We start from the raw sequence: 69,791 nt of genomic DNA on the forward strand, positions 1-69,791 counted from the left end.
GTCTGTCTGTGCTCAATGAAGGGGTTTATCATTATGTGCAACGTGCAGAAGTCTACCCAAAGACTGTGACGGTCTCGGTTTTGCCCCCATATAAAATGAACTGCAGTGAGTAACTCCAGGGTTTTTCTTCTTCTCTTTTTCAGGTTCCTTACTGACCTTTTGCATTTTTCCCCACAGTGGGCAGAAAGAGGGTCCTTTCCATCCTCATTACAGACTTCTGAAGAGCAGCCCTATCATTGCCATAATGCTTCTGTGACTTGACTTGCAATTATTAAATCCCATGAAAGGGCTCCCATTCTTGTATGCACACTGGTCCGGCATGCAAAATACTTGGCTCCAAAAAGTCAATCACCGGCTACAGGGAAAAGTAAGGGCACTTTGGTTCCCTCACTTTCTCCAGTTGTCTGTAGGGTGATGCCTTATATCAGAACTCAGCTTTAACAGGAACTTAAACAAGGAAATATGAAGCTTTAATCAGTAATTATCGCTCTGGATTGTTCTTTGGTTTATTTTCATACAGAAAACTTAGGAATCAAGCTGTTTCAAAATACAGTGAGTCAGGGAAACGTTTTCATTGCTCATTTGGTGACGGTTGGAAGATTTTCAGTGATTTGCACAAAAAATGGAAAAGTGCAAGACTTGACAATGGGTTTTAATAGAAAGGATTAAAGATGTGGTACCAAAACAGACAAGGGGGAGGTGGCTTCAGACCCCATCCAAAATCCACTGATCGGATGTCAGGCACCATTGACTTCAGTGGACTTTGAATCGAGACCGTATTTTTTCTTGAAACAAGTTTCTACTCCTTTCAGCGAAGCCCTTTTAACACGTTTAAATCTGTATGCGGTGCATTAACCTCTGTTCGTGGCTGGAGGAGTGGATCATCTCCTGAGAACAGCCACCAGGTCGGGATCAGCCAAATTTTCTCTGAAGTCAAAAGGACACTTTCTGCTGATCCAGTAGATCCCTCGTAGGGACAGTAGCACCACCGTCTCCCACGCAGTAGAGCAAAGGACCAGTACCGTATCACTTGGTATTTTACGTCGGTCACGCAAAACCTTAGGAAAAGGCAAAACAGGTCAGTGAAAACGATATGGAGGAAGGCGTCGCTTCCATGGGGAAGGACTCTGTACAGGCCTGCGGCGGCTCTTCTTGCACAGCACAGCACGCTTTGCACCAGTGTGAGGGGGGATCCTTTTGCCCCCGACTCTCCCACCAGCAACCTACTGCTGAGCAGTGTGTGAGATACCTCCAGTCCTGCCCGGCAGACACCCGAAAGGGCCCCTCAACGAGAAATAACTAACAAACTAAAAATAAGCATCACTAGAGCTAAAGCACGTAGGTAATTGTTGAGCTGGAATTGCTGCCCCGCAGTTACGCTGCTCGGCGGAGAGCGCTCCGATCTCTTCCCACCAAAGTGCGATGCTCCGTTTGGGTACCACCTCCGCTCCCAGCACAGAGCGGGCCATGCCCAGTCCGCAGAGGAGCAGCGAGCGCACGGGCAGGCGCAAGATGGCAAAAGTGATACCACTTAAAATAGTCAGGCATGTCTGAAGGACTGCATCGGCCCCAAGGGCCTCCTGTTAAACTGTAACAGGAGTCCTGCATACTTACATGGATGCCAATAGAGAAAATGGTGATCTTTGAACAAGGCTCTAGTTAAAAAGTAAATCTGATCTTTTGAATTTTTGAGATTTTAATGACAAAAGTCTAAGCCAGACGGCTCTGACTGAGCGGGCGGTAGGTGAGGTATTCCCCCCGTTGTTTACTTCTAAAATTAGCTTCACACACTGACTTGAAAATGTTAATCCTGGCTCATCCCTACCCTTGGCTTGGGGGAAGAGATTTGCAGAGGATCCTCTCTCGTCACCCGATTCAGGGGCCAGGATTTCACCCTGACAGAAAAGGCTGAAGGGCTTCTGCTGCCTCTCCCCAGGGATGGCATCACGCCCTTGGGGACCTCTGCCAAAGCAACAGGCTCTGCTCCGTGCTCCGGGTTACCTCCCCAGCATCTCTGAGGAGGCAGAGGCCATGTCACCACTGCTTATTCCCCTCTAACTTACTGGGACATGCATATTCAGGGAACATCACTCTTTAAAGACTTCCTAAGCGTAATCGAGAAATGCAAACACCAGACAAAGGCAGGTGATCTTTACGTTTCTGGGCCTTTCTGTCTACCTGGCTGCCTACAACCACATTGCAGGAATGACAGCTGGAAACAATTTTGCTCTTCCTTAACCAGCAGTACGGTATGAACCCAAAAGCCTAGGATCCCGAAGAAAGTTTGGGGAGAGCTGAACACTCTCCTCGTAACTATGTGATTTTCTCCTCTGGCACCTCGAGAGGCAACACCGACCGACAAAGAAAATAAAAATGCGCTGAAACGTCTCTGTGCGCTTCCTACCCTCTGCGGAACTCCCACCAGTCGTGCGAAGCAGCAGGCAGGACGCCTGCCCTGGGAAGATGCCCACAGCTGGTGGCCGTGCAGAGCTCCGGGGGGGGGTATTCGCCGAGCCGCCGGCGTGGGTGCCCTCGTGGGTGCGTGTTTGTGCGGGTCCCACGGGACGACCAAGAGCCAGGAAGGGGAGTCGGGAGGATCTGAGCTGCCCGTGAGCAGAGTTGCAGAGTGTGTGGCCTCCAACAAGTAAAACTGATATTACAAATGTATGCAAAATTACCATTTTGCATATAGTATTGATGTGATTCTCCTGTAATTCAGTTCATACGATTGACGCGGAGCTTGATGAATTGCGTGAGTTACATTATTTCACACTAACTTTGTCCTCGCAACAACCAAAAAACTGCTCTTTTGGCTGCTTATGACCAAGAATTCTGTTACATGTGAAATCATTATTTGTGTCTAATTACAGACTTTACCGTTTCGTGGCCTTTGTGCCCTTTTGGCTGGAAAGGGTACCTAAGCGCAGCAGTCGCGGATCAAAAGTCATTGTATGTACGTAGCGCGATGCAATCCTTCCAAATTAGTTTGACCTCGGATCCTGAAACAAGAAATAATTATCGAACGCGTCGCGCGTTCCCTCACTTTTAAAAATAAAAACACAGGAGAAAAGTTGCGGAGTTCCACGCGTGGGGCTGGGCCGGACGACCTCGAGAGCATCTCGAGAGATGGAGAACATCCGCATCCGTCCCGTTCCGACCGCGACGACCCCGTGTCTCTCCCTTGCGACCCTAGGACGAAGCGAACGGGGTTTTACCGGGCGGGAAAGCGAGCGGCTGGTGAGGACGGCGCCCTGCGAGGCGGCGGCATCTCGAAGAGAGCGGGCGCTCTCCCAAACCTTCGAGCAGCCTTTTCGGGTGGCCGAGCTGGAAAGTCTCTCCTTCGGTCTCCCCCGGCTTTCCCACGCCGCCGCTCGCTCCCAGCGCCATCGGTCCTCCCGCCCCCCCTGGATCGCCGCCGGGAAGAGCTTTGCTCTCCCCTCTCCCCGGCCGCCTCCCCGCGGACCGGGCGGAGCGGAGCGGCGGGGACGAGCGGGGCGGCGTGGGGCGCGGCGGGGGCGGCGGGGCGGCGAACGCCGCCCCGCCGCCCCCGCCGCGCCCCACGCCGCCGCCCCCCGTTTCCACGGCGGGGGCCGGTCGGCGCCGCGGGGCGCTCGGTCATGGGGCGCGGGATGCGGTTGGCGTCGGTGCTGGTGCTGCTGGTGGGTGCTGCTGGTGCAGGTGGGTGGCGAGCGGCCCTCCGGCACCCACGCGGGGGAGTGGGGAAGGGTGGTGGTGGGGGGGGGGGGGGGGGGGGGGTCCGCTGTACGGCTGCTGCTCAGCCGCAGACAAAGAGGGAAGGGGCGGGGGGGGGGGGGGGGGGGCCGGCGGTTTGGGGTGGTTTTTTTTTTTTTTTAGTTTGTTTTGGTTTGTTTTGTTTTTCCCACTGGAGGATTCGGTGGGGAAGGGGAGAGCTGGGTGGCGGTCGCGGAGGAAAAGGGCTGAGGGTTTCTTTTGGGGGCGGGCAGGGTTTGCAAAGCCCCCCCCTTTCCCCTGCGGGACAAACCACTCGGCGCTCGGAGCAGCCCGCAGAGGAGGCAATTGGGTGTAAAGAGTTTCGCGTAAGCCGAGTGCCGGTTTTCTTTAAAAAGACGAAAAAAAAAAAAAAACCCACCCCAAACCCCAACCCACCCAGATGGGGGGACAAACATTTAATCGGGGACCAGATGTAAATGAAACATCATGAGGCAAGGGTTGCTAAAATGCTGGAGCGGGGAGCATATGATTTTCCGTGGATGTTTTACAGGTGAGTCATGGTATTCGCTGCATGCTCTTACTCATTACTGAAGATCCCAGTCCGGTGGCACGTACAGTATAGAGCATGGGAGCATTTACTCGGGCAGATTCATGAAGTAAGGAAAAGTGCCTTTTGCAGGGCTGCGGCATAGCAGTCGGGAGCTTGTGGCTGACGGCACGGAAATCTTTACGCTCTCATTTGTCCTTTTTCTGAATTGCTGTGGCAGCCAGCGGTACGCTAGAAAGCTGTCACTTTTCATAACGTGCGGTGCTCTGCATCCGTCATGCAACTCTTTCCAACTCAAGTGAAAACAAACACCCTTTCAAAGGGGGTTTCCTCTCCCCCCCCGTCCCACCCCTGGGACGGGAAGTGGGGTCTGCGTGCCAGCAGCCTTTCTCGAATCCCGCTGAAGCCAAGGTCCCTGGCCCCAAATCTGGCCCCAGGTGAGGAAGGGACGGACCCTCCATGCCTGGCCCGAAGACAGCTCCACTCAGTGACCGGGGCTGGAGCACACCAGGAGCCGGGAGCAGTCGAATACTCCCAGCTCCGGGGGTCTCACATAGGAATTTGGTAGCCAACCCCTCCTGGCCGGGCTCAGGCAGAACCTTGCCGCTGCCCCGGGGACAGCTACGTGCCGAGCCCTGCCACCACCACCACCGCGGTCGTCGCCAGTCACCGGGAAGCCTCCCACTGACCGGGTCCTCCTCCGCTGCCTCCCCGGGGACAGTAATCGGCGGTGCGCAAAAAACAAAAGGACATGATGAACACAAACGATCATCTCGACCTGTCCCAGGGTGCTGACTGAGCCCTGCTCCTCTTACCTCTTCCCAAATCTGCTTTGCAATCCCGCAGCTGAGGGAACCGCGGTGAACGTTCATCTATTTGTTTAGCGGCGAACTGCACTGTGTTACACGTAGCCAAAGAATCCAGGAAAGCAGCCAAAGACATAAATTAGGCCAACTTGTGGCAAGCCTAACTGATAATACGATAATAGCACTTACTTACCTACCCCTCAGGAGAGCTGCGTAGGTTAGTTAATGTTTATACAGCCCTTTGAAAAGGATGTTCAGGAGATGTAAGTGATATTACATTAATCTTACAGTTATATTTGTTTACTTTTCTAGAGTAAACATATTCTGCACAGTTAATAATAGATCATCTCAGACACAGTTTTTACCAGGTCCCTGTAGGAAGCTAACTTGGCTGAGCCTTTCTTGTTCACTAAAAATTTCCCAAGAGCACTTAGCCGGTGAAATCCAGAGGCTGGATTCAGAAGTGCTTTGTAATGGGTGCATAACAAGCGGCGGTCCACATCTGTTCTGAATCACCAGTATAGAAAACCTGTATAGACCTTTGGTGGTAGAAATGTTTTCTTTCCAGGGTGTTTCTTGAGGAGCAGAAGGAGTGGGGAATGCTGTCAAGCTCTGAAGGCTTAGCCTCTGCTAGTACGTAATATAGCTTAATTGCAACTATGACACTGTAGACAAAAGCTGAATAAACCCCAAATAAAGGACTTATTGGATGCTAAACTGAAACGACCTTTGGACATAACAAAAATGTCAAGAAAAAGCCATAGTAATTGGTGCACAAAGCTGACTATGTATGACTGGCCCGGTGATAAAGAAGACATTATGCACCTCAGATGGTTTGGCCTGCCCCCATCCAAGTCATCAGAGCTTACTTTTATTTTTTTTTTTTTTTATGTTAAACAGTTATGATTCATCAAATACAGCCTTGACCCACTGTTACATTTATTAATAAAGAGGTGGAGAGAGAGACCCTAATCAAACATTCCTGCAGGAGGAGGATTACATTGCAGATGGTTTCACACCAAACCCCATGGTGATTTTATTTTTCTTTGACACTTTAACTGTGGATTACTAAATCAACAAGGCTTCCAGAGAAACTTGGAACACAAACCACAAAGCCTCAGCTGTGAAGCGGCTTGCCAGCATCATTTCAACCAAGGATTATTTTATTTTTTTTCCCCCCCTTTACACACACCAGTGACAGCCTTCCCAAACTTCAGCGGTGCTTCGATTCAGCCCTGACCTCGGAAGCAGTTTGAGACTGTGGAGAGACTTGGGATAGGGATGGAGGGGTGGGAAAGGGCTTAAAGATTTGAGGTCGTTGGTGGCAGGAGATATTCCTACCAGCTCTTGCACCCCCAACACCCGGTCTGCTGCACGGTGAGCCGGGGCGCAGCGATGCTGTCCGCCGGCATGACGCCTTGGCTGCCCCAGTGTCACCAGCAACGCGACTTTCTTATGCTTTTCTCCCCTTCCCCAGGACCACCTGGATCCCCTTGGAGGCCTCAGGGCAGGGCTGCCATGGCCACGGTCACTGCCCCCGAAGCTTCAGCCCTGCTCCAGGTTCCTTTTGGGGTGGGAGGGTGAGGTGGAGGCATCTCTCCTCCCGTGCTGCCTTCTCTGCTCTGCAACTCTTGGTCGGGATTTTCCCAAAGCGCGGGGAAGCCCTGGGGCTTTTTTGGTTTGTTTTGCTCTTATAGACGCGCCGAGGTCCACGGAGCGGAGAGCTGAGCAGCAGCGCCGCGCTCTCCCTCGGCCCCTCCGGGGCTCGGCGGGTTCCGTCGGCGCGCGGTCTCGGCAGGGGCAGCACCCCTGAAAAGCGTGTCGACGGGGTGGAGTGTGCCCACCTCGGGAGCCGGCTTCAGCCCCCCCCCCCCCCCCCCTGCTTTCTGCCTTGCAGGTCTGGGCAGCGCGGTGGCAGCGGGCAGCCCCTGCGAAAAAGCCTGCAACCCTCGGATGGGCAACCTGGCGCACGGGCGGGCGCTGCGGACGGAGACGGCCTGCGGGCGCCATGCCGCCGAACTCTTCTGCGCCTACACCGAGGACGCCCAACGCCGCTGCAAGCTCCCCACCTGCGGCCGGTGCAGCGGGGCCCACGCGGGGCTGGCTCACCCCCCGGCAGCCATGGCCGATTCCCCTTTCCGCCTGCCCCGTACCTGGTGGCAGTCGGCCCGGGATGCCTCTCGCGAGACCATCCGGCTGGACCTGGAAGCCGCCTTCTACTTCACTCACTTGATTTTGGTCTTCAAGTCGCCCAGGCCGGCCGCCATGGTGCTGGAGCGCTCCCAGGACTTCGGCGAGACGTGGAAGCCTTACAAATACTTTGCTGCTAACTGCTCGGCCACCTTCGGGCTGGAGGATGACGTGAGTCAGAGAGGAGCCATTTGCACTTCCAGATATTCCAGTCCCTTCCCCTGCACCGGAGGAGAGGTAGGTCTGCCGGGGTCGGGATGAGAAAGCCCTCGCTCCAGCCCCTCTTTCCCTCTGCAATCTCCGCTCCAGCCTTTACGCTTCTTACTTTGTCATCCTTTGTCATCAAATTTGTTTCACAGGGTTAATTAACGCAGTTCATTCCTAGGTGACGTAGGCAACGCTCTGCCCCTCACTTTGCTGAGCTCGTAATCCCCCTCTTTTCCAAAAAACTCCTCTCCCCTCACCCGGTGAAACCCCCCCCACAACTGCAAACAAGGCGGATGCTGCTCATGCCTCGGGAACGTCGCTCTTTGACGGTCTTCTCCAGTCCTTGCGGTCGTGTGATTTAGGGTTGATGCAAATTGGTTCAACTTTGACCAAAATGCAACTATGTTAAAATTAATGGTCACTAGATTCACTTTAAATAGCGACAACCTTCACTGAGAAGTAAGCATGTAACTATTCAAAACAGCCACTGACCACACTTAAGTACCGTTCCCATAAGCCACATTAGCCAGGTAATTAAGAAACTTATACCTCATCTTTTTTTCTCTGTGCACACTCATTCTGATGTGAAATGAGCGTGAAAAAAATGAAGAAAAACATCATGTTTGCTAAGAGGAAAAATGCAAGTGGGAAAGATTGTTTTCAATATCAGAAAGCAGATAATAAAGCATGCATTTGGAGGTGCTACCAATAATACTCTTCCCTTTGGTGCCTAAGCCTGTCCCGCGGCCCTGGAGACCCTGCCCTGGGAGCCCCGGCTGCAGGGCTGCCCCCCGGGGTCCCCACTCCTGGCAAGGTGTCCCCAGTGACCACCTCTGGACTTTAAAGGCTGCTCCCTCTAGTGGCATCGTTTAATGAGCTTGTCTGAAAGTTTAATCAAAATTCTCCTCCGACCTAACATAGAGAAAGGAGCAAATCTGAGTAGTGAATTGGGGGGGTCAGTTATATCATTGTAGTTTCTGCTGAGAATGGGTTTTGAGGTGACAGCCCGGTCCTTGGAGACCAGCAGTCATGGCTGAGAAAAATCCCCTGTTCAGAGCCCTTTGCAGTCGTTTGGGGTCACCTCTGGCCATGCTCCGGCTACGAAGCCACTCTCTGCAGAAATACCAAGAGCTGTTTTTTCACCAAAGTGCATCTCTTAGCTGCGTCTCGGGATGCAGCCGATGTCCTGCTCTCGGAGAAACTGCTCCGTGCTCTCGTCAGCTCAGAAACAAGGATCTCCAGACCTGCCAGACAGACCAAGGATGGTTATTGCATTAGCCCAGCAAAGGGTTTAAATCAGACGGCTGGCAAAAGAAAGTGCTATCTTCCTCTCATCTCCTGCCTCCCTTTGCTCGTGCTGCCAAAAAGCTGCCTGAACTTCCTTTCACAGTGAAATATATAAAAGGGCTTGCAAGAAAGATGGAGAAAGACTTTTCACCAGGGCTTATTCTGACAGGACAAGGGGTAACAGTTTTAAACTGAAATTGATTTAGATTGGTTATAAGGAAGACATTCTTCACTATGAGGGTGCTGAGGCACTGGAACAGGTTGCCCAGAGAAGTTGTGGATGCCCTGTGTTTGGAAGTGTTCAAGGCCAGGCTGGATGGGGCTTGGAGCAACCTGGTCTAGTGGGAGATGTCCCTGCCCAGGGCAGGGGGGTTGGAACTAGATGATCTTTGAAGGACTCTTCCAACCCAAACCATTCTGTGGTTCTGAATCGGGGCTAAATGCAAAGTGAGACCTACAAAAGAAAGGGCGGACGTACCCCACCGGGAATTTCCCAGGCCCTCAGCACTTTGGCCAGCCCCTGTGTCCCACCAACTGAAACATAAGGCTACGCCAGCCCGTGATACAGGGCAGGGACCGAAATCTATAGCTCTCGGGCCAGCCAGCAGGACATGTCTGAGGTACTCGGACTTGCACTCTCCTTTTCCAGCTTTCCCAGGGATCGTTCACAGGGATGAGAAACTCAGGGCATCACTCGGGGCAGTATTTGCCTCGTTTATGCTGGGTCCCACGTAGCGAGCACGGGTTTTCACTGCGGTCATCCCAGTGATGGACCTGCGCACCAGGACGGGGGCTGTGCCTGGCGAGAACCTGTGCAAATCCCCACCGCGGGCTGGGTCCCTTATGGGCTGGTGCAATGCATAGGGACAGTAGGGTCGAGGTCTCGTGTGTAGAAACCAATGCCCATCTCAAGAAGAAAAGGAATTTGGTGGTGTTTGATGCATCTGCAGTAGCATGCTGCAAAAACAGGCTGTTTACCGAGCTTGCTCCTGCGGGATCTCTTCTTTTGGCATTGCGTTAGCCTCTGTTATTGCAGAGAAGCTATAAAAGTCAAGATCATCTAATTATTCCAGGTTTTAAACAAATGGTGAGTCCAAGGGGCTGGAGCTTATAAGATGTTATTTATATGGCACACTTCAGTTCCCTGCACTTAACCACTTTTTTACCTGCAAAGTAATAACAGCAGCTCTCTGGTGACCAGATGGCAAGCCTGCATGCTTAGCAAATATCACATTTAATTTATTACAGCGTGCTACATTCCAGCAATTACTTGTAACTGCCAATAGCAACATGTATCTCACCTAAAGAAACATCAGAGTTTTGTGTTCTGTTTGGAGTTATGTAGTGCTTTACTCCCACTTCTGGTGGCACCTAATTTCAGACATATGGAAACAGTAATTTCACTTGAAACAGTGCTTTCAAATACGCAGTCATCTGAAATGTCCAAGTCTGAAGGGTATTATTTAATTGCAGGTCAGTTGCTGCAGCTTTCTTTAAAGCACAAACTTAAATTCCACGAGTGCTACTGGATTTCTTTTTTTAACTTTTTAAGAGTTTTTTTAACTGCAATGTAACAACCGTAACCTGCGATCCAAACCGTGTATCGCTCCCTCTGTATACCACTTTCTCCCACTTCAAACATTTCCACGCCACACTCGCATTTCCAGGCACGGAGTCAGGGCTTGCAGGATTTTGCGGGACGGCGGGGTCTCCGCACGCTGCCGGCAGCTCGGTCACTGCCTCCCGTCCCCTCGGATGAGCAATTTGCCTCTGGGGAGGCCTCAGGAGATGCCGGCTGACCCCAAACGGCACCGGAGCTTGGCACAGACCTGTGGCTGGTTGGGCTGGTGGGTTCTGGCTGTAGCCCTCTGCAAAGAGCAGGCGGTGCTGATCCGCCTGCATTTCGGCCGATCGTCACGGTGCCTGCGAGCCCCGTTTCAAGGCAGCAGCATGCAGAAGCTCGTAGTTGCAGGGGCTTAGGGCCTCTTTTTAATAAATCCCCTGTGTTAATTTGGAGCAAAGGTGTATCTGCTTCAGTTTTTATTGAAAAGAAAGATCAGGCTTTTTGCATTTCTTCTGCCTTCATCCCCATGAGTCATTCCTTAGATGCCTAGCTCAACTCTTACGACAAAAATCCTCCCTCAGCACAACTTGCCGTGATGTTGATCTTGAGGAGATTTACGACAGCGCGGAAAGCAAGCTGCCAAGCCTCTGCGTTCATTTCAAAGGTCCAGAGCTCAGGGCTGGTAGAGAAATGAGAGATGCTGAAATGGCTCTGGGAGATGCCTTTCAGCTTTCTTGTGCAGTAGAGCAGCTCTGGGCTTCCCTTTGCTGTGGTGGGACCGGAGTAATGGAGAGCATTGGGAGAGCGATCTGTACTTGGAGGGTGTCACCGTGCTGCGGTCACCCAAGCTGGGTGCCACCACAGCGGTGGGATCCAGAAGAGGTAATGTCATACGCCACATGTGGCACTTGGCAGGCCTACTGATGGGTAGAGTCACCTCGGCAGGACTCGGCAGGTCTCTGCTCTTTGCTACCTGTCCTTGATGCTGCAAAACCACCAGGCATGGTTATCCTCTGCTTTGGATGCGTCTGAGTCCTCCTCCCTGAAGCAGGCATGAGCTGGAGGATTGACAGCCCAAAGGTAGGAAAGGACAGATGTGGACAGAACTGCAGAGGAAAGAGGTCGAAGGCTGCATGGCACAGTACTGATCTCAGGAATGCTGCACTGATGCCCCGGGTTTGGTCTTAAAAGCTTTCTCGGTGGAAGTAATCATGAGTTCACAGGTCAGCACACGCTCAGAGACTTTGCCAAGCTGAGCCCCATGCCAGAGCAGCCTGGCTGTAGTCTGGCCTCCCGCAAAGAAGAACCACCCTTCCAGCAGGCAGGAAAGCAATGACTTCTCTGCAAGGATCCAGGAGCCAAACAAAACAACTGAGCTCCTCCTCGGTAGGGAACAGAGGAAAAGATGCAGATGGTGGGTGCCCACCTCCTGCCCCGGCATCCCCAGGAACTCGCTCCATCCTACTCAGAAATCCGCCCGCAGGCTGGCACTGGTCTCAGGAGCTCTCACGGTTCAAGACCCAGGGCCAGGCTGTCCCCCATCATCCAGTATGGGCGAAGGAGAAGCGGGAAGGAGGAGGAAACCCCAGTACAACCAACCCAGGTTTCCAGCAAGCTTCAAGCATCTGCCGCTTGGAGGGGTTGGATTTGCAACACCGTGAAGGGGACAAGAAACTCCTTCCCTGTCAGGGAATAGTTTCAGATCAGCTGCACGCAGAGGGGTCACTAAAGACCTTTGCCATGCTTCATTTAGTGAATTAATTGTTTCACAGCAGCAGTTTGTTTAGCAGAGGCAGAAACCTCTAAATGGTGGCCTTATATCATCAGGGTTTTAAGAGAAAGGCTAAGGCCAAGTTTTAGCCTGGATCATCCAAATGTGCTACAAATCCAGAGTATTATTTCCACTGTTTTCCAGGGTGTAGCCCTTCAGCCACATTATTACAAGGGAAATCAGAACTGGATTCACCAGCCAAACAGAATCTGATCTCAGTAAACAAGATGCAGAAATAAACTCTTTCAGCTTCATGCTCAGACAGGAATGCCGATTTTATTAGTATGCATAAAAGGCTATATTCCCTCCCATAGTTCAAATCATATTAATATTTCTTCTTTTACACTCTAATCTTAAAATTGTCCTCGTCTAGAGATCACTGTTAAGGGCTCATCGACAAGGGGCCCTTAGCAGATGTTAATACTTTAACTGTGAGCGAGAGTGACTGTCCACTCTGCAATGCAATTATCTCATTCACTTTACATTCCCATCTGTGGTCAATTCAGATTAGCTCGCCTGAGTGTCCCCATTTAGACAAGCTCCAGGATAAAAGGACTTACTGAAGCAGAGTCTCCTTGACAAGATTTTAGTAAATTAGTAACTTATTTGGGTGTTCATCTATTCAGAATACTGCTAATAAATCACTTGGAGACCTCGGCTATTGTTGCTGTTTGCTATTAATAGGAGAGGCATATTTGCAGCTTGAATATATTCCAGCAACAAATTCTAACGTGCTTTTAACTTTCGAAACATCACATACCACTGTTTTACTGTGGGGTGTGTGTGGCTTACTGAGCATTTCATTGATCTCATGGGCCTTCTGTAGCAGAAAAACCTTCAAATGTTTTGCCTTGCACTGTTACTGCATGCAGCCTGCCTCTGGTCCTTAAGGATTTGGACACCAGTCCTACTGGTTCTACCTGAAATTAGCTGTGTAGAGGAGAAGGAAATTGTGTCCTGCTACTCACAAGTTTGGCCCTGATAGACAGTGAGGAATTGTAACACTCGCTGACCCAAACAGGAGTTAAAGATGCTCTGTGATTTTTATTTTGGAGCCCTAATTTTGGGTTGTGGAAACACTGTGTTGCAGCCTAGAAGCTTTTGCCCATTTTTTTGCCTTTTAGGCCTGAGTAAGGTTGGGTTTTAAGCTTATCATTTCTGTCCTTAACTGAAGCTACATCTTCATTGCTTTGAGATCCTCCAAGGAACTCGTGGGTCACAGGAGTTCAGTCACTTGCAAGGCTTGGCAGTCCACAAAGAACCTGGGCAAATGTGCAAGAATAACCTCAAAACAGCCTGTGATGTCAGCCCATTAGAGGGCTGCAAATGGCTTTTTTAATCGTCCTGTGCCACTGATGTCTGCACAGAGAGAAAGCAAAGGTCAAACTGATGAGAAGGAAAGAGGGATCCCGGCTGGTGTTCAGCAGTGCTCAGGACACGTGGGGACGTGGCTAGGGAAGTATGTTTTCAAGTCCCATCTCTACACTTTGTAGAAGTGCATTTTGTAGGAAAAAATCCCTCTTTAGTGGCATCTTCCTGATCATTCTGTCTTCGGGAAAATGCGAATTGTCGGGCTTTGTACAGAAATGCCAGGTGTAAAGGAGAGTCTGTTCAGCTAGGGGCCAGGGATGATGGGGGTGATGGCCAGACCCAGCCCAGCTCTTTGCACTATATCAGTGAATTTAGCAAGACATGGGGACCGTTATTTCATAAGCACGAGAATAATGATTTCTAGGGGAATAGTTAATGAGACGAAGTAAACGAAGTCAGGCCAGAGTCAATGAAATGACGTAGAGATCCCAGGCTGTGGCAGCTGGCCGTTCAGCGCGGGGTGGCCGAGGAGGGCTCGTGAGAGCCGAGCGGGATGCGTGCCCGCCGGCCAGCGCGGCACGGGGCTCACTTCTCGAGGTAGCGGCGACAGCAGCGGCACACCAGCGAGACGCCGACTCCTCACCGGCTACCTTGCTGATGGCTGTGGCGAGGTGCATCTCTTGGCTTGGCCCCCGAGCTTTCCCTCCTGGCAGGGAAGCCCGTCTTCCCAAGCCCTGTGCAGGGCTTCCACTGGCTTTAACATAGTGGGGTCGTGGGGTGCTTCTCCCTTTAAATAATGGGGCAGCAAAAAGAGGATTCAGGGAAAAAGGGGAAACCTGAGCTTAGTTTTTACCTGTGCCTGGGAGGACAGGAGACGAAGGCAGTTCTGGGCACATGTAGAGACGAACCTTCGGTCTCCAGGGAATTTTACCATGAAAGACACTTCCCTCTAGAGTTCGGTCACCACTGGGGCTGAGCGACACAACTGCTGTTTTCTGAGCACCGGCACCTGCTTTTGAAGTTTTCCATACGTGGAACACCAGGGATGATACCGCCAGATCTCTGGGCCAGGTTGTGCCAAATCCCTCCCGCTCTCCTGCGGGCCGTCGCGGAGGAGCGCCGTGTCCCTTTGCCGGACCTCCCGGGTGCTCAGCATCTCTGGAGGAGCAGGGCATGCGAGGAGCAAGACGCTTCTCCAACCTGCCCGGTGATCCTCCACGTGGTTCCCCCTGTCGCAGTTAGCCCACAGGAAGGTCTCGTTGTCTCCTTCTCTTCCTGGCTTTCCCAGTGCTTTTGGCACTTGGAGGTTGGCCCTCGGCTTGGCCAGCTCTTGAAATGCAGCCGCCTCTGGGATGGAGCATAGCCAGTGTTTAACAGTGCGTATCGGCAGTCCCCCGTTTAGAACAGCAAGTTTCTAACGACTGCGGATCAGGGCTTCTGGATCGGCCTCCAGTTATGGCTAAAACAAATTATTCCTCGGCGGGAGCTTGACCAGTCTGTGAAAGGGGATATATTGTAGGCTGCCAACAGCAGGAGGGAATGGGTCCCAGGGCTCCAGGAGACCCTTTCCAAACCTCTTATGTAGGAAGTGAAGAGCACTGTACCCATATGAAACAAGGAATTTGGGTAGGCAGAACTTAATTCTCTAAATTGGCATCTAGCCTTGTTAGTGGGACTATTGCTTCCCTTGAGAAAAGTGCCACGGGATTTTAGCGGTGCAGCCAGAGCCTCTCTTCAGGCACTGCACCCCACTGCTTCATTTCACAGTTCATTTTTGGCATGAAGGGAGGACTGGCTCACTTATTCAGCTTCCACTTTGCTGGCTGAAAAGTAGGGCTGCCATGTTTCTCTTTGGGATTCCTGGATACAACCGGTTACACGGGAAGTGTGTAACCTAAAGCAGTGAATTGACACATCTCAGAAGTTTTGGATCAAAAGCTCATGGGGTCTTAATCTGAGATTAATCGCCAGGCACAATGGGTGTAGGCATGAGGTATCCAGTCTACCAACGTTCAAAATCCTACACAAACGGTGAAGTCCTCAAACTCTCCCTGGGCAACATTTCCAGGAAGAAAAGAAGTTAATGTCCAAAAACAGACTTACTGGACACATATGCCATGACTCTATCACCAGTCTCTCTGCAGCATCCCTCATTGCTGTGGTTAAAAACTATGGCCATGGGTTAAAAGGAGGGTGCTGTTTCTCATGACCTTTTTGACAGTGCATATTTGCCTATAATTCAGACAGGTGTTCTTTTTCCTAAAATTAAGTGTAGCTCATGGTAACTGGATGGTTTAAGCAGCCAGTTCTATAGACACAAAGCCTTTTCATTATAGACAAGACCACTTGAGAAATATTCATGAAATCGGGTTACTCTTAGGCTGAAAGAAATCCTCTTGATCCTTAGTACTGTTGCAGTTACTGAAACGCTAACCTGCTGCCTCGCAGGCTTTTGCAGTGGTGTGTCGTGCTCAGAAGCTTTTAAAGGGGTTATTCTGCAGCTCTGGGGAGTGAGCCAGCTCTTTTTACAGCCCTGCCTACGAACAAGCGAGTCCAGTTCTCTGTCTGGCTCTTTGGAGGTAGCTCCGGGTTTTCTTGGTCTTCCATATGCACAACAGGTACTGCCGGCAGGCCAAGGCTGAGAACATAAATCTTTGTGGGGATAGGGAAAGGAGGGGAATTGCTGGAGGGAAGAGCATTTAAATACCATCTTTCTTGCTGATGGGTCAAAGGACTTCTTCATATCATCAGCTGAAATGCACTGGTTCATCTTCCTATGTGGGATAGTGCAGCCTTGGAAGCGGTGATTCTGAAGATGAGAAAAAAACAATAATTATTTTCCTTGATAGTGCATAGCTGATGATATCATGCATCTGGAGGGGTTTGTGAGCCAAAAAACTGAGCATTTCTAGCTGTTTGATGAGTGAAAGTAGTGACTAGGCAAAATAAAGCCATTGTGGAATAAACTATCAATTCTTGGAGAAGCGCTGTTAACTGGAGGTGAAGAAATGCAAAAGTTTTGAGCTGTTGTGAGCTGGAGAGAGATTTTTCTGGTAAGCATATTACTTCTGCGATCATTGTCTGCATGAAGGCAGGCATGACCTAGCAGTTTTTCATTTTCATCTAATGAAATTGTGTGGCAGGATGTTGAAGGGAAGCTGAGAAGATGGCTCTCGTCTGATTGATTATTGCCAGAGATGTCGAGGATCCTGGAGAAATCCCGAGGCTCCTGCCTAGCTCTCCTTGTGCCTTTTCCAACTCCCCACCGTCCTGCTGCTGCGTGTGTGTAGGAGCTCTTCCCATGCAGCTTCTCCCTTTTGAGAATGGCAGAAGAATGCCTTGAGTTTCCCAAAAGATAAAAGTTGCCCTGGTATAAATTAATTTGCCAAGGCCCCTGCAAGGGCTGGGTTTTCCTCCTAAAGTCTTTGCAAGATTGCGTAACTTTTGGATGGTGAGACAAGGGGTTATTTGTCTTGGTTTATGTGCTGTAAAATATTGCAGAAGGGCTGTAGTCATGGGCCAAATGTCGTCCTTTGTCAAAATATACGAAGCAGCCATAACAGCTGCAGGAGTGCCATTTCTCCAGCGTCTCAAGGAACTCAGGGGCTGCTGGTGGTGGTACACAGTGGGTTTCTGTCACCATTGCTTGGGGATGTGGACAGAGCGCTTCACACTGTGGCCCAAAATACAAGCTCCACTGCTCACTGTGATCTCGGTGTCTCTGATGGTCACCCCTCTGCAGTGGCAAGCCAGGTTTCCCAATTTCTGTTGCTGTTTCATCTCACCCCGGGTGATGCTGAAGTGTGCACTGTGAATGTGCATGGTCAGAGCTCTCCGTGAGAAAAAGAGAGGCTCTTCTTCCCTGCAGTCCACTTGGCTGGACAGGCAGAAAACCAAAGAAGCCTATTAGAGGAGCTGGTGGGTGATACCTGCCCGGTTTAGGCCGATGAACTTCCCACACCATGTGAATTATTTACAGCATCTGCCAAAAAGTCTTTTTTTAGCCTAGGATCATTGCAATGAACATAGCACAGAGATGCGCATGGGTTCCTCTCTTAAAAGCTCTTTTGCTTGGTGGTGTAATACATCAAATAAGTCTGTTTTGTCAATAGAAGGTACCAGCACTGGGGCTCTGGCAGCCTTCTTCACAGGGCGAGGAGTCCAGCAGGTTTGAATTTGTGAAGGAACAAGATTGTTTTCATAAAACTTTTATGAGCTTAATGCCTTTAAGATATATCTCCCAAATGTGGTTGAAGTTAGCCAGTGGTTTCAAAAGTTTTTGGGGTGGACTGGTAGACAGACGCATAGATACACATGCAGTGCAATGGCACAAGGCCTGTTTCAGTAGGGAACTCACCTAAAATAATATGGGAAGGCTTCACAAGTGAAACACTTCTCTGCAGACATAGTTCTCCTCTCCTTGAAGAGCCAAGGAGAGAGCCTGGCAGAAGACCACACTGATGCAGAAAATGCCTGGAAACTAAAATACTGACCGGGAAGGTAAATGCTAGCATGGGATTGAGCTCTCAATACTGAAACTGGGAGACAAGAAAAACCTGTCTGCAGAGTATGTGTCTCTCTCAGAGGATGTATGTGGGCAGGGAATAAGTTGGTCGTTGTAGGCACTAGGTCTGACAGACAGGGCCCCACCAAACCAGGCAGCTCCTGTGCCTGAGGTTTCCCACTGTAAAAAGGGGTCCCCGAAGGCATCAGGGCAGGTAAGACTGTCACTGCCCCCCACAGGGACCAAATAAGATTTATTTCTGCGGCGTGAGTCTTGTCGCTTGGCACAGCAAACCTTGAAAGTCAAGCCATCCTCCCACGTACAATAAGACACTCACCTCAGTCTTTCTTGCACATGTTGTTGGGTGATAAGCTTAATTACTCTTTCGTGGGAAGGCACAGGGGGTGAGCACAGAGCAGTCGCAGCCCCAGGGTTCCTCTGCACCACGGAAGGGTGGCCGAGGCGGGGTGGGCGAAGGAGGTGGGAGGACACCCTCTTTGAACTGGGAGCACCTGGCTGGCTCTGGATTTCTGCAGCTAAATTAACATCCCACTCCATCTGCAAGTGAAAAACAGAAAAGCCTAATCAGGCTTTGGTGGTGATGATGAGTTTATTGCTCCTAATGCAGTTTCTTGGGTGGAAGTTGAAAGCAGGCACCGTGGCAGGTTGACATTATAGATGGCCCCGGTGGGCACACACATGTTGCATCATTATTATTATTTTTTCAATTACTCATTTCTACAAATCAGCCTTATTGCCCGCTGTGAGCCTTCCGTAATGTTTACCGAGAGAAACTATTACTTTTAACTTTTACATCTATTAAGAAGGAAACCTTAATTGGCCCAGTAAAATTTCCCAGCTAAGCTTCTCTGAACAAGACCAGCCAAGGCTGAAAGCAGTTGCCATTTTTGGGTAGTCCTTGCGGGAGAGGGCCTGGACCGTTGGACAGGCTGGGCTGTCTGTGGAGGGGGGGACGGGGGGACAGGGCCCAGGGACGCGGTGACTGGGGGTGGCAGGGCTGTACTGGGCAGCACGGAGCATCCCAGCTTGCGCTGCCACGCAACAGCTGGCAACGAGCAACAGCTGGCTCCTGCGGGCACAAGCAGATGTGAGGCGATGCTGGGCACACAGCTGGAAATCCCGGAGCTGGGAGGTGGGAGACGAGGGGTCCCCTTCGCCTTAGCCCCAGCGCCAGGCAGGCAGCGCCTAAGCTCGGCTGCTTGCCAGGCTCCAGGGAAATTTTTCAGGAGGTAAAGGGATGAGGTCCTGGACTCGCTGGCAGAGCTCCATCACCGCCTTTACTGCCTACATTTTCCGAGCGTTGTCCAGGCACTAAATAAACCAGAGAGCTTCCAGTGACGTGGAGATTCAACAGGGCCCCATAATGCAGGCCAATTAGCCACATTTATTTAGCGCCTGCATACCAAGAGACACTGCAGACTCCTAATGCAAACCTTAACTTTTCTGTTAAACACTTACCTAGACATCACATGCCCTTTTGTAAGGTGGTGCACGTCCCCCATTGCTTTTGCTGCCTTTCTATTTGGAGAAGACAGCAAACCTTACATTCTTTCTATTCTTATTATTTTTTTCTTGTGTTCCTGTAAAATACGTTGAAAGGAATAAAACCACCAGCAAAAATCAAATGAAGCAGTACTGAATTTATCAAATGCCCACGAGCCAAATAGGTGAATCACTAATACGGATAGGTCATTATTATAGAGTGCTTATAGATGCATTTTCAGCGATCCAGGTCAGATGATACAGAGCAGTCTCGATCAATCTCTTTTGGAAAGAAACCACAGACCACTTCACGCAGCGTTACCACCTTGGTTTTCATTTACAACCAAATAAAACTCTGGTGAGGTTTTTCATATTTGTTTACTGCTTTTATTTCTGCCATATTCCCGTTTGTTGGCTTGTTCCCATGTGTATACGCTTCTTGAGTCTCCCATCCACTTATTCCCTCTGTTTGTAATTTACTGGTGGTGTCATTTTGTGAACCATCTCCTGATGCCTTCCAGGCCTGGGGGGAGAAACTCTGGCCACGGCCAGGCTCCCGGTTGGAGCGCGGCACCTCCAGCCAGGCGCAGGGACCCGGGGAAGGGGCACACGCGTGGGTGCTGCGGGTCCCTGTGCGCGGCCTCTGCGGCTGTGCCTATTTCTGAAGGTCTGTGGGGGAGAAGCTTTTTGTGGATCACGCGTGTCTCTTCAATGTCCTGGGCGTTTGTGTCCTAAAGGGCCCCATTTTATCACTGTGGACACTTGTATTTTGACAAAGGTCCGGGCCCTTGCAGCTGCAGTGGTCCGAGATGTGCCCGTGACTCATTGAGAAGGCTTTGCTGGTGGCAAATCTTTCATCGGTTTTGTTGACTTCCTCAGGCAACTTTGACTTCAGAGCCTATTTTGTTGCTCTCAGCATCATTCATTAGCATTTTCCTTCCCACTGTGGAGATATATATAAAGATGTCCTTTCATTGCCTCTTGTGTGTAAACATACTCGGGTACTTCTTGCAAAGGGACTTTTATGTATTTATAAATCGAGGTCATTGTGGTGCAAGGGGTTACTTGAGTGCACCATGTTCATGTCTGCTGCTTTATTTATATACAGGGCTACATTATTGCATCTGTGGAACGGCAAGTAGCTGAAGCCTCTTGTGCCACTAAGACAAAAAACCACGTGAAGTCATCCACAGAGCAAGAGTTGCTCATGACAGGCCGTAAGGAAATTCAAATGCTGTGGAAATTTGTTAGAGGGTGTCTATGTAATGATGTGCCCAAACTGCAGACAACCGGAGCGGTCTGGCTGAAGAGCAGAATATTTTTACTCCATGGCATGCACAAGGCGATGCAGGGCAGCTTCTCCGCTCCCGCGCCCCTGGTTGTGGAGTGGGCTCCCTCCTGGGACCCCCGGGCATCCCACCAGGAGAGTCTGGTGAACCCAGCCCTCTTGAGGCATAGCAGTGGCATTCCTCACTCAGGGGTTGCAGTCTACAGTTCCTACTTGGCTGTGTAGAGCGAATTCTTCCCCACCAAAAAAAAAAAAAAATCCCTGTGCAACTTTTAAATCGCTCCTCTATTGATGTTGCTTCATGCAAAGATTGCATTTATAGGATGCAACAGCATAATTCCATGTGACGTGGAAGGACCATTACCCCAAATACTAGATATTTTGTTTTAAAGACAGAGGTTCTTGTTATTTGCCTCCTGGTTTGTGACATTTGCTGCTCAGGTATGAGATATTATTAGATACTTAGTTTTAAATGGAAGCTGAGATAAAGATTCAGTTCCTGGGACTGTGTTTAAGAAGAATCCCAAATATCATAAGATTTATAGTGAGCTAGCAACACTGGGAATGAAGATATCTTTCCGGTAGGATATATTATGGCATGTCTAGCAAAGAAGTGCTGTGGGTTTTCAATTTATTACTTCCCACTTGTTCTACAAAATAGAAAATTTGGATTAGTGCATGCACTAAAGAGCTGCTGATGTAAAGATCCAAGCCTCCCACCCTTTGCTCTCATACGTGGTGCTGACTACTGGGAGAAGTCATACTGTCCGCCCAACGTTGTAATGCTGGGGTTTGACATATTGTCGGTAAGACACCTGCTTGCAAACAGACTTGAGTGGGAAAGCCGGAGGTCTGGTCACCACGGCGTGCTTTCTGGTGAGGCTTGCTGCAGGCGAACGGCCAGATTTCGGGGCCGTTGGTCCTTTACCAAAGGGGTGGATGCGTTCCCCTTCGTGTGGTGGAGTTTTCTACTGGCAGAGGCCTTGCTCTGTGAAAACAAACAGGAATGGCATCGTCCATCAAAAAGGATGTTCTCCCATACCTCATCTAGCTATTTATCTCCCTTGTGTAATCGCAACACAGCTCTCTGGCAGGACCCTCGGGCACGATTTCTTGCAGCGCGTTTGGGATAGGAAGAGTAATGGACTTGATGGCTCTGCAGGCAGCGACGTCTCCGGCGGGTGGGAGGGATCTGCCACCCCCGTCACGTCTGGCAGAAGGGCTGCCCCAACAGCTAAAAAGCTGACATGACGTGCCCGTGTCGGCCGAGACCACGGCCACGGTGGTGGAGATGCTGGGGAGAGTTTCCATCCCTGCGATTTGAGCCAGGCGTGCGTGTTTTTTATGCTGCTTTAGCAGGATAAACCCGGCGGGCTTCGGGGAGCTGTTGGGAAGAGAAAATGATGGCTGTGGATTGGGCACGTCACCGTGAGCGTCCCAGGGTGACTGGGGAGCGCTGGTCCAACAGAGTCCACCAGAGGAGCCGGCGGTCCCCAGCCAGGCAGCGGGACTGAAGTCCTGCCCGGTGGCACCAGGGAGATGATGGGCTTGCAAAACCCCATCGTCAGATACACATGCGTGTTGGCAGCGCGTTCTTCTCAAATCCTGCCTACGTGCTTCCCCTGTGCCATTAAAACTAAACAATATTTTGGTTGAGGAGGCTTCTGACTGCAGTGGCCGGGGGCTAGCAGCAGAATTGTAGGTGTGAAAACGCGGTCAGGTTTGCTGTGCAAACCATGGTTCGCTCGTAGATGGGATGCTGCAGACCAGGGCCGGTCCTACCAGTGGGTCAGTTGCGCAGAAGAGTCCAAGGAGAGGTAAAAGCAGGAAAGCTGGCACCCATGCGTGTGTGTACGTGGGGCTGGGGTGCTAGGCAGCACAGGGGTGCAGACCCATAAGAGCTGTATGAGGGCAGTGATGTGCTGACTCCTGATGAGACGGGCTGGGATAAATCAGCGAGGTTAACGACTGAACAGGGAAATCCTGCTGGGAAACACATCCTTGACCTTATTACGCAGCCGCTGGGGGCTCCAGCTCAATCTGCTGGGGCACAGCGGAGAATTGCTATTTGTATGGTGTCCTACATGTTATAATGACGGGTTTGTATTTTATTAAAGCAGAGCTACTAGCTTCTGGGACAGAGGGCTGAGGGTGTTTACTGTCTTGGTGGTGCTGAGACCAGGCTCAGCGCAGATCTGAAGCCGGGGCCAGGGCTGCTGGGCACAGCCGGAGCGGTACGGGACAGGCGGGGGCTGAGAGCCCGCAGCCCCTGGGAATTACAGAGAGGGCTCATGTTTAGCATCGCTGTTTTCAAGTAGCCATAAAAAGAAATGTTTGTAACATTTCAGGGCCTGAGCGGGAATACTGGCTCCATTGAAATCAGCAGCATAACTCCCCCTGAATTCCACACAGGCAAGGTTTAGTTCTCTTGGCATGAAGGCTCTCAGGGTTTTTGATTTCCTTGCTGCGATTGTCTTTGCTAGAGCAACAAGCATCAGTCATGTGCATTAAGCAGGGATAGATAAACAAGAAAAACTAAAAATTATGAGAAGAAAGTCTGCAGCTGCATCTAGCATAGATTGTTCTCATTTATGTATTTCCTTTGCTGCTCTCATCCAAATCAGGATGAACAAAGAATTCTCTGAGATGCGATTTATGTAATCGCAAGGAACCCAAAATGCTAGTTTTTATTGAAAATTCTCAGCCTGGCATTTTCCATCATCACCACTAAAAGGAAATCAATGTCTCCAGTTTGGATGTTTCCCAGGGAATTTTGTTTCCATATCTGGAAGCATCTCGTGTTCACAAAGCCACTAACGAGTAAATGTGATCAGAATGGCATTGATTTAAATTTGGGTAAATAGCAAGCCTTGGGGAGATGTGCAAGGCCTGATAGTTGAGTTCGCTTGGGTTTCTGTTCATATCTGCCTGATATTTTTATTTTAGGAAAGCAGAAAAAGACTCTGTATGTTCCTGAAAGAGAGGGGAAAAAAAAAAAAACAAACCTTTTGAAATGTGTTACTATTTATTAATATCCGTCATCAGACTCAACACTTCCGCGCAAGGGGCGTACCGCTCACCAGCCTTGCCCTCTGACCACCTCTCCCGGTTAACCTTCTCCCTTATCGATGTCTTTCCGGCAGAAGATGCTGGAATACCTTTGGGAGGGAGAATCTGCGGGATGGCGGCACGGTGGCACGGGGCCGCAGCCGCGACGTGCTTGCCGGTGTGCGGCACCCGGCACCAGCACGCCCGAGCCCCGCTGTCACCAGCGCACTGGTCGCAACCGTGCTTGGCAGGAACACGGGCCACGTAAAAGCCATTCAGCTCCAAAACGAGCTCTAAATCTCCTTCTAGGCTGGGACAAAGCTTTCTCCGGCTGGATGCTGGCAGCTCTGGAGAAAAGCCAGGTCCTGGCCAGGAGCGGAGGCGGCAGCCGGCAGGCAAAGCCCGCAGGCAGGGAGCCGGCAGCAGCAGGGTCGTTATTTCCAGGATGCGTGAATCCTGGCGAAATCAAAGGGAAGCCTTCATCAGCTGAAGCGTGTCAGCCGCATCCTTCAGGAGGAGCGGATTTAGGGAGAAGGAGGCTGTGATCACCGTAAGCGGTGCTGGCAGGCTCGCACACTGTCGCCAGGCACCCCGCAGCACGTCCTGGCAAGAAACGATGGTCGCCTTTTGCAAGAAATGATGGTCGCTCTTTGCAAGAAACGATGGTCGCCCTTCGCTGCCGCACACCTCCTTGCTGTCTGTAGGAGCCTGGCCAGCGTTTCGGGTGGCGTGGGTTGTTACCAGTGGGGCAGCAGGGTGGACTGAGGAGGTTTTAAGCCGCTGCTGGGAGCAGTGCATTGAGCCATTAGGCTGCGTCACGCCCTCAAACGCTCGGCGAGTGACTGATTAAATGTGGCTTAGAAATACCGTAGTTCATCAAGCCTTCAGTGGCTAGGCAGTGAAGAGCTATTTAACTATTTAGAAAGCATCACTGTAAGTTGAATGTACCGGTAACTAATACGTGTGTCATAAATGTGTCATTTTATGCCAGTGGTAGTTATATGAAGTATATGCTGTTTCTGATGTCTCACTCTAGGCAGCTAGACCAACAACTTTAAAATAAACCTCTTCAAGAAAATTGGTTATTTTTATCGAGTGCTCTCAATTTTCAGCTTGAGCCAATATTTACCTATTCAATCAGACCGGAGTTAAAATAAAGACTGACTGATAAGTATTTGTTTAAAATCCAGAAGCCCCCCACTTTTCTTTCTTTCTTATTTCAGTTTTCTCGACTATCAGCTTGCTGTCACTAATTGCCACACCTCAACACTTTTCCACTAGAAAGCAGCCTGGGACTGATAAGAACCAAATATTTGGAAATCTGAGCTTTATTTGTTAAAAAATACACCTATTCTGGGGGAGGGGAGGTTCATGAAGAGTCCCCCACCCGAGCATCGCCTGCAGGACTGCTGGTCCCTGTGCTGGGCCACGCCACGTACCAGCGGCACCAACCTCTGCTTTAAGTTAATGGCGAAATGTCACTTGACACCCGTAGGGTCCGGACTTCACGTGGAAAGGGACGTGGGGGATCACGGGGGGGGTCACCTTGTGCGCACCGGGGTGGAGGTGGATTTACTGCTCCTGCCGCTCGCGGAGCGGGAAGAGCGTCACGAGAGCCTGGTGCGTGCTCCCAGGGGATGCTCCCATCGCCATCCCACCCCCCCGACCCACCACGGGGCTGGCTGACGTCCTCCTTTCTGCTTCCCTTGCTACGTTTCTGTGCCCAGGTGATATACCGAGCCCTGTCACCGCCTTACGCCGCAGAGGACCCGTACAGCGCGGAAGCCCAGGCGCAGCTGAAGATCACCAACCTGCGGGTTCGGCTGCTGGAGCGGCAGGGTTGCCCCTGCCTCCCGGCCGTCCCGACCCCCCGGTCCCCGCAGCCCCCGCCGCCCCTGCACTACGCCATCTACGACTTCATCGTGAAGGGCAGCTGCTTCTGCAACGGCCACGCTGACCACTGCGTCCCCGTCGCCGGATTCAAGCCCGTCAAGGCGGCTGGCGTTTTCCATGTGGTACGTACACGCGCCCAACAACGTCTGCGCTGCGGGGAAGGGGAGTTTTAAAAACAGTAGGGATGGTATGGAGTATGGTATAGGTCCAAGTACGCGGTATTTGACGTGTGATGCCCTGAATTCCAAGCACAGTGAGCAAAAGCGGTCTTTACAAAGGAGGTGGTCTCCACGTTGGGCTGAAGTGCTGGGCTTCCCTTGTGCCTTGGTCCACCAGGACTCTCATCCTTCAAGGGTGCTCCACAGCCATTTATTTATTTATTTCAGGTGGATCCTTAAAAAAAAATTAAAATTGCCGAGTCCCTTCTTCCCCCAAACGCTAACTTGCAATAACACAATATCTAAAAGATAATAAATGCAGTGCATCTTGATGACAAAGAAGGAGGAGAGCTTCTCCGAAGGTACTAGGCATCTTGTGATTGCCATTGCTTCTGGAGGATCCTCAGATATTGGGTTGGGTCCTGAACCGAGGGCCCAGAGAGCTGGGTCTTGGCTCTCACTCCCAGGCTCTCTATTGCACTTTGCAATACCTTTCTTCTCCCGATGAAAACCCTGTGCTCCAGTTTTGAGGGACTCCCATCGCAAGAGCTCTGAGCTCAAATCCCTTGACACCCACCAAGACCTAAACCCCAGTCCTCCCATGTCCTGAAGAAGCGAGAGCCGCTAACCCGTTGGGGAGGCGATGGGCACAGCAGCGGCCGATACATTGGATGCCTGCGGCATGGCACGCCTGCACCTTGTCGCTTTGGGGACACTCGCCACCCCCAACACATCTTGTCCTTTCTACCCATCTTGGCTGGCTCTGAAAATCCTGGCTTTGCTGGCAGAGGAGCAGTAGGGAAAGCCGGGGCAGTCAAACATACTGCGCTGAATAATGTTAGAAAGGGAAAGATCATAAAAAAACCATAAGGCAGTTACTCGAGGTAAGGAGGTCTGGCATCTGTCCAGCTCTTCGGGGAACTCTCATTTCACTTAAATTATGGTCTCAGACATGAAGCAGACAGCACGTTTCCCTTCTAATACAGCTAGTCTTGCAACATCTTGAAAATATACCAATTTGAAAGCGTGCAGCGCTATGATTGATAAGGCTGTTTCAAGTAGCACTGCTCTGCTTTCCACAGATGTTCCCTGAGCAAAAGTCTTTGAAAGGAGCTGTTTGCTCAGGATTATTTCGGTGGGATACAGTTGCACGGGAGCGTGCCCTGAGAGTTGTAACAGAGCCTGCAGCCAAATACGCTTCCAGTAGGGCTATAGCCTATGGAAACCATAGTGCGCAGGTAACAGGCAGTGCTGTGGGAAGGAATCAAGTGCCAAAATCGCACCGAAAACCAAAGCAAGAAATAGCAACAAACCCCCACGCCAGCCCCGAGGGGATGGGAAATTCAACTCCGGTTCTAAAAGTGCATGTGGCAGGAGTCCCAAAGGTGACGTTCCTGCAGTCAGGCTGACTCATTTTACTGTGCCTTACAGCTTTTTCTGCATGTCCCATAAGGGACGTGCCGGTGTAGGGGTGACATAGCCCCATGGTTTGCAGGGAGGGTCAGGGAATGGTAAGATGTTTCCTCTCCCAATACCAATTTTTCCATCATAGGACCAGGGCAGCTGGGGCTGAGCCCCGTCCATGCCAGGCTCCTGCCTGGCACGAGGCTGCTGCGATTCGGGGACTGCGGTAGCACCCCACTTGTGCATACCAGGCTGGGGTTTGCCAGTGCATTTCTTCAAGGTGGAAAAAGAGGATTATTTGCAAGATGATAGCAAGACATGTGTGTGTGAATGAACAGAAAAGGGATGAAGGATTGCGGGGTCTGTGGCTGCTTAGCTGGGAGAAGGCAGAGAAACTTCTGAAAAGGGAGTAGGATTTCAGAGAGGGAGGATTTTTGTACATTTAATCTGAAAAAGTCACATAAAAGCTAATTCTGAAGAATTATGGTCAGTCATTCAAGTGTGAGATGGGGACTTCAGTCTTGTCTTTATGTAACTGTACCTACATGGGGTTTTAGCAGAACCTTCAGTGTAAAACCAAGGACAGCAAAAGCTGGGAAACACATTACCATTTCACAATATGATTATAAAGTCTGGCTCTGTTTTTATGCTTGTTTAGACCAGACCACTCCTGAAGAATACCTCCTAAGTTAGAGAGTTAACATCAAAATTTAAACGAGTTTAAGATCCTTAAAAAAAAAAAACCAAAAAACCCAAAACTTTTCCAAAAAAAGTATGTGCAAGTTTTTTTAACCCCCTACTTGGTCTGAGCCCACAGGCAAAATCCTAACTGCAGGCTTAGTTTCAGTCCCTGTTTGGCCAGCGGAAGACCCGGACGTGATATATTTGTTTTTCTCTTGGGCTGCTCTGGGCAGTAAGCCAGGGTGTCCTGGCAGCACTGGGCATAGCTGCCAGGTCTCGGGCAGATCTCTCAAAGCGACCAGCAGCATTTCAGCCACCTCACCCAGAGATCTGACAAAGCCTTATAGGGATGTGGGGATGCTGGTGGCTGCTGCTCGGGCAGATTTGGTGCAGGGACCTGACCCGGGGGAGCCGGGATGCTCCACTCAGCTTAGGACATCGTCCCAGCTCGCTGCCGTGGGATTCCTCCCATCGGATGCATTTTTCTTCTCGAGGGCTGGGCCATCATGTGCTGAGAAGCTGACAGTTTTGAAGGTAAGTATTCTAGGTGGCTGAAGGGAGGCTAGAAGTCCAGCTTGGCCATGAGATAATACTGACCCGGGACATCCTCGGGGCGTGGGGGTGGGATGCCAACAGGGTGGCACTGTGGACAAAGAGGGGCTCCTTCTACCCCAGCAGAAGCAGCTCTAGCTCCGTTCACTGGGGTGGGATAACCTCCTTTGTGATGCCTCTGAGTTGAGTCAAAGCAAAGGTGGACTTTACAGAGTCCAAACATTCACTGTGAGAAAAAAATACTTCACATTAGCCCCAACAGCAAAAAGCAATAGCCAGGGCCTGATAAGAGAGGAGGTTCGTTTCTGTGTGCTCACCACCACCCACCTGCAAAACTCTCCATGATGCTCCGCTCTGTGGCGGTCACCGTGTGGGTACCACAGAGCAAAGCTTGCCGGCAATTCCTAATGGAGAAAGGAATTGATGTAGGAATGCTCTGGGTTCGTTTGAGCATCAGAAATGCCGTGCCAGCCTTTAGGTGAATTCTGAATATACAGGTAGGCTCCTGATCTAGGGGAGGGTATCTCTCCATGAGCCGCAGGGGAAGACTACAGAGAAGACCTGGCTGCCTTCCAGTGACGGCAAGGGCTGCTCCTCATGGGTAGCGTGATCCTGACTGTCCCTTGTTATACACTTGTGTGCAACAGACAGCTGTCAGGGTGATACAGATACACTTCCTTCTCTTCCCTGCTCCTCCCAAATTTATTCAAAGGGTCCCTACCCAAAGCTCATCAACAACAGCCCAGGAAAAAATGTGCGTGGACAAACGCACCTCACACCACACCATGCAAAGCAGTTGGATCGGTTTGTGAGCTGCATTACATAGCGAACCACCAATGCGAGTGGAGAAATGGATTCACATACACAGGAGATCCCTCCTGATCTTCAGTGGCCGTGAGAAGACTGTTTTTTCCACTGATCTGTAGCTTAGGAGCTTCTCACCCCTTGCCAGTACCTCTGCACATGGAGCTACTGCCGAGCATGCTCGGCCCCTTACCAGCTAAAGCATCCCCATGGCCTGCTTGCAACTATGGCAAGGTCGTGGAAGAGGAGATCAGCCTGGAGATAAGTAGGATCTTGCAATTTAGGACTCCGAAGTGGGGAAAGCAAACCCAGAGATACCTCACCTGGCCTGTGCAGTTCTGTCTCAAGGTGAAGGCAGGAGTTCATCCATCTCAGAGACTCCCTGGCCCTCCCTGACTGCAGAATCCTGCAACAGCTAAGTGGTCTCCATGGTTGGCCTGAGTTACCAGCTCTCACAGGGCTGTGTCCTTGCTGGGGCTTCCTGCTCTTACCCCTATCAGATGAGATCCCACTATCAACTGATGACTTCCTTATCTCATTGATAATCCAATATTATCAACTGTCTAATGTTGCCAGCTCTGTTCTTCCTTTCCCCTCCTGCACTCCCGCTAGTGCAGCCCTGTCTGCACGTCTTTCACCTGCATTGAACAGAGTGAGAACAAATGAAGTGATCTGGTTTTGTTCATCCTCTTGTTCTCTTTTTCCCCTAATGACAATTTTAATAACACGATACAGCAGCTATCTTTGCTCTGAAGAAAGGAAGTGGGAAACTAGAACTTAGGGATGAAGAATCTTCAATGGACTTAAAATATGTGCCCAAAGCGGTTTGGTGTGGTGCTGCTGCCATACCAAAATGGTACTGCTGCAGTTACGCTTATACACTTCTTCAGTAGTCCAAGGTTCTGCGTCAGTGTCAGTCAAGGACTTTTCCAGGAACTGTGCTTTATTTTCCAGGCTGAACAGACAAACCAGCTGCAGAACCTGATCAGTGAATGCATCTGAACTTGATTTCTGGCAGCTGCCTGACAATTACACACCAAACCCCTGCTATACCTCCCCTAATTTGTGGCATGCATTTGATGTACCCAAGTTAGCCAACTGATGTCCCCGGGTTCCTTCCATAGTTACGAAGGGATGGGGGGATACAGTATGGTTGGGATCCCGGGTAAACTGAACTACCGTGCTAAAGCACTTTGGTATAGTCAGGCAGGGTGAATATTCCTCCCCCTGCCCATGTGGCCAACCCAGCGGCTGTTATAAATTGCTATCGTGCTACTGACATCAAAAGATGCTGAAGGTCTTCTCCAGCAGCACTGACAGAAGCCTATTGTACAAGGAATTAAAAAAAACCCCACCAGACAGCCCCCACACTCTGGACAACAAGCTTTGTATTCTTTCAGAAGAACAAGATAGGATATGAGAATTTTCTCATGCATAAATTTGGTTGTCTGGTGCTTTGGGAAAGAATACCTCCCTGCATGCTGACAGCAGCCAGTAGGCATTGTTTCTAAAATTGGCACAGGGGCTCGAACGCAACACAGTTTAAAAGCTATCGTTAAAGACCCAGCGTGAGTGTCGTGATTTTCCTTTAGGCTGATATCAAGCCCATTTTCCATGAAAGTAAAAAAAAAAAAGAAAAAATAGAGAAAATACAATTTTAGCAGTTCCAAGAAAGAAACTCTATTAAAAGCAGTTGCCCCTCCCAGCTATTTAGCCTATTTACGCTATCAGGTCTTTGGGACATTGGTTTTCTTTTAGTGTGTGTTTGTGTTGGACTCTATATAGTGGGTGAGTTCTTGTAATATAAATCAATTCATAACAGGTGACTGAAAGCATTTTTCCCTCGACGCAGCATTTCTTTCTCACTGCAAAACATGATAAATAGGGGGAAAAGTATTTTATAGGATTCGACTGAAGAAAAAACCCTATGTATTTGCAATCTGAAAGGAAGCGCTGGAAGGTTATAATTCAGTAACAAAAGGCCCTGGAAGGAAGCATGCCCTAGCAACTGTCTTTGTATAGAGAAATCAGTCGCTCATTTATCTTACAGAAGTCAACTTTTGTAACACTGTTTGCATTGTGCCCTCTAATGACTGACGTTGCGACGGGGCTGTCGAGCTAAGAAGGGAAACAGTGTGAAAGTGAACTGGGATGTAAAGACCCCGTGACAAAATGAAAAATGGTATGAGAGGGCTTTGCCGCTTAAATGAGTCAAGAGCCGTGTGAATGCTTAAAGGGGTGAGACGTACGGGGAATTGTGTTTGTGTACTTAGTGATGCTCCAGAATGACCCAAGTGGGTACGCCTTACAGTTAAATGTAAGTCGAAGTGAATGAAAAGGGAGGAAAAAAATGTCTTCTTTCCCTTGTCGATGCGTGGGGGTCACATTCTGCCTTCAGAAAGGTGCTGAGATGCCAGAGAAATGCCCGAGGCTGGGTACATCATTTCCCCACTCTGCCTGGGGTCCCAGCAGAGCTGCGGGACTGGTTTCTCGGCCCCAGCGCCCAGCTGCTCTGTGGCACGATGGGGAATTTACAGGGCACCGCAGCCTTGCATCTGGCCCTCCTACAGCTCTTGCAGGCATTCATTTTGCCCGGTGTAGACAGTCTGTTGGCTGTTTTTCACCCGCTGCCACTTCTGGTTTACTTCTATTACCCCTTCTTCTTGTCCTGTCTTTCTCCTATTTTCAGCTGTCACAGTATTTCTTCGTAACTAAAAAAAAATACCTGTCTGCCTATGGGCTGCAAGAAAGGGCTTGCTAATATTCACCTTCTTTTGTTGTTTGCAACGCATAAAAATCTTTTCTGTCATGCTGGAATTACGTAGAAGAAAAAAGAGATTTTCTTCAATGGGATAAAGCTAGGATGGAGAGATTTTTTTAAAGCAGAGCTGTTTTGGGGGGGTAATCATTGTAATGCTATTGAAAGAGAATAAATATATCAGCCCGAGGCAAGGTTTTTGAAGCACTTAGGTCCGACTTTCATTACATTTCGGGGAAAAAAGGTATTAACTAAACGGTTACACTGAGAAACAAGTTACTGAAGACCCGGTTTCCCTCCCCTCGCTCGGTTAAGACCGGCCATTTAGCAGTTTAGCTTGTTCGTCAGTGGGTCTGTGCCCCGCTCTGCCTGGCTGAGAGGGCTCAGGGCCACCGTGGGACGTGGGGGACCTCGGAGAGGCAGAGTTTTCTCGGGGTCCAGCCCGTTTGAGCAGCACCGCCGTAAAGGCTTGGCACTGCCGCAATTGGGGACCCTGCTGCCTTTCCCAAAGCTTGCTCCCAAAGACGGGAGCTTGGGGGGGCTGCATCTGACGCAGAAGCGGGGCCAGCCGGGCTGTTGCGTCCCGCACCTCTGTGGGTGCTCACCCAGAGGTGAATCCCACCGGGATTACGAGTCCCGAGCCCCACAGCGAGCGAGGACACGCAGGTTTGCGAAGCGTGCGTGACGGGCTGGGCTACCGAGCAGTCATCCCAGCCCACGCCGAGGTGAGCGGAGGTGGGGTGCAGCATCCACAGTGGGATCTGGGCTTGGGAGAGAGCGTCTGATGAAGACACTAATGCATCTGGTTGGGATAAACCCTGGAGGAAAGGAGACTGCAAAGGAGCGCCCTTGTGATAAGGACTGGGAACACGGGGTTCCTTCTGACCCAGGCTGCGACTGCACCCACCGAGTCAGCTGGGGAGCCCAAACCTACGGACCTCTGTGCTGGTCCTGCGCTCGCCTTTACGCAGAAATCAGAATCGCATAATTCTGTTATTTTTTTAAGCTTTTCAGCCAGATCATTTGTTTCCTTCCCCCCAGGTGCATCGTACTTTCACAAGCAATCAATACCAGGAGCATCGTGTCCTGCTCTGCCTCGGGGTCTATCTAACACCAGTTGGCTCGATTTGCACCATCTCCAAATTTGGCTCTTTTGCAGAGCTCCTTGCCACAGCACCTGAGAGCCCGCAAGCCTGCCGTTGCTGCAGCAGTTTTTCAAGTTTATAAAACCTCTTTCTTTAGGATTCACATACAGATTAACATTAATAAGTTGGCGCACAGCTATTTAGGGGTTTACTTACTAGCTCTGCATGCCAAATTAATGGCTGCACGTCAGGTTCTTGGGTACCCGTCCTCTTCTGTTTTATTTTCACCCACCTCCCCCTCTTCTGGCAACACACTAGTATACAGTACTTGGGCTTTTAGAAAATGCAGGCTCTTATGCCTTGGGACCATGAATGCTCCTCAGCAGGGAGTTTTGCCTCACTCGCTGTTGGTGTCTTGGGATGCTTAATCCTTTGAGAGTTTCTTAGGTGCTGCTGAGTTTCAGAGTCGTACATCATTAATGCTGAGCAGCTGCTGGCTGATTGATTGAGTCCCCACTGATGCTTTGTGCGGCTTTGGCAAGGGGGACGCTGAATTTGAGGGGTGAGGCTGTAAGCTGCGGGCACATGCAGGGGGAGCACACGTCCCCGCAGTAATCCCAAGAGTCCCCGTGTCTGAGACATAGCCCTGTTTGCACGTCTTCTCCCGTGTCCTTCTGACTTTGGCATCACGACTGCCAAAGCACCAAGGGACCACCCGGGTTTGACCATGGCACCCTCTGGCTCCCTCAGGTCACCTTCCCCTCCTGAGCACGCACATCCCGGGTCTGGTGGGTCCCTCTACCCTAAAAGCTGGGACAGTCCTGTGAGGAACAAGCTGAAGGATTCCTCTGGCCACAGATGTGGTTCAGGCTACTACAACCTGCTTAGTTTAGCCCTAACCACTCAATGGCCAAAGGGCGTGCCAGAAACCCCTACCAAAAATGACATCGAAGAGTTAGGGCTCCATCAAAACCACCAGAAGATGACCACGTGACCAATACAGGTTTAACCAATTTCTGTTTTCATACAGCTGGATGCTTTTAAATGTGTGTGAAGTAGCTCTGTAACATTGGTTTGTGTGCAGACATTGCCTAAAAAATATATGAGAGAGACAAATTTTATTGAAGAGTGATAATTTAGGAAAGCAAGGCATCTGAGAGTTTGAAGAATGTTTTGTAGGTGGTAGCAAAAATGCAAATATGAAAACACAAGATGCCCTTTGAGAACTAAATATTCCCTCTGCAAATTTGTTTTGTTTCTTTTCTGTATTTGCTTCTCATTCTTTTCAAACATTAGCACACATTTAAGCATATATCAATCTGATAAGCCAGGCAGACCAACTAGTATCTGCGGTGAGACCAACTGATATCTGTGATGAGGCCAAATAGCACAGAAAGCGATATTATCTTAGTATTTGTGCTTTAGCTTAGATGCTTGCGCATTCCGTCTGGTTCCATCTGTATCTGTCCATTGCTTATGCAGTCCAGTTGCTGCACTGTATTTTGCTTATTCCTGTTTTGATGATTCAGACATTTTAATAAGGCAGGAAAGTATCCTTTGAAAAGTTTTTGGAAGATTTTGCTATTTGCATTGCTGCTGAAAAGTCTTTTAAGGCCTTTCAAGGTCAGTTTTGAAGTTTCATCTGTACCGGTTACATCCGACCCCTCTGAGATAGCAGCTGAAATCTATTCATTGAAAATAAATAAATCAGAAAGTCATCCTCAGCCAGGAGTCTATGTGGGGGGGGAGCGCGTGTGTGTGTGTGTGCACCTACGTAACAAGCAGGAACTGTTTACAACACGTTCAAGTTCCTCTTCTGTTTTGTTTACTGTTCAGGTTTTTCACAGGAACCTTTTTCGTGGCAGGTCTCGGCAGCAAGTCATACAGTTAGGAACAGCACACTTGTAAAACCACAAGTTAAACAGAGTGGAAGGCAGCATTTTCCAGCAGCAGTTAAAGCCATGCCCCAGCTCCGTGCCGGATCACCAGGCGTCCCGACCGCCCTGCGTCGCTCCCGATGCCGAAAGCAGCCGGTGGCTGGTGCGGCTCCCCAGCTCCCTCTTTTTTATGGCAACCGGTGGCGTGAGCGCTGGGCCTCGCTGGCAGGGCAAGCTGAGGTCTCTGCCTCGTTACTGAGCAGCAGGAGAAGCCGAGCCACGCTCCGTTTATCGCCTTCCTTTCTCCATCACTTTCCCCGTGACTGGCGAAGGAAGGGGCACCAGCGTGGCGAGGCACCGCTCAGCTCGTTTTTCAGCAAATGCGGGGTGCCGGTCGTTCCTCAAGCCTGGCCACGCATCAGGTAGCTGGAGAGACTTGCAGCTGAAACGCTCTTAGTAAAACTGTATTTAAAAGCAAAACGTGGAGCAGAGTAAAGCCGCAAGCACAGGCAGCCACCAAAATAGCTACGGTAGGTAGATGCCCGCCACGGTCCATGGGAAAAGGCAGGGCCTTCAGCCTTGCCGGCAGAGCCGCGCTGCTTCAGAGCTTGATTTCATTGCATCTCAGGGCTGCCGGGCTGCTCTTGCCCTCTGGCTACTTTCTGTTTTCTTTGCATTTGCCAACAGTGTGAGTAATGCCAGCGGCTGAGAGGGCAGCTGGCACCAAGCGTGCTACGCTGGCTTTTCATCTCTAATTACCCCCTTACACCAGGCTGTCTAGCTGTTAAATTATCTGTCACGAACATATCCGAGTATAGTCACTCGTGGTCCTTGTGCTATCCTTGGTTCTTCCTTTGCGGGGCAAAAAATCCGCCTAGGATGAGTAGATATCTATGTTTCAGGGGCTTGAATTTCTTTTTTCTTGTTCTTAGTTATGTTGGTGATGGCTGGGCACACAGAGCTGGGTGCTCAGGTTGTGGGTGCTATTCCTGCAGTACTGCAAAGGTGTATTCATGTTTGGGAGGGAGAAAAAGAGAAAGGTTTTACAGTGTTTCCCAAGGATGCTTTGAATATTGGCTTTTTTAAACCTCTCCTGGAAATTCATGCTGCAGCTGGAAACTCTGCTAAAGATCCTTTTAGATCTCAAAAAAATTAAAAAAAGGTATGATTATACAATACCATGACATGCAGATCCACAAATACTAATCTAACTGAAAGCGTAACCGCAGAATATTTCCCTTTGACTGAACTGGACATCAAAGCAGGCATCACGCGAGCCCTCTTTCTAGTCTATGTGATAGCGTGTAGCTGGCGCGGTATCTCCCGTATGTGGGTATTGCTCGTGCCCTGGAGACTCTCTGGGCTTTGCTGTGGGTGATCCTTGCTCTCTTCCCCCTCCTAGGTCCATGGGAAGTGCATGTGCAAGCACAACACGGCAGGGTCCCACTGCCAGCACTGCGCCCCGCTCTACAACGACCAGCCTTGGCAGGCTGCCGACGGCAAAACCGGAGAACCCAAAGAGTGTCAATGTAAGTAGCCAGCCAGGAACAGTGTTTTCCAGAGCCTGTGCCGGAGCGGAACGGTTCCTCCTTGGGTGCTTTTCTCCCGTGTTTCCAAGAGGCAGCAGATACTGGGGTGGTGGGTAGTTGCTTGCGAAGCGGCTCAGCGAGCGGAGAGCCAATGCCACGCTCCTGCCCAGCACCCACCGGGCGTTTGTATGGCAGGGACGGCCGTGTTTGCACAGCCCCTCACTCGGAAATCCTCACCAGATCTCGTGTCGTCCCTTGGTTTGGTCTTTCTCTGGGACCCAAGCGCATCTCCTTGAGAGATGGTCTTCTGCGGCGGGCAGGCTGCAGCCGGCCAAGCTGCGTTGGAGGCGACGGCGGGCCGGCGTTGTCCCACCGGCGTTGTCCCCTCCGTGGGCACCGCTGACGAACTTGTTTGCGGGAGGAATGGCTTTCTGCTGCCGGACGTGGGCTCTGCTCAGCCGCGGGCTGTGGGGAGGTTTGAGGATTACTTCTGCGGTGCCGGGGAGGGATGCTCGGGGGGAGCGCAGGCTGCGGGGGACCGCAGAGGTCACAGGGCGACCTGCTTCAGTAACTAGCGGTCTAGCCAGAAGGGCGCTGAGGATTCACCGCAGCATCCCAGCAAGGTTTGCAGGCACGCCGAGTGCCGTCCTGCCGTGGGTGCGATGCTATCGACGCTTAAGCTAGCACCAGCCTGCCTACGGGGGCTGCGGTCACGCTCGCTGCGGTATGGATGTTCCCCAAGGGAATGACAGTGAACCCCAGTTTCCACCGGCAGCATTTGATGAGCAGGGGTTGGAATAGATCTCACTTTGCCCCTGACTCCAGGCGTGTGGGCATCCAGGCTTCCTCCACGGCCAGCGCAGGGAAAGGGGGCTGCTCACCCTCTCTCACACACCTCCCCTCCGCCTGCCTTTTCCCTCCGTCAGATGCAAGGAGCATCCTGACAGCACCCGCGTGGCAGATGCTGTACGGGGCACTGCTCATTTCTAAAGCTGGGAGGGAAGGATCCTGCCCCAGCAGGACCAGTGAGTGTGGGAGGTCTCCCTGTGCCGGCCTGACCACATCATCCTGGTACTGGGAAACCTGTACTGGAAATAAAAGCGTTAAATAAATTATTTTTTCTTAAATGTCACCTCTAGAGGTTGGGAAGCATGGATGAAAACGTGATGATACTTCATGCATTTGAATGAATAACAGGTTCATAGGCCAGGTCTCCCACTCCAAAGCATGGTTTGGGTTTTTGTGTCTCTTTTCTATAAATCAACCTCTTTCACTGCCTTAACACGTCTTAATGTTCCCTTTGGCTTTGTCTCAGCGTGCAAGTGTAACGGGCATGCCGACACTTGTCATTTTGACATGGATGCGTGGCTGGCATCGGGCAATCGCAGCGGCGGCATCTGCGACGACTGTCAGCACAACACGGAAGGGCAGCACTGCCAGCGCTGCAAGCCGGGCTTCTACCGGGACCTCAGAAAACCCTTCTCTGCCCCAGATGCCTGCAAACGTAAGTCAGCCACCTTTTACCAGTAAAATGCTTCTCAAGTGGGAGGGTGTCAAAGGAAAGGTGAGATCTTGCGGCCCCTCCTTGGTGCAATCTTCTTGCTTCAGCCAAGGACGGGGAGCTCTTTGAATTCCCTTTTTGATGCTGTTTGCAAAAAGCAATGGTGCGGTTTGAAGGGCGAAAGCCTGCAGATGCTGTTGACAAATCTGTCCCGAGGATCCCTGTAGCCTGGGGGCAGGGGAAGAGAGATGATTCATTGACTTCTCCTACTATTTTTGGAGAGTAAAAGCTGCATCGTGTCTGCCTGTTCTCCTTGTTTGGTGATTGCCGCAACCTCAGAAGCAGGGTGCCCCAGCCAACTGCAGGGTGCAGCTGGTACATAGCATCGCCCACCGGCGCGTGTTCGCAGCAGCAGCAGGTGGGCATGGAGGGAGAGACGGGAACACGAGTTAAGCGATATTCCAGAAGGTGTGACACTAAGGAGGCCAGGCCAAAGGCAATGACTCGGCCACATGTGAAATTAAATATTTCCCAAGCAAAAGCAGCGATCCAAAAGCCACGCTCCCCAGGGACCACTGTGAGGATGGTGACTCACCGTGGGGGACTCCGGATCCCCAAACCACGCTGAGCACTTTGCACTGGTCAGCTAAATATAGAGTGCGGGCATGCTTTCTGCTCTGAACCTACAGCCGCCCGCCGGCTTCACCAGATTTCTCCTCACTGACCCAAATCTGGAGGAGAACCTTCATGGGTGGAAGAAAAAAATCCAACAGACACCCTGCTTGTGTCATTTGAGGGGACACTGAGCACATCTCTCTCCTCCAAAGGAGAAGTATCTGCGTTTAAAGGAAGAGAAACTCTTCTGGGGTAGGGAGCTGCACCCGGGGCTGGGAGGGTGCGTGCGGTTTCACTTTTGTCTGCCGCTTTTGTCCCACTCCTTCGCTGCACATCAGCCTCGTGAGACTGCCGGCGTCCCTGCCACAGAAGTCCTCCTCCTCTCCACCTTTCACTCGTTGCAAGGAGGAGCAGCAACAGCTGAACCGCCTGTTTTACAGCCCTAATTCTCTTTATGAAAATAGAATTGACCACAGTTCTCCATTACTTGTGTAAATAATTATTTCACTGCTGTAGTATGTACACAAATTTGTGTTTTTTAAACAGTGAATTTAATGACTTTTTAAAGTTCCTTGAGCTACTTGTGTACATCAAAGTTCCAAGCCTCCTTCTCTGAAACATCAGATACTTTCCCTCCATAATTATTGTCAGAACTTAGGCAATGAACTTTTGGTTTGGGGTCTCATTAGTAAAAAGCCAGGTTTAAATCCTGCGCTTAGACCCAAAGCAGGGGCTTGAGGGGTTTTTTCTAACTAACTCATGGATTCAGCCTTGCTGATTTAAAAAAAACAATTGGATTAATTGACTCCTGCTAAATAACGCAGGATGAAGGACTAAAATAAATTCTGTACGGGACTCTCAAGCCCTGCAATGTGCTTTTACTGGGGTTGCGCTACCTTCACTAGGATTACAATTCCTGATGCTGTTTACGTGCCAGCTCCCGTCAGGGAAGAGCACGCATTTTTCCAAGGCCGTTGAAGCCAAGTCAAGCTTTGGCACTGATTTGAGTGCAGTCTTCTGGAAACCTAAAAATAACACCCTTCACCTTGGAAGTGGTAGGAGTGGCCGCCACCTCCTGTGACGTCTCATGCAGCCCATCGAGGAGATGGAGTTTCACAAGGGACCCATCGTAGGATTCTCCTGATGCCAAAACGCCCGGTGCAAATCCTGTGGCCGTTTGGAGGGTCGGAGAGGAATTCAAATGGCACGTCCTGGGCTGGCCAGCACGGAACCTCCTTCCTTGCAAAACCAGATGGAAACAGAGGTCTCGGGACGTATTGCTGCAACACAGCCACGACTCGAAGGGAAGGCTGCCAGCAGCGTGCGTGTGCCTGTGTGCAAGTTAGACCGGCGCTAATGAAGTCAGGCGTTACACCACGTCATTAGCTATACGTTAGCCATATCCCAGGAGACTCCACTAAACAGTTTCTCCCAGCCTTCCTGGGCAGGAGGAAGCTGTGGCGATGAGATGATTAATGGGTGTTTTTGTTGACGTATGCCGGTGCTCAGTCCTCTCGGCTTTCTGCATTCATCTCTAAATCACTGGCCTGTGGCATTCCACTTTCCACATTTTTCCCCCCCAAAAAGTGTGCCGGACATAAAGACTATAAATTTGTTTCCGTTACTCTTTAATGCAACAGTCCAGCCTCTTTATGGACCGCTCTGTACTCATGAACTCTGGTATTTAAAGGCCAAAGGTAACATATATTTGAGAAGAACTGTAAGATAGCCTTGAGTACAGTGAGGAATGTCTACATTTATTTACCTTCTGCATTAAGTACATCTAGTTCGTTGCTCTTTTTTTTGGTATTTATGATTTACAGAGCATGAAGTACTCAAGTATCTCAGGGAGACAACTTTCCCCAGCATAAACTGGGTTCCGTAAAAATATCAGGGTTATCTGAGTGCTTTCCTTTCAGAGACCCTATTGCCACAAACACGGATCATTTCTTTCTGGGCTTTGCAAACCCTCACAAATGCTCACCTCCCTAAGATCCCTTCACCATTTTCCTTCTGGTCTCCTGCTGCCGGGGCTGCTCCCCGCACCCAGGGACCCGGCATCTCACGGCAGCTTACAGGGCCGTAGCAAATGACTAATGGCTGTTAAATTAAATTATATAAGACCGATTACAGCCTATGCCTGGCACATTTCCAAGGACCGTGCCACGGTCTGCAATAACAAGGAACGTGCGTGGTGCCCTGTTATTCTTTCCAGGAAAGCCATAGCGTTGCCTGCTTGCTTCTGGCTCAAGGCACGGTTATTGCTCAACCGCAGGGTAGCATTGAAAATTTAAAAATACCAAGGTCAAAGTAAATAAAGGAGTTGTTAAGCCATAATCTTTAAGGATACTTTAAAGGTTCTTGTAGGCAAAGAGTGTATATAATATTTGCTCAGGAGTAGGTGTGTACCCGATAAATGAGACGTTCTGCCGTTTAAAACAGCAATCTGATGACTCTTTCCCCCCCCACCCTACCTATAGGTCCTTTTCTTTACATCCCTCATGAATTTTTAAGCCTCAGCTACAGTATAATTGCAGACAATAAATCGGGTTTTATAATTGCCAAGTTTATTTTTGCTTTTCAACTGTAGGTTTTTGAGGGTAAATATTTGTCATTTCCAAAGGTTAGCTGGCAGCTGAAGAAACCACAACAGTATCACCAGTCCAGGGCAGGGAAATCCAGCTCCGCTGGAGTCCCGCTCACTGGGTTTCGATCCCAATCAGCACATGGGACACCGGGACAGGCGGCTGTTAATTCATATGTGCGTGGAAGTCACGTGCAAAAATATTGCTGTGTAGCGCAGGGTGGTAAATCGGCGTTTTAAGGATGCTGCTTACAAATCGAAAAGAAAGCAAAAAGATCAAGCTTGTGGAAGGTCTCTCTTGGTCCCGGGCTAGCGGTGCCCAGGCAGCCCTTCTCCCACCGGGGCTCCCTTGGCTGTGGAAACCCCAGGTGGGGTGGCCGCGGCACGAGACGGGCACTGTCCCCAAACCTCGCACTGAGGGTCTCGCCCGTGTATCCACCGCGAAGGGCCATCCAACGGTGCCTGTAGCTGCTTTATCTGCTGCTTGGCTGCTCCTCTCACCTTCCTGGAGGTGGATCTCCTACTGCCTGTGCTACAGCCAGGTGCAGATTGGGTGGAAGGAGGAAAATGGGGATTAAAACCAACGCTCAGCGCAGCAGCCCAGGAGAGAGCAGTAGCTGCAGCTGCCCCATGTTGTATAATTAGTCCTGCAGCCCTTTTCTTCCAGCCATTGCCATAGTATGGAAGCACTTGGTCCTGTTTTCATGCATTTCTTCCAAAATTGGTCCAACGCGCTCACATCCGAGCTCTGGAGTCTCATTTCTGCGCTCGGTGCGTAGTGATGTGGCTGCACTTTATGGCTCAGCACATTCCTGCTGCGGCACGTCACAAATGTTTACCCTGTTGTAAATTTGCCACAAAAATCATCCAGATTAACGCCACTTAGTGTCACCTTGGGCCTGCACCCGAGACGCAAGACCAAAAACCTTCAAATCGCCGGCCGCCGATGCAAGGCGGGTCGGCACCTTGGTAGCTCATATGGGAGCAGCCAGGAGGGACGGGGTTCGTGGAGATGGGTGCGCAGCCCTTGTAAAAACGACCAACCTTTACAAGACATCTCTTTGCTGCTTTTATTAAAAAGTATAGCCAGCTACGTTCTCATTTTTAGTTGCCTATGAGCTTGCTGCTGTATTTTTTCATAACAGCCTTTGTAAATTTAATATGCTTGTCTCACCACGGTGTTGCCGCTGCTGTTAAATTTTCCATTAGGAAAAAAATTGTGCGAAAGCATTATCTAAAACATAAAAAGCTCCAGCCCCAATAGGGTTGGGTGTAAAACTCAGCTGAAACGTGACCGAAACAGGACCAAATCTCTCTCTGAGCAGTGGGTTTAACTCACTGACTGCAGGAGAATAGAAGAGCTTTAAGTGCTTAATATTTCCCCTGAAGGGGCTGAGGAATGCCAGAAATACCCACCACATCTAGTAGGAAAAGAGAGCATTTGGCTACATGTGTCAGGTGTAAAACACTTCACAGACTTCAGGAGAAAGGTATGCGAGTCTCAGTGAGCGCTGTTGAAAACTATGCTATTAAAGGTACCAGAGTTCACTGCCTGCAGCTAGTTATGCAGTTTGTGGAGAGGCTTTCTAATCTTTTAATTTTATGTAATTATATTTATTTGGGAATGGAAGGGGTGGGGAAAATTTGGGGATTACTTTGGCAAAGATTTTGGAATCGTAGTCGCCTCTAAGTTAACTGCCAATATTAATCTATCCTTTAATATTTTGAAACAACACTCCTGGTATGTCAAATCCCTGAAACCACAAAAATGTTGTCAGAGCAAAATTAAATATATGTGCACAGCAATAAGTATTTTAAGAGAAAGAAAGGCTGTGTTGCCTGCAGTGGCTTTTCTGCTTTATTGCCTTCACAGTTGGAAAATAAAAATACTCGTATTAGAATTTGGTGAAAATTTTCCTTCCAAATGAAATTTTCTCGGGAATTCTGATTTTTAGATAAATGGCGTTTTAGACAAAAGTCTTTCAGCAGGGAATTTTTTACCATAATGCACAAGGCTGACTATAACATGTCCTGGTCAGAGAACCAAATCCTGAGGGAAGGAGAGCACGAGTCACCCAGCTACTGGTCCTGCAGGGCACCACGTTGCCTGCTGGCCAGGCCAAATGGTCAGAGACTTTTGATAACTGTATTTCTGATCTTTGAAAAAATTAAAGCCTTTGGGGGAAAAAAGATTGTAGTCTTGCAATAGACACAAATTACATTTATGCAAAAGAAAAATCCTAAGAAGTAGGCAAGGAAAACTTCATACCACCTATTTTAGGGCACCCTTTCTGATTTGTGAGAATGACTATTTCTCCCAGTGTGTCCCAGTACGCTTCCAGTCCATCATTCTGCTGCAAGGGACTGTGTGGGTGGAAAAAATTGCAGCCAGTGTTTTTGACACACACTCCGCAAACCTGTGTCCCAGAGTATATGCAAAAACGTATCTCTGAGCCATCGCTGTCCTCATTCTTTTTTTTTAATGTTTTGAAATGATAGCTTTAAAAACAATCAGACAGAGACAGAGGGCTACTTTTTGCTCAGCCTCCACTTTAATTATAATGACTGTTCTGAGGGGTTTTTTTAACCTCCTGGATGCAAGACAGTTGTTATTACTTTAGAAAGCAATTACGCTGTGATTCATTTTTGCAATGAAGCACCCACAGCTGCTTAAACATCATTGTAAGCCGTGCACATCCCCGGGTACTTGGCTGGACTGGAGTCCAGATGCTATAAGGAAAGTAATAAAGGCCTGTTTGGCAAAACATAACACGAAACCAGGCTAGGTTGACTAATTAAGAAACCTCATAGAAGTTAAAGCCATACTTACCTCTAAAGGGTGATTCTGGTCAGATTTATATGGGCGAGAGGAAAAAAAAAAAAAAACCCCCGAAACATCACTGTCCCGAGGCAGAGCGGCCGTTTCACAGGCACCTCCCGCGCCTTCGTCCCGCGGAGTTTTTGCGCTCACAGATGCTCTCCCCCCCCCCGTCCCGCGGTGTCCCCCGCAGCTTGCTCCTGCCACCCCCTGGGATCGGCCGCGCTCCCCTTGGGTCCCCGCACCTTCTGCGACCCCAGCACCGGCGACTGTCCCTGCAAGCCCGGCGTGGCGGGACCCCGCTGCGACCGCTGCCTCCCCGGCTACTGGGGCTTCGGTACCTACGGCTGCCGACCCTGCGACTGCGCCCGTACCTGCGACCCCCGCACCGGCGACTGCCGCAGCACTGGGTGAGTTGGGGGGTCCCGGCCACCCCCTCCCAGCCTCACCGTACCCCGGGACCGCAGGGAAGGCGCTGCGCTGACCCTATATATGGGGGTCTAAAATAGCCGTTGTATAAAATATTGGGGGTTTGGTATGGTCAGGAGCTGGGGATAGAGCAGCGGGTGAGGACGCGGTTCACCTGGGTGCCCGGCACACCGCGGCAGGGCATCGGCGATGTCGGATTATTGGCTCTGGGTGCCGGTGTTAATGTATCGGCTCTTCGCCATAACCTTCACAGTTGCTTCCTCTCCTCGAGCAAAATATGGGCCTCAGGGACATCTGAGCGAGAGGAGACCAAAGGCTTCATATTGTTGCTGTTGCAACTCAGCTTGCAATGCCTGTGTTGGACTTTGAGGCAAGCTCTGACTTCTAGAAGACAGCACACTTTAATAATACCCCACTGTCCTGATCTTATATGTTGCTTTTTTTTACCGCGCTGGGGACATTTAGAGCATGTATATCCCTATAATGTATTTTAAACCCCAAATGGATTCATGACCCATTCTGACAACCCTCAACCTGTTCACTTTCCAAAACCGCCCCTTGTGTTCGACGTCACTAAGACGCGCAGCCACGTCGTGCCCCGAGGACGGGTTGATATTGGCCCCGCTTTCCGCCGGCTCCGGGAGGAATGCTGACCGTCTCCCTTTCCCCCCTGACAGCTCGGACGTGACCTGGCACAACGAAGCACCTCCTTTCCAGGCGATGCTCAATGAAAGCGAGCCCGCCTGGGGCTGGGAGGACGAGCAGGGCTTCTCGGCGCTCCGGCACTCCGGTAGGACGGCGGTTTCACCCGTGTTTCCCTGCCCCGTCCCTCCCGCCAGCAGATACCGTCTTCTGCACTGGCTTGTAATTAGTGCCCTGGCAATTGCAGGAGGGGGTGGATATTCCCCCAGTAACGTCCTGTGTGACCACCTCCTTCTCCTCCACGAGCCGGAGGAGCCTTACGGCTTGTCCCATCAACGCGAGGACACGCAAACCCTTTAGGCAGATGCTCCGTACTGAAAGCCTGCACCCGGTGTTCAGCCGTCAGTAAGGCAGGAGTTGCCTGCCTGAATTTGCAGTCCCAGCTGTGTATTTCAAGGCTGAATACTCTCATGTTTTACTTGGCCATCATGTTTTAAACACGTCTTTGTATTCACTAGAACTACTACATGGTGGACAAACCAGCAACGTTATTTAGAGGGTGGGGAGTGCCACTTCACTGGCAGGTATTTTGGAAATATAGAATTTATTTCCCTGATACCCACAACAATGTTGGCATCAATCGCAGCTCACGATGCAATCTGAGATGGCCTAGCATTTCAGCTACGGCTTCAGCTGGGGAAATTATTTCCCTCCAGTCCCCCCAGTCTGGAGGAGGCGGGTGCTGCGTGAGGGTGCTGCGAGACAGGTCGGCCCCACGGCGCAGTCTCGAGCAATAAGGCAATAATAATTGCCTTGCAATCCCTGCATGCAAGCAGGCAAGCGTCATTTCCTCCATTTTCAGAAAGCAGCATGATAAAATCTCGAAGATACAATAATTGAGTTAATTGAGGGGAAAGCTCCATCATTTGTCCGGGCAACTTCATTTTAAACGTAAATAAGTATATCGTGTTATTCTTTGTTCTAAGATCATGGAAGTCATTAATCTGCCTTAACCTCTGCAACATTTCCTTTTAAAATTTTGTCTGGTACATTACGGTGTGGAAAATACCACGGGGAACGACATCAGTGTTATTTGCATCCCAAGGCAAAATAATACGGCCTTTGTTTCCCTTCTCTTCAAATTGTAAACAAGGAATAATTGCCCTTGGACTAAGATTATATATTCAGCCTGGATCTGAAAATAGGGCTTTTTTTGCACAGGGCTTGGTGACCATGTGAAAACCTCTGGCAGGTCTCGGGCTCTGCCCGCGAATGCTCCTGTCTTTTAAGTACAATCCACAGCCATTTGCATCCTTCTCTTTCCCCAGGTAAATGCGAATGTAAAGAGCAAGTTTTAGGAAATCGCAAGGTCTTCTGCGGGATGAAGTACACCTACGGTGAGTTGCGGGTGAGGTGTCAGGGGTGTAAAAGGAGGTGCTGCGAGACCGTGCAAGCGTGTAACCATGGGCTACGTAGTCTAAGGGCAGATCTTTGACCTTTCCAAAATGTATAGATATCATGGTGCCAAGTCAAGGTGGGTGAAGCCTCTTGCTCTGTTACCCGCCTCTCTTGCTACCAAAATACCCTTGTGCCAAAATCATGGGAGGACAAGAGCTGGAAGTGTCCCTGAGAGGTTATCTAGGTCCAAGACAGACTGTAAAGCACTGTTACCAAACATGGGTCACTGAAACTCTGTCTGTAGACCAGGTGCCCCAAGCATAGTCTAGAAATCACGAAACCTGAATTACACTGAATTCCGCTGGGAACTTCCCCCTGTCAACAAAGTTCGGCTGTTGCAATGGGGTGATGTGTGTTGTCTATGTGTCTACTGGATTTAAATGAACGAGAGGAGGCACTTTGTTTCCCAAGACCTCTCTGGTGTGTGCCAGTGAACCTCCTCCTTCATACCGCAGCAGAGCAAGGAAAGCTCTGCGTAGCACTCCCTTCCTTCACGGTCTTCCAGGGGTCTCTTGCACCTGTGTCATCTCACACTGAAGTTGAAAATGCACAGGGAGATAACCCATACCTCTGCAGGCTGCGGAGCAACCCACAAAGGGAAGTTCAAGTGGCCGCCAGCTGTTGAAGTACAGCCCTGGCTTAGCGATATTAGGAAAAAATCTGATTCTGCTTTGCTTTGCTCCCCGGCCGCAATAGTGACTGTGTTTAATGTTGCAAAAGATAAGAAATAAATTTTTAAAAAAGTCACAAAAAACCCCGAGTTCATAAATCGTATCTAAAGTGCACTCGGGCTTCCCACCATTTCATCACTCAACATGCAAAGGTGCCAGCGAAGCTGGAGAGAGAGATGAGTTATGGGGCTCATCATGAGCTTCAGGAGGCCGTGCTGTAGGAGGAGAGGTTTCCCTGAGCTTCCTGGTGTGCAGTGCTGAATAAAGCACCGCGATACGGGATACCTACCAGCGTAGGCATCGGCACGGTGGTGGGGAGGCTCACGCGTGGGACCTGAGCCCTGAGCCTCCACCATCCATGGGCTCGCCAGGTGGGATACCAGGCAGCGGCAGCGTGCCCGCGGGTATCTGTGAGCTCAAAATTCTCCTCGTTTTGCCTCAGTCCCCACCAACGCCTCGGTCTCCACCGCTGCGTTTGGATTTGGCAGTTCTGCAAAGCGGGAATGCTCACCAGGGCGGGATGAGGGCAGCTCCTCACGCCCCCGCCTGCTCCCTGCCCTGCCTGGGCTGAGGCCAGCAAAGCCTCCAGGTCCGTCCCTAAATCCAAGGATTCCCATGTGATTTCCAAAAGGGCTAAGGAAGCTTTGCTGAGCTCCGGGGGGAAATGGGGCCCTCACAAGTTTTGAAAATCAGGTCATTGGACCTCTCCCACTCCCCGCATGGCAGGTCCAGGGCCCGTGGCCAAACCACCCGGCAGCATTCCCACCCACGGGTATGGGGACACGTGTGCTCACCCCGGGCTCCCCGGCGAGGAGCATCGGGCTAACTCCACTGTAACGAAGTAATTGCCCTCACTGCTTCACCCAGACGCCTGCACTAGACAAAAAAAGAGCGCTGTAAATAGTTTATATATTCCTGGTTTTGAATTCGTGTCTTCCCAGTGATCAAGACGAAGATCTTGTCAGCTCATGACAAAGGCTCCCACGCAGAAGTCAATGTGAAGATCAAGAAAGTCTTGAAATCTACAAAGCTGAAGATCCTCCGGGGCAAGAGGACCCTCTACCCTGAATCCTGGACTAACAGAGGCTGCACTTGTCCCATCCTCAATCCCGGTAGGTTTGACTCCCTGAGCAGTACATCCCCACCACGTGTACACAGGTTTCATTCCCACCCCTCTGTCCCCTCATGCCAAGGAGCTGAGATTGCAGCCCGGTGTTGATTAAAAATTACCGGCTGTTACATCATTTGGATTCCAACAGCAATCTCCATCAAATTTGAGTTTTGTAGAGAAAAACTTGGTTCATTCTACAGACTTCAAACATCTGATTCTCTTTATGAAGCATAATAACATTCTTACAGCTTTACCAGTCTCAGTGTGTTCACAGAGGGAGGGAGGTGCACATCACGCCACGACTACATGACATATCTTTTCAAAAGTAATGCTAATTTGAATCCATAAAAGCACATTTAAGTCTAATTTGAGTCATGATATTGTACTGAAGTTCTAATCTAAACTCAAGGGAAGATGTCCCTTTGAAAGTAACACTAATTTGCATCTACAAGATTTGGAAGAGTTTCTCTTATGCAGTGAGAGGAGAGCTTTGGCTTCACAGTTTTTTCTCATCTTCTTTTACTGAAATGGAGTATAACCAGTGGTGGCTAAACAGTGCATTCAGTCTCCAGTACGGTCGAGGACATGCAGACACAAGGTTTTCTTCAACAGAGCAAAACTAAGCTCCAGCTGACACACCTTTCTTTACAACTCCGAGATAAACCAACAGTTACCAACGAATTCAGATAAAGGTTTTTTTTTTCCGTAAGGCGCACACATCACCTGGAAATCACCGATGGAAACATCAACTTCAGTGCTGAGATGTCCCTTACATGTGCGAACTTCCTTTGGGGGAAAGGGCTGTCTGCGAGGCTGGATCACACAGAAAGGTTATTCATTGATGAGGCGTTTGCAGTCTTCTTTCACCTCCACCGGAGCGACTGTCTTTGGCTTTGAAGGCAAGCTGCCGTAATTGCACGGCTGTAGTCAGGAAGACTTGTCAGGTGCAAGGGTCGGATGAATCAGCAGCGTTAGGCAGGACTTTACTGTTTAAGTGCAGTAAGACTTTGCGTGTTGGTAAAACACCATAAATCTGTAATTAAACAGATACAGCTGTTTTCTTTTTCTGTGGAAAAGCAAAGCAAACTCAAGCAAGAAAACCCAGATGCCGATGCCTTAATATGAACCTGGAGGAATGCTGTGGAAGCTGTCAGAGACCGAGCGTGCAGGGCAGCCCCGCACTTGACACCCAGTTTTGCGACCCCACTAACTTCAGAGGAGCTTCACTGCTTTTTCCCAGCGGAGGAAAAGACAGCCGTAATCACCGAATCAATGAAGATGGCTCGAACACCAGCGGAAGGGTGGAGGTGCGATTGTCTTTAGGGACAATCCAGGCGTCTGACACATCAGGTGTTTCTCCCTTGCCGGCTCTCATGATTTACACTGCAAAGCTTGGTATTGTCTTGAAATGCAGGTGCTAGAGTCCAAGGCGTATAAATTAATCTCAGCCTTCATGTTGGAAAGAAGTTGTGAAGTTTGGTCCTAATGGGGAACTTGAAAACATCGAGTGCATCTTTAAGATCTAATCATTTCACAGGGGAAAAAAAAGGATCCCAGGTATTTTTTGAAATCTCATTATTTTCTTCAGCTACGACATTCATTTCTGAATGGTTGGAAATACTATATCAGCAGATTTAACCCTCTCTCAGAGTAAGAGCTTCTGACCTCCAGATGAATAAACTGACAACAGCCAGATAAAAAGCCAAGCTGACATAAAACAATTTCCTGATATATAGCTATAATAGAAATCACATCTCCCAAAAACATAGAGGAGATCAAAGATAAAAATAAAAGAAAAAAAGACATGTTTTTATTCTGTTTCACAGTGCTAAAGGGTTAGCAAAAGGAGGGTAGGCTTTTAAAGGCTCTGGCAAGAAATAAAAACTCCAAGCATTTATCAAATCTCTACGGGCTGTTTTCGGCTGATAAATGTGCTTAAGTTCCTGTGAGGGGATATTCGCTACCCTTGCACACCTTCCCCTCCACGCACACCCACAGGGGCAGGTTGGGCTTCTGGGGGGACACTGAGCTGAAAGATTTAAAAGTTTCGGTCATCTGCAAGGGAGCAGGAGCCCCGTCCCCTCCTCGGCTCTGCCCAGCCCAGACACAAATAAGCAGAGAGCTGCCTGCCAGCAACACAGGGCAAAACGCACAGCCTGGAGTCCTGGCTTGTGTCATCTCAATCGTTTGAGTTATTTTAATTTTACAGTTCTTTAACATCAGGTTGAAAATCTAGAATATCTAGAAAGCCCTACCGAATCAGCAACCGCAGCAATATTTGCTTGCTCTCTGAGGGTGCATGCCACATTTCTCTCTCAAGGGAGATAGATTTAGGAGCCCTCGAAAAGTCGTGTTTGTAGCAGCAGGATTGACGTGGCCAAAATGAACATCTTGCAAAGGGCGATGCTGCCGCACACATATCCTGTGTTTACTCGGCAGAAGAGAGGATGCGTGTGCCCAAAAACTCAGATGAAGTAGATAACAAATTGTATTGAATTAAAGAAAAACATGCTTGACCTTTAGCTAGGGGACACTCTCCCTTTATTCTGAACTACAAAATGAAACCCCAAGAAAACGCGAGCAGACTCCCCGCTGCAGCCAGGATGGAGTGGGACGACCGAGAGCGCTGGAGAAGACCCATCTCCCCCAGGCTAGTTCGTACCACCACGTGGTGCTCCCCAGACCCCTGCAAGGAGGAGGGGGCACAGGGGGGGGTCTCGTGCTTGCTGCATCCCAAGCATGCTCCAGCGGGATGCTGGCCCTGGCAGGGAGCTCCTCCTGCCATGGGAGGGCTTATCCTCCTTGTTATCCCCATTTCTGTCACGTTCGTGGCCCATTTAGGCTGTTGGGACCTGTGGCAGTGTTTCTTTAGCTAATTCAAGCCAAAGGCTTCGCTCCGTCCCCCCACTTAGCAGTTATTGCCTGGCTCCAAGCGCAGACCTGGATGCCTGGGGCGACCAGGGGACCGTGCTCCAGCCCCTTCTGGCAGCTCCTGGACACCAGGCGAGGCTTTGCCAGATGCTGCTGTCGTGTCCCTAAAACATCTGGCGGAGGCAGAAATTAATGCAGCTCTTTTCAGTGTGACTGCCGCCCCCTCAGGCTCTTCTGGGGTGCTCGCGCCGGCAAATCTCGTATTGCCTCTTGTCAGGGTCCCGTGTGCCTTTGCCTGCAAGGGGGCACTGGATATTTTGAGCAAGACACCGGCACTAGGTCATCCTGCACTGTCATTACTGGAATGCGTTGAACTGACCGATTTCCAGGCCCAGGTGTATTCAGGGAGGGCTGAGGCAGGTGCCTGCCAAATGAAGGCAATAACAGTTTCCAAACAAGGTATAAAAACTTGTAGCGCAGCCCCCAGAGTTCAGCTTCCGTTTATATTTAGAAGCTAATAAAATCAAAGTTTGTATACTGCATCTCACTGACAGATGCGCCACAGGTCGTTTTTCCAGAGATATAGATAGAGGTGTAGATATACAGATATATGAGAGAATCAATATGTATCAATATTTTCTTGTATAAGTGCTTTTTGACATGGGGCTAGATATCCAGGCTGACTTTGCAGTGTCAGTAGGCTTCTTAAGCATGGTGCTGTGCAGTCCCTGACCGCTTTGCTGGTTTGCAGGCTTGGAGTACCTCGTGGCAGGACATGAGGACATCCAAACGGGCAGACTCATCGTCAACATGAAAAGTTTTGTCCATCAGTGGAAGTCGGCTCTTGGAAGAAAGGTCCTGGAGATTTTGAAAAGAGACTGCAACTAGAGGTGCGCGACCGCCTAGGGCACTTCTTTATGCACAAAATGCAACAGCCTTCACAGAGAGAAGACCTCTAGGATGAAAACTGGAATGTAAGAAAATAGTGCCAAAACGTGTAGCGAGGCATTCAGAGTTGTAGGCGCTGTCTAATTTAACCCTTCCTGGCCAATGTTCATTCACTCGCCTGTAGCTTCCTTGCCAGGGGCTCTCCCGAGCCCACCTCATCGTTACGTTGAGGGAAACAAGAGGAAGGGCGATGTTGGAGCAACTCCTCTGAAGCCACTGATCGCCCCAGACTAAATTGCCACTCTAGAGAAGGAACGAATGCCCACGAGCTACAGCTGAGAAGCAAACCAGCGCTGCCGGTGCCACCAGCGCAGATCCCGGGCGACTGCCAGAGGCGCCCAGAGGATGCCGCGGGGAAGGCGGCGGGCAGATGCTGGCAGCAGCGTGGCGGTGACGACCGCTCTTTAAAAACACCCCGTCGGCTTAGGACACGGCACCCGTCAAAGAGAACCCGACGCCTCTTGCTTTTAACCTGGTCGCCCCGCTGAGGGTTTCAGGGGCTAAATTCTCTGCCGGTGCTGGCGAGGACGGAGCTGCTGGAGTGAATCGAATCCCTCTGCCTCGGCACAAGCGCGACGCAGGGCAGAAGCCGGTTGTCCACCCACTTCATGGCCGCAGAGAAGAGCCAGCTCCGGAGGGTGCAGCGCCTCTGAGCTTTTGTCCTTGAAGTGTTAAAAAATGAACCTAGCCCTAGTGTAAATATTTCAATGTATAAAGCACTTTACTGCCTGCCACTTCACGGTGCGGGAAGTCTAATTGTGTTGGGGAAAGAAGAGGTTGAAGGTGGCACATGAAAAAACTCCCTGAAACAGAAGCACTCCTGATGACCCCCCCCAGTTGGACGGCGTTAATGGTATAAAGGGAACGGCCAGCCTGGCACTGGCCACTCAGAGTATCTGAGGATGCAATCTGAAAGATAAAAGTATTTGCACTGAAGTCCCAGCTTCAGACCAGCACTTGGACCCCGTGGGCAGGACTCCAGCGAGACTTCGCAAACAGTGTGAGAAGAAGAAGAGACTTTGAGATAAAAAATGCAACTGCCAGAGGAGAAAAACTCTGCCTGCAGGAAAAGGAGTGGATGCGGAGAATGGAAAGGACTCGCGTTTGCATATCACAACCCAGCGATTCATGGTGGGCCTGGAGTTTATTTTATTTTTATGTTAGTATTTAAAACTGAACATTTTATTTGTTTTCCTCTGTGTTACTGTTTGCAGTATATACACATTATACTTCCTCATTAACACCAGCATGGAATATAGCAGTTTACTGCAGTTTTCAGCACTAAAATATATCTTTTCTGTAAAGCATCTTTAAACCACATTGCAAAGAGTGTATTCTGTTCATGAGCGTGAGGGGAAAGAAAAGGAAGACATACAACACCAGAAAAGTCACGAGTCTACCAATCCACTTTACATATGTGTTTTTCTTGCAAGGTCCTGTGGACTCACAAAAAAATGTTACTATTTTGGTAATTTGTTTTTATATCTCATGTATGTAATAAATACAATATGATTTCAACATCTTCATCTCCTGTTACTGCTTACGCCACTGGCAATGCAGTCTTCATGCCTGCGCTAAATTGAGCAGCGAAGATGGTGCTGGGTGAGGAGAAGCTGCCATGGGAGATATTTTCCTCTCTGGGAGGGTAACATTCACCATGTGGTAAAAAGCCAAGTAGCATGGATGGCTCACAGAAATCCCATTTCACCTCTGTTTTGGGAGGCTTCTAAGCTCTTCTTATAAAAAGGGGAATTGTACCTAAATATTTTCAAGGCTGGCCAGATCCTTGTATCCACACAGGCCTGATGGCTGAGCTGCAGAGCAGTTACCCATAAGACCAAGCTGGGGACGGCGGAAATCAGGCTCGCTCCCTACATTTGGAACTGTAAAGGAAAAAAAAAAAAAAAAAAAAAGGCTGTGGGAAACGAGTGCCGTGGCAAAAGGTCTATGAAAACACCGCAGAGTGAAGTCAAGCATCAGAAATGAGTGGCCAGGGGGTCGAGGCGTAACCCGCAGCACGGGCAGCAGCTCCCTGGGAGGAAGGTTAGTCGGTGACGGCCGGGGCACCACGCTGCGGCAGCACCCATCTCCCGGCGGAGGAGAGGGCAGGGAAAGGCTCCTGGTGCCGAGACACTTGGAGACTAAAAGCCTCCAATATCTCCGTTTCGATTTGAAACTTGAGAGTTTTACCTGCTTGAGGTATTTTTAGCTTAATCTTATTTTAATGCCATTAAAACAGCATTTGCAATGGCTCGTTGATTAACGTGGCATCGTGGAAGCTGGAGGGTGTGAGCGGAGAGGTCCGCAGTCCCGGCTGGCCTGAGCACCACAGGGAACCGGGATGGCTCTGGCGGCAGACGCTGCTTATGGCACCTTGTCTGAGCCCTGTCGTAGTCTTGGGTCTGGCACTGATGGTTTTACAAAGGAAAGGGTTTAACTTCCCTAGGGCAATTCTGCCCATGAAAGACTTCTGCGAGGGGATTTTGGCTGGAAGGAGAAATGTCCTTTTACAGAGAGGGCGAGCTGGATATCCCTCCATCCATATGAGATCACCTCACAGCGACAAGATGGCCAGCCAAGCCCTTCTCAGTGAGAAAAGCTTGTTTGGACAGTAAATCTTTGCAACTGAGTGAGTTTATGGAAGCAGCCCGCTTGGTTTATCTGTTTAATCCCATCTGTTACATGTATGAGACTAGGATGTCTGTCCCTGCCCACCCGAGGAGGAGATTTATTGCTTGACAGCTCCAGGAGTACCAATGCCTTGACCAGTCCAGCTGTGTGACAAAAATCGGTGGCAGGAAAACCAACCTGGTCATAATCAGAGTTGGCAGCAGCATCCACAAAAGGGTCTTTTCTTCCAGACATACCCCGAGGGCCTTACAGACGAGAGCTGCTGATGCTGGCAGCTCCCCAGAGACCCAGCAGCCCCTCTCTGGACTGTGCTGCTCCTGGCAAGAGGAGAGCAGAGGTGAGTGCCGGGGTTTCAGGGACCAAATTGGTGATGGTGGCATCAGGAGCTGCAGCAGCTCTCCCCAGAGCATCCCTCGTGCCTCACCTGCACATAAAGAGCTGAAGAAAGCACAGTAGGTAGAGTCTTCAACCATCCCGGCTTCCAACGCAGGAGGCTAGACGTAAGCAGTGGCCGGGGGTCAGCGATAGGGGCTGGGGCCGGCTGGCAGAGCCCCCACGCTCCTGGTTGTCGGTCAGCATTGCAGGAGTGACTCTCCGCTGGTGACGTGCACTTGGTTTGGGGGAAGTAAAGCCGGTGTCTTGGAGCCAGCTACCGCCACAACAGAGACCCTAAGTATACGTGGCAATAGAGTCCTTCCAGTGTATCGACGTAGGATCCAAACCTGTATTCCCCCGAGGCACTCGCAGGAGTCCTCTTTCGCTCTTTCTGGTGGGTTCGCACATGAGCTCTCGACAGATGCTTTGGCACAGAGCGGGGAACGCCCAGCCCCAACAACAAGTTTTCAGTCCCTCCTTGCACCCTCCGAGCCCAAATCCTGTGCCGTGAGGGTTGTCAGGACCAGGCACTAAGCCAAATACAGCACACTGCTGCGCCAGCGAAGCTTTCTCCACTGCCCTCTGCCACCGCTGCTGCTTGTGGAAGAAAGCAGGATGAGCCACCCAGATCTGCCCGTTAATTTTCACTAACCTGAAGCCGGGTGCTTGGAGGAGGGTGTACTCAGAGATGTCCTCGGAGAGGTCACCTTACGCACCCGACTGCTCGCTAGTAAACATCTCCAGACGGGGTGAGCGCTCCCCGGCTCTGCAGGGCCTCTGGGATGGGTCCCATTGCCCAGCCCATTCATCGGGAAGCAGGAGGTGACCGGACAGAGGTGTTTGGATGAAACGTCTGGTTTTATTCCGCTAAAGAGCATTTTTCACTTCGGACCACCTCAACAGACACCAGCCATGCCTACAGGCTGCGAGTGCCGGCAGGGATGGGGGAGAAGTCGCCTGCAGCCCCGGCCGCATCCTTCCCCGCAGCGGCAGCTGCCCGTAGGGCGACTGGGCAGCACGTGGAACCCAGCAGCGTGTCCCCCACCTCCCAGGACCTGCTACTGGTGGAGACCTCCTCCGTCCTCGACACCTCCCAGACCAAAAGGCACGGCGAGAGCTGGGAGAGGGCTCGGGGCTGCGCCGGCTGCTCGTGCGTGGGGCCCATTCGGCCAGCCGTTGCTCGCCCCAGAGGAATGTGATCTTGCAGTGGCAGTGGAAAATTACAGGCATGTTTAATATAGTTGCTCCGGCAGGCTAAATCTTCTGGGATATGACCATGTTGCTGAGAATGACTGAACATCTGGTACTACCGGCCTGCCTAAATGGAAAGCTGGGCTGGTATGGGTAACCATAACAACTTGGGAACAAATAGCTGCAGTGTATTTTTTTTCTTTAATCTTTATTTTTAGTTATCGTATTGACTTCAGTATCAACACTGGATAGAATAAACATCTCAAAAATGTCCGGTGGCTGCTGCCCCAGCATCCAGAGGAGACCTCTCTCTGATAAGGCAGGAGGAGATCGGCTGTCTGTGGGTCTTCTGGGCTGATGTGTTGATTTTTTGATGACGGTGTTTTCAAAGCATGCCCTTGCCCAGAGGTCACAGCTTCTTGCCGCTCTTTTCCCACAGTTCAGCACAGAAACATCACAAATGCCTTTTATTGCTTCAAGGGAAGGCAGTGAGCCCTCGGCAAGCCTCAGAGGCTGGGAAATGCACTATATATGGGAAACTTGTTGGCATATCGAAAACGTTAGCGTGGCCGAGAGGCCAACGTGCCACGGCAGGCATCGGGAGAGCCGCTCTCTGTGCCCAGCCCAGCTCCAGGTTGTGCCCTTCTCCTCACTTCTCCATCACTCTGGTGGGTCCTTTGGAGCAAAAATAATGCTAGGCTGCTTGCAGGTGTGATGTGCTCATGGGTGCGATGTGCTCACAGATGTGATGCACTCACGGGTATGCTTAAGCCCAACTGATGCTCGTAGCCCAGGGAAAATTTTGTCATGCCCAAGCCTTGTTCCCTGCAATGCAATCTGCAGTTCAAGGCATCTCCAAGCTCTACCTGGATGCTTTCTTAGCAGTAGAAGATGCATAAAAGAAGTTTATCGGGGTGCTGAGAGGTCTAAGGAGGGTATAGGTGTGGGTGCGGGTGTGTGTAAGTGCGTTCCCACGGGACTGCTCGCTGCTTCATTTCCCAGATTGTGTTTTCTCTGCTCACATCTCTGAGCTCCCCCTGACCGGGCAGGTTGCCCACACTGCCAGCATGTCTTTCTTTGGCCTCTTCTCTCAGTCTTAGACGTAGAAGTTATATACACTTATTGAGCAGAGGACATGGATTTTAAGTCACCTGGAAATCAGGGCTGGCAAAAGGCCTCAGATCTGTGTGAAAATTGCTGAGAAGAATAAAATTGCTTCCTAAAACCAACATTAGCGAAGTTTCCCTGAGCTGACTTGCTGTGGATGTGGATATGCACCCTTTTAGCAGGTGCAAAACACGGTCCAGCCCCAGGTGCAGGACACACGCTGAGGTACTCAAACACAGGAAAACCAGTTCAAAACCAAGCAACCGTCCATTAGGCTGGCGTTTACCTGGAGTAAAGAACATTCCTCACTGTATTTCCCATGCCTGATTCGCACGTCATCCCTATCTGGTTCAGTAGGTGATATTTCTAACGTTATAACGTTAAAATATATACCTGTAAAAACCGTAGTTGCTCTCAGTGCCTGATCTTCATTGGAACTCTCCTTTGTTTGCATCAGGTGCAACTCGCGTCTGGACCTTGAGCATTTGTGCAGCCTCCATGTGGTCAAACCTGTCACATAATCTCTACTTGGGCTTTACCTGAGTAACACCTGTAGGAGAGAAGGAAACGTTATTTCGGGTACACAAACAAGGACTTGAGATTCGCCCCACCTACCGTGAGGTGTCGGTGGTGGTGCAAGGATCCCCTGATCCCATCAGGGTTGCAGAAGAGACCCAGGAGCACCCCGAGGGGGCTGTTATAACAGCCCGACGGCCCCGCAGGGGCAGGTCGGCGGGCAGGAAGATGCACAGGTCCTTTTGTAGCTCCGAGAGCATCACCGAGATGCGGGCAAATGCAGGGACAAGGGACCCCGGCGGTGGGAGACGAGGAAGGCTCAGCCATCGCTGCCGTCGCCCCTTGCTCAGCACGGCCGCCCAGAATCGATCAGCCCCTTCGCCCAGAGACCTGCAATCGGGGCGGGGGGGGGGATCGTTTCTTGACCTGTCCTCAAAAAGGCCCCCGGAGCCGCTGGGGTGACTGGAAGAGGGAGGCCGATTCGAGGGAGCCCGAGCCTGGTGACCGCAACGCATGCAGATAGCAGCCACCGAAGGAGTTTGAAAACGCTCACGCGGAGCTGTGTGCGCAAACTAGACGTGCTCAGAGCCGCTCTGCAGCGCGAACAACCCCCGTCTGTGCCGTCAAACGCCTCCGAAACAGACGTTTCGGTAGGGATGCCGGCCCTCGGCAGCCCTAGGGCTGGGGGGTCAGGAGGGGACGAAGTGGCACGGGCCAGAGCTGTGCCAGGAGCCGTGCTAACAGCTTGGCGGTACAGACGATCACCTTCCAGTGCCCGGAAAAGTTCCTGAAAACTATGTCATTTATTCGCATGTCCGTACCTCCGGAGAAGCAGCACATCCTGCCCCGTGACTTGGCCCCGGCCGCAGCCAACAGCTACAAAGGCAGGAGGAAAAAAACAACAACAAGAAAACAGAAGCCAAGTTATGCAGCGGGGCGGGGTGGTGGAAAATATTTCCCTGGTCGCGGCGGGTGACTGGCAGAAACCCCGAAATGCACTGTAAATACAATGCGATGCAGCACGGACAAACAGCCGGTCCTCGGCGCGACGCCCCGCGGCAGCACGCCGGGAAGCGGGGACGATGGCGGTGCCGGTGGGACGGACCAGTACTCCCAGTCCTGCTCGGGGACGTAAACAGGACACCCCACCCCGGGGCTGATAGCCATCAGCTGGACGGGGCAGAAGAGGGAAGAGGCCGGGTCCCCGCTGCGTCCCGCTCACCTCTGAAATGACAGAGCAATATTCCAAATGACAAAATACAAGCAATATTGCAAAGCGCTTGAAGACCGAAGGCCGAGAGGAGGAGACAGCCCGGGGGACTTCTGCCGCAGACTGCAGTGGGGTCTGCTCCCTCGCCCGTGCTTCGTGCTGGTGACTGTTTAACTTAGACACATTAAAAGCAGTAACGACCGAATTCTTCTGAGCAAAAAAGGACTTATAATTGGATAATGGCCACTGAGCGTCAGTAGCTGGGTTGCCTAATGCCTGAAGGAAAGCATGAGAATTTTTCTTCCACCCACAGACCTATTTGAAGCTGACAAGGTCCTGCTCTCTGCAATTCCCATTAATTTTACTGCCAGGCTTCAAGATTTATGACAGCTTTGTCTGACATTCATGTGGCAGACAGGTATTGTTACATGCCGACATAACCCAGGTAGCAGCCACGGGTTGTTCTCTACAAATGACTGCACTCCAGTCAGCTTTGGAAAACTCCCAGCTTTTGTACAGGGAAATATTAAATAAATGAGAATCACTTTAAATTCCAGTCTGCCTTTCCACCCTCAGGGAAGCCCTACACATGCCAGACAACAGGGATTGCTGCTCATCCTGTATTCAAACAGCAGGCAAGCTTAAATCCTTAGAAATCCTTGAATACCCGGCAGATGATGACATAAACCAAGGACATACCATACCTGTCATTTAAACCCTCCATGATTTGGAAAAAATCAAACACGCAGCAGTTATATTAGCCAGGAGCAAAGGAGTAACTGGCTGGCATCCTCGTTCTTCTCCTTCCAGGACTCTGTTTTCTCTAGCTGTGCAGAGTCTTTTTTTTTTTCTAGATAACATCCAGAATAGAGAGAAAACAAATAGAACTAAAATAGCAACAGTACAAGAGAAAATACCATCAGGAGTTCCTGTTCACAAGGCTATCCTGGCATTTATCTGGGGCTGTTGACATATTTAACAGCCATCCGGTCTCCGCCAGCTGGATGCCAGCTTCAAGCTCAAATCCACAACCGAGATAACTTCTTGCTTCATGCTACAATTTCTGCACTGTTCTTTTTCCTCTAGCTGAGTTAGCAGCGTAGCGTATCCTGAAGGACAGCTTATCCAAAGGCATCCTGAAAAATAAACCTATATGGCTAATCCCTGAGTTTCCCTCACCTGGGGAAGCAAGGATTTTGCTTCCATGTTATGTTAAGGATGTTTTTTTCCAAGTGAATCGCAATGAAGAAAGCCTGTTGCTTTGCTGATGAAGGACTGTGGGTGTTACCATGATTTTAGTATAGTTTCTGAAATCATCTGAATGTTTCTTCATTATACTGAGGAAACATTTTCATTTTAATTATCTGTAGTCCATGGAGATACATCCATGGAAAAATGCTGGGGAGTAATAGGACCGTAGTCTTCCCAATTCCCCCTCCCCAGTAGGTGCAGCAATGGCACCCAGCTTGTTGGTGGAGGCTGGTACTGGGTTATACTAGGTGCTGCCCAAAGAGGTTTTCCCCCAAAGACTGCAGGGTCTGAGGGCTCCAGGGAGACCAGGGCTTGGGGGAGAAGCATTGTCCCCCCTGTCCTGCTTGGAGGATTTTATTTTCCTTCCCTGGCATTACTCAGGAGCAGAGCAGGGCTGGGCTTTCATGACCAGCAGCGCTCTCGTGGCGAGACCACCACAACTCTCACTTGCCGCGGTCCTGACGCAGATTTTGCGGAGGGTCGACAGCCCGTCCCCTCCACCAGCAGACCACCATCGAGCAGCAAACGCCCCGGGGCAGGGACAGAGCCACCGGGTGGCTGCAGGAGCCCAGGTCCCGGGGAGCACGTGAGCTGGCACCCAGCCTGCTCTCCTTGCTGCGCCTTGAATAAACGCTATTTTAATAACGAGCCAGAAAGGTTACCGACTCATCCTTTCTCTTCCAGTTAAGGAAATGAATTGGTCAATTATCTTAAGCATCACTTAACTCAAAAAAACCCCAAAGATTCCTGTCAAGGGATCCACTGTGCTGCCCGTTATAAACTGAGAAACAACCTTCAGGTATCAGTTCCCAGCCAACACAGCATTTGTATGTGTTATAATTAGATACTGGTTTTGTTGCTGCACAGTCCTGCGGTTACGGTGCTTTCCACTGTAAACCCACTCGAACTGTGTGACTTGGCCAATGACTCTGACCTTTTCTCATCGATGAAATACAATATAAGTTATTTTTGAGAGAGCTGGTGCCTCTGCGTGCTTTGTTTCCCTTGATGCTGTCATGCAACCATGATTACTTTATTAAGCAGAGGGGGAAATAACAACAGTGGCCTATTGTAGTATATACTGGGAAAGAATATTTTTTTTTTAATGCACGTGGTACACAAAAAAATCCATTCTGACTCTGTATCATGTTATGTGACGACAAGAGAGGGAAGAAACAGAGATAGCTACCCTTCCCGTGCAAACAGACAAAACATAACACAGTGAATAAAATTTCTCCTTGACCGTGCCTCCCTCACATTCACAGCCTTGGAGCCCTCCGGTAACTTTAGCTGCCGATAACGGTGGCAGCTCTGCCCAGGACGATGGTGAATTCCAGGTCCCCGTGCCGTGCCCATCCCTTCAACGCTCGCTGCCTTGGGAAGGTCCCTCCTGGCACTGGCTGCTGTCACATCCTTCACGCAGGAACGCCACAGCGGGTACTTAGAGCTGATCATCTGCCACAGTCGCAGCGGCTCGACGCACGTTTCAAGGCACCCTCGCACACGCAGCAGTCCCGCCGGGGGACATCCCTGCAGCAGCCCCCATCCGGGGGTGCAAGGGCAGCGCTGGTGCTGAGGCTGAGCACGGGATGCTCTGCTTTTGCTGGGTGTCGGGGTGCCGGGGCCCTTCTCCAAACCTGTGACTGCAAAAAACAGAGACAGAGAAGGAGATGAAGTGATAAGAACGTCCAAATGGGACAGGGCTGATCGCTGTAGGCAGAAATGCCCCAGCTATGCATGAGTACCGTGCATGGGAATTATGAGCTTCTCGGAAGAGAGCGTCTAAAAATATCCTTTTAAAAAGAAAAGAAAAGTAGCAAACATTGGTTGGTGGCAAGAAGAACTTATAGGAAGACATCAAGTATGGCAAAAAACCTGGAAGTGGGCAAAAAAGACCACTGCTCAAAAACCACCTCTGATAACCTAGCAGGAGCTGGTACCCAAGGGCTTGAACACTTCAAAGAGCTGAATATCCATAAGTCTTGTTTTGCTTTCCATTACAAAACATCCAGTCACATTACAAAAAGTGAAAAGCTTGCAGTTCATGTTTAGTAAGCACTTTCCTTGGCGGTTATGAAAGGTGAACACGCATCGGGGAAACTGAGCAGCAGCCTCAGCACAGGTGCCCAAAGACTTGTCTTTTTTTTTTTCAACTGTCCCTCTCGATTTAGTAAAAAGTGTCACTCCTTGACGTGTACCTTCTTTCACCTCTTCCCTTAGCCCATCGCAGACACAAGGCTGATACGATAGCCCTCCAAACCGCCGCTCCCCAAAGGCAGAAATGGTTTCGCCCCCACCACGATCTGACCCCGCTTGGGTCAGGGGCCGGCTCCTGCCTGCAGCCAGCTGGGCGCCAGCGGGGAACGATGCCCGCAATGGGAACAGTGGCCTGACTGGCATCTCGCCGGCCTTGCTCCCGGGCAGCCGAGGGCACAGCTCAGCTCCTCGGGTTGAGTCCCGTGCCGAAGGTCCGCGGGGCGAATTGCACCGCGCTACCCGGCGCTCCGCGGGAGGCACGGATGTGCGGCCGTGGGGCCGCAATTTACATTTAAAGAATTAATAAAAATTCCAGGCCAGAGTGCTACTGTGGGGTTTATAACCTTGACATTTTTTTATCACCCCCTGGCTTGTTTCTTTTTCCCTTTATAACCAAACAAACCCATACAAATTAGTATTTGAAAGTATGCAATTAGCAAGCTGCTCCTGCAGCTATGCAGTTCTCCTGCCACCCAGTTTCCCAATGGGAGGAAATCAACAAAAAAGAACAAAGAAAAGAATTTGCTGCCTCATATTAATGACTGCTGTTTGAGGACAGCGTTTGTATTTTAAATGAATAGCTTGCTGAGGACAAAAAGGTCAGAACTGCATTTTATGGTAGCAATAGAATAGCAGGAGGACAGAAGAAAGGCGAAAGCTGCGAGCAGACAGGCGGAACAACACGCTCTGCTTGCTCGAGAGGCTGGGACCAGCGCCCGGCCACGCGTTCGGGAGTCAAAATACGGGCACGGTCCCGCAAGGTGGTGAGGACGGCGGTGGGAGGGGAGAACGCTCACCTCCCAGCCAAGTCGATGAGCTCTGCGGCACACAGCGTGGTTCCAGAACGATCGGCTCAGCCCAGTGATCCCCGCCAAAATCCTTCCTTTCTGCTAAGCCATATGGATCTATCTCCTTGCACGTGGAATTTTTTTCATCAGCTCTGACACCCTGAACGCACTCTGTCCCCCGAGACGCTGCCTGTGAATATGCAATAAGACCCTGCCAACATCCAGCAAGAAAGCCGTGATGAGTGCAGCTACCTGGGAATGTGCCCTTTGCTACCCTAACGTCTTCAAATTGCTCAAAGTTAAATCTAAATTGAGAAACCCAAATGAAACCTGATGCTGGTGCAAGTTATACTGCGAAACTCCAGCCCTTATCCATGGGTATTGATCAATACCTTCAGGAGAACTCAGCCTGCCGGCTCTCTGAGGCTTCAAGATAAAGATGAGCCAGTATGGGACTATTTTAACCAATAATATGTAATGAGCGTGAAAGAGCCGCACCACAACTGATGATAAAGCTATCCAGAAAGGAAAGCCAAAGTCTCCAAAAGGGCCCTGGGATCCTTGAGGTGGACACCCCATCGGGGTATTACCCGAGCAGAGCAGAACAGCCAGCTTATAGCCAACTTCTGCAAAGCTGTCGAGAGGAGTAAGAGGCTTCTCCAAGCACAAGGACTTGTGCCACTACCCTTTCCCGGTGTGAAGCGGGCCCACAACCCCCCTGGGCCACAGGGACCGACTGGATCCCCCCCAGGGCTCTCCCTGTGAGGTATACGGCTCACTGCCGGGGTGCCAGGTCCCTGGGCGAGAATTGCCACGCGTGGCTCTGGCACCCACAGCCTGTCCGCCCTCCCCTGCATGTTTTGCTACCGGGCTTCACCTGGGGACATCCCCGACCTCCCGGAGAACCTCCTTGCTGCTTTGGACTGCGGCACTGGGTCTGTGCAGCTTTGGTGAGGGTCAGGCCATCAGCGAAATCACGCTGGTATGCCGCCAGAGAGGGGGCAAAATCCAGCACCTTTCCTCCACCGTCCCTTTCTATTTCCAGAGGTTTTATTCCTGGCCCTCTTCGGTGCCCTCTCCGCCTCCTTCTGGGGTTCCTTCCCGTTGCTGCTGTCACCTCCTGCTCGCTGCACATCTCCTGGCTGCTTTCCCAGGTGCCCACAGCAGCCGCTGGGGTCCTGGCGTGTTTGCACCCATTCAGGGTCTTCCTTGGAGGACAGATGTCCTTCTTGCCCCAGCCTTGCTGCAGCTCTGACTCCAGGGCAAAGCTTTTGAGGAAAAAGTAGGATACGTTAAAGCTGAGTGACTGCTGAGCTCTCTTATTGACTATAATAAGACGGAGAATAACATTTCATTAAGTGCATGTTTCTGCCAGTGTAACAAGCCCTTACCTGCAATCGTGTGTGAAGCACAAATGGCCTAAAGGCATCGCACCTGAAGGAAAAATTCCAGTCCCTTCAATAACGTATTAACATTTTTAGCATACATTCAAAATGTTTAATGCAGTAGGAAAAAACACATGTTCTGGTCTCGGCGGCGTTGATAATCTGTAAGAGACAAGAAGGAAGGCTGCAGCTTTCCAGCGGTGACTTCCTGGTGTGCATCCTTCTTTGAAATGTTCAAGCCAGGACAGACATCAGAAAATCAGCTGGAAAACAAGGACGGACGAGCAAAGAAATGCACCTTTTGAGCCAGAGTAGTTCTGAACATACTCCTGGAAAGAGTGACTGTAAAGCTGTGAGCCAGATAAAACCAGTCCTCTGCCACCCTGACCCCCACACGCCAGTGCTCCTGCTACCACTGAATTACCCAGCGGCTCAGAGATGCCTGAGAATCACTCTTGGCTTCTCTCCAGGCACTTTGGCTATGGAAAGGAGTAGCTAAAAAAGTATCTCTTTAAGTAGGTATTCCCATGGTACAGGTTAGTCCTTGTGTTGAGTAGAGCTGGCAAAGGGGTGGGAAAAGGTGTTATTTCAGGAATCTTCATCTTGTAGGACCGGCAGGCTGCTAATAGTGTATTTTTGGCTGTGACAGAGCTGAAGGGAAAGGGGTGCTGGTGTTGGACAGGGTGCAGGAGCGGGAAAGGTGATGGTCCTTTACCGCTTTGTCCTCCCACGGCGGCATCCGACGTGCTGTGCAGAGTCCTGGCTCCAGTGTCCCCAGCGCCGGCGGCCGAGAACGGCGGGACGCTTTGCTCTGAGCCTCCGCACAGACCCTCGCTGGCTGCGTGGAGCACCAAATGCACCTGCAAGAGCAGCTGAATGGCTGTCACAGCTTCAGCAGCAGTTGCTGGGTGTCCCCAGGGGCTGGGGGGGGACCGGTGACAGCCAGGCATGACCTGCGGGCTGCGTCCCTGTGTCCCTTCTGGCTGCTGGAGTCCCCCGGAGAATAGGTGGCATCCTGTCACATAACATTCCTCTCCTCCCTGAGCCCTGCCGCAGGCTTCTGGAAGAAAAACAGCTATTTTGGCCTTGATTTTTCAATTCTTCTTACCTTAAACTTCTACCCTTAAAGTCCCAGTTCATTGCCGACTTACAGGTATCGACAGGAGAAAGGTGCATGGGTACAGTTAAACCACTTCAGGGATGCAACTTGCAAAGATGACTTAGGTTTTTGCCTTTTTTCTGTGCTCGTACCAAGGTTTCACCAACCCACAGCCCAAAGGTCTGCCTGTGACATCTTGAAATATTCTGCATAAACTGTGCCAAAGTTCAGCAAAACCAAATTGCCTGGCACAAGCAAGAGACTGGAAGCGGGAATTCTTGAAAAATGCTAATAATGTCTCATACTTGAACTATTTTTCCCTTAGCTGGGAAATCATTCTGCTTAAAATAGAACAGGCAGAGAGATACAGAGAAATTTTTTAGCAGTCCCTGAGACACAGGACACAAGCAAATTTTGTTCTTTTTTGGGGTGGCTTAGAAAATCCTTTCAGCCCTTGTGCCTAGGTGAGCTTTCCATTTTGCGGAATGGAAAATACAAAGATTGCTGGCCTCTGGTTGCACTTTCAGCCTCTGTACCGCCGTGGAGATGGAGACGTGCAATTTGCATCTCTTTTCCTCCACATTGCATTAATGTGAATGAAATACATTCGCGGTGTATAAATAGTGGACTTAGCACAGCAGCCCTGCTTGCCTGAATACGTCTTTTAAGCTCCTCTGCCCTTTCTGCCCCACGGCTGCATAGATAAATAAAGAAAAGGCCTTATTATATTTGCGGTGGCTAACACTAAAGGTCTTTGCTAAACCAAGTAAACTAAGCCTTCACACTTGTCCCCTATCACTTGCTGCTCCTTAAATCCCTTGGCTTAGGTTCTATAACCTGGTGGGAGAACACTATTCTGGGAGAGCGTTAAAGCTGGAGACGTGGTTACGTGCTGACAACGGTGGGGGCTTTGCCAGATACGAAGCCCAAAGTCTCACAGTTGATGTGCTGCAGCCTCCTCGTTCGCATAAATAGACAGAGAGCGCTTTATTCAGGGTTTTTTTTACAGTTGCTGAGATGTTGTTAAAAGGGAGAGAGAATCTGTGACAAATTTTCACAGGAAAACACTTGGGAGCCTGTCGGATTTGAACACGGTCGGTTGGGATATAATTGTTTGGGGGGTAATCCTGGAAGGGGACGAACCAGTCACCCCTTGCCAATTATCCATCCATCCATCCATCTATCCATCCATCCATCCAGGTGAGGGCTGCTGTGTTTTTTGGAAATTAAAAAAGAGAGGAAAGGGGGAGGAAAGACTACTCCACCCCAGCAATGCTTTCTTCCTCCTGAATCCCACCTCCTTCTTGCCCCAAAGCCCCCGGTTCCCATCCCACGTGCTGCAGAGCTCAGGCTTGCCCCTCACATCCATCTCCATTCCCCCCAAGGATGTCGAAAGTCCCAAATCGCTAACGAGACCTTGCCTCTCCCTTGTCCCCTGCCACTATCTGGACTCCCTTGAGCTACACCGGTCCTCTCCCCAGGAGAACAGTTTCCTTTCCTTTAAGGAACGAGGGGAACAGTGGGGGGGACCTGGACCCCCAGCCCTGTGCCCTCAGCCGCTCGTGAAGTGTTCAGGAGTCAAAAGGGCACGGCGGAGAAGGGGACGGATGGGGTGAACACCCTCAGCATCCCTCGGGAACTCTCTGAGAAACACGCGGCTTCCCCAGGATGCTTCAAACGCCACTCTTCAGAGAGATTTAGATACCTAATGGCTAAATGGAGCTCTTGGTGGTTTTGACAGAAGGTGGGTGCCTGGTGCCACCCCCAGGTAGCAATCAGCATCTTTCTCTCCTCACTCCTGGTGCCTTTCAGCTTAGTGCCTGCTCCCAGCAAACCCTGGCAAACCTTTGGGTTTGCAGACTCAGAGCAACTAAAATTTACTGTTCACACCTGGCTCGTACGACGCTCCTCTCCTCGCAGAAATAACTCTGTGGCCATAAGCCTTACTGTGCCTTCAAGGTGCTCGGCTCCCCATCAGACCAGAGCGTGCAGCGCAAAATAAATTCAGTCCATTTTTTTATATCATTCCAGTAATTCCTTAGGGGATGAGACCGTCTCAGTGTGCAGGCAGACAAAGAGCCAGCACTAATGCAGGGCTTCATCCTTTCTACGCTCGCTGTCCTTACAGCAGAAATATTCCCGCTGTGCTAATGGGATTAAAAAGATGGGTATCCAGGCACTAAGAATTAAGAGAATTTGGGTTCAAAACGTTGTTGAGTTTTCTTTTGAAATGGCTGCATAAACGCACGAATTATTAGCAGATAGAGATCGAAACTTCCACATTAATAAACACAAAAATGGACTTGGCACTTTTTCTTAAACTAAAATGTTATGAATGTAGTGGAGTTTATTTGTAGGCCAAGGCATTATCATAACAGAACATAAACTTTTAGGGCAACTAGTTATCTGGCATAATAATTCTGTCTTTACTCATTAACAAACATCAGCAAATCCGTGCTGTAGCACCAATATTGGGAAGTGTTGGGTACAGTGGCTTCTTTGTGAATGGACAGTCTTTCTCTGAGAACTGGACCGCCGGTAATTAATTATCTCAGCATCTTTGATCTATTTACTTTGCGCATATTTCATCTGTTTTGGTTTGTTACTTGCATTTCAGTGATCTCTCACATTACGGAGCAATTCCTTCAGTTGGGAAAATTGCCTTTCCCTTTCCCATGGGAGCGTAGCAGTGGACTAACCACTCCTCAGAGAGGACAGGTCCATTTTTTACTTCTGTGAGCATGACTGCACTGATTTAAGGAATCTGTCCGTATACAGCTGAGGAATTCAGTTTGCTCTTATGAAGCCTCTGTGTGCATTTATAGCAAACTGCAAACTCTCTTTGGGCTGCAAAGCTATTTGCCTGCTCTCTCATTTTTAAAGGTAAAATGGTAGGCAGAGATGGCAAAGGATCACTGTCACTGAAGATCTGTTTCTTACTCATCAAAAGCAAGATCATCTCTATTTCTAACTACTGATTAAACACTTAATTGCATTTAACACAATAATTACAACAAGCCTGAGTGTGTATTTGTTTGACCTCAGATTTTCCCAAGAACAATTTTATTCACTATTACGTGTTGTGAACTTGAGCTCAAAATAAAAGGATTAGTCTTTCTTTTTTTTTTTTTTTTGCCATGACAGACAATAAACCCATGCTGATAGCATGGGGGTCAAATATCCCATTCCTTCTCTGTCCCTCCCCCAAAAACCCCCTGAAATCAGTGTGGGGTTTTTTCAGATGACTGAGGTTGGAACAGATTGGGAAATTTTCAATTCCTTCCTTCCACAGGCTGTTATTTCTGAGTATCTGGTGTTTTATCTTTAACAATTTATGTTATTGCATTATACATGACAGTAAAAGCAGACTTGAGGAGGGACTAGCAAATAATTTATGTATTTTTGGTTTCCATTCTTGAAAAACAACATTGAAAAAGGCACAGCAAACAACTTTTAACTGGAACTATTAAAATCAAATCAGAGCTAATTTTGCATCCAAAAGCTACGGCAGAGTCCAGTTTTAGCTTGCTATAGCCCTGCCCATTCCCGTACAGATCAGTACCTTTTCTTGGACAAAATTAGCTCTAGGTTGACCTATACTGGAGAAATTGATCTCAAGACAAGGAGAAGGTAAGGGCCCGTTACCAGAAGACAAGTTCTGTCACCTCGTCGCTGCAGGAGAGGGACAGCAGGGCTCTGCTGAGGACGCCGGAGCGCAGGGTCAGCGAGCACGGGGAGCAGCGTGCTCACCCAAACATGCGTGCCCTGTGTGGGAAACACGACGGGACCTCACTCTCTCCCCTTGCCGGAGCAGGGGGGGGACTCACGCAGCCCAGAGGTTCATCACCAAATATTGGTAAAATAGGACAAACCC

General features: G+C 50.1%; 2 protein-coding genes and 1 long non-coding RNA gene across 5 annotated transcripts; 1 reads left to right on the forward strand and 2 right to left on the reverse strand.

The window, feature by feature from the left end:
• Positions 1-634: 634 nt before the first annotated feature.
• Positions 635-2,999, reverse strand: LOC115336315. The gene is made up of 2 exons (XR_003921693.1): positions 2,878-2,999; positions 635-1,058 (listed from the first exon to the last, which is right to left on the reverse strand). It is a non-coding gene; the product is annotated as an uncharacterized LOC115336315 (long non-coding RNA).
• Positions 3,000-3,483: 484 nt separating this feature from the next.
• On the forward strand, positions 3,484-53,626 carry NTN4 (netrin 4). 3 transcript variants are annotated; one of them, XR_003921692.2, is made up of 11 exons: positions 4,158-4,243; positions 6,944-7,473; positions 25,447-25,734; positions 36,334-36,460; positions 37,776-37,964; positions 44,172-44,388; positions 45,085-45,197; positions 46,378-46,446; positions 48,120-48,290; positions 49,000-49,846; positions 51,912-52,021. XR_003921692.2 is itself a non-coding variant. In XM_030003089.2 (10 exons), exons 1-10 carry the CDS (start codon positions 3,618-3,620, stop codon positions 52,046-52,048), a joined length of 1,902 nt encoding a protein of 633 aa, XP_029858949.1. In that variant the 5' UTR covers positions 3,484-3,617; the 3' UTR covers positions 52,049-53,626. The 3 variants fall into 3 exon arrangements, 2 of the variants coding, with proteins under 2 accessions (XP_029858949.1, XP_029858948.1); XM_030003089.2 differs by lacking the exons at positions 4,158-4,243; positions 49,000-49,846 and adding an exon at positions 3,484-3,678 and having other exon boundaries at positions 51,912-53,626; XM_030003088.2 differs by lacking the exon at positions 49,000-49,846 and having other exon boundaries at positions 4,219-4,243; positions 51,912-53,626.
• A 7,842-nt stretch (positions 53,627-61,468) lies between these two features.
• LOC115336381 lies at positions 61,469-65,782 on the reverse strand. Its single transcript, XM_041120590.1, has 5 exons — positions 65,534-65,782; positions 64,825-64,980; positions 64,311-64,701; positions 63,443-63,623; positions 61,469-62,032 (listed from the first exon to the last, which is right to left on the reverse strand). The coding sequence occupies exons 2-5, from the start codon at positions 64,860-64,862 to the stop codon at positions 61,575-61,577; spliced, it is 1,068 nt and encodes a 355-aa protein (XP_040976524.1). The 5' UTR covers positions 64,863-64,980; positions 65,534-65,782; the 3' UTR covers positions 61,469-61,574.
• Between the last annotated feature and the right edge of the window lie 4,009 nt (positions 65,783-69,791).

This window comes from Aquila chrysaetos, chromosome 26, assembly GCF_900496995.4.
Source record: "Aquila chrysaetos chrysaetos chromosome 26, bAquChr1.4, whole genome shotgun sequence".
NCBI classification, from domain to species: domain Eukaryota; kingdom Metazoa; phylum Chordata; class Aves; order Accipitriformes; family Accipitridae; genus Aquila; species Aquila chrysaetos.

Excerpts from the sequence above, each read along its gene's own strand:
- NTN4 (XM_030003089.2), top strand. The coding sequence starts at position 3,618 with ATGGGGCGCGGGATGCGGTTGGCGTCGGTGCTGGTGCTGCTGGTGGGT. Across the intron at positions 25,735-36,333 it reads CGGCTGGCGTTTTCCATGTG|GTCCATGGGAAGTGCATGTG; the intron begins GTACGTACACGC and ends TCCCCCTCCTAG. Across the intron at positions 36,461-37,775 it reads AGAACCCAAAGAGTGTCAAT|CGTGCAAGTGTAACGGGCAT; the intron begins GTAAGTAGCCAG and ends GCTTTGTCTCAG.
- LOC115336381 (XM_041120590.1), bottom strand. The coding sequence starts at position 64,862 with ATGCCTTTAGGCCATTTGTGCTTCACACACGATTGCAG. Across the intron at positions 63,624-64,310 it reads GAGGTCGGGGATGTCCCCAG|GCAGCGTCTCGGGGGACAGA; the intron begins GTGAAGCCCGGT and ends GCATATTCACAG. Across the intron at positions 62,033-63,442 it reads CTCATCGACTTGGCTGGGAG|TCACAGGTTTGGAGAAGGGC; the intron begins GTGAGCGTTCTC and ends TGTTTTTTGCAG.